This window comes from Diceros bicornis, chromosome 4 (genome assembly GCF_020826845.1).
Source record: "Diceros bicornis minor isolate mBicDic1 chromosome 4, mDicBic1.mat.cur, whole genome shotgun sequence".
Classification (NCBI taxonomy): domain Eukaryota; kingdom Metazoa; phylum Chordata; class Mammalia; order Perissodactyla; family Rhinocerotidae; genus Diceros; species Diceros bicornis.
Window position 1 is genome coordinate 34,848,122 of NC_080743.1, and position 72,089 is coordinate 34,920,210.

General features: G+C 37.0%; 1 protein-coding gene across 2 annotated transcripts; it reads right to left on the minus strand.

The window, feature by feature from the left end:
* Positions 1–3,154: 3,154 nt before the first annotated feature.
* On the minus strand, positions 3,155–57,078 carry FRRS1 (ferric chelate reductase 1). 2 transcript variants are annotated; one of them, XM_058538614.1, is made up of 16 exons: positions 56,945–57,076; positions 46,961–47,156; positions 45,650–45,786; positions 44,464–44,558; positions 43,060–43,207; positions 39,748–39,930; positions 32,530–32,628; positions 26,805–26,952; positions 19,519–19,632; positions 12,713–12,825; positions 10,983–11,069; positions 7,133–7,230; positions 6,820–6,878; positions 5,843–5,986; positions 4,657–4,718; positions 3,155–4,579 (listed from the first exon to the last, which is right to left on the minus strand). In XM_058538614.1, the coding sequence occupies exons 2-16, from the start codon at positions 47,154–47,156 to the stop codon at positions 4,487–4,489; spliced, it is 1,776 nt and encodes a 591-aa protein (XP_058394597.1). In that variant the 5' UTR covers positions 56,945–57,076; the 3' UTR covers positions 3,155–4,486. The 2 variants fall into 2 exon arrangements, with proteins under 2 accessions (XP_058394597.1, XP_058394598.1); XM_058538615.1 differs by lacking the exon at positions 39,748–39,930 and having other exon boundaries at positions 56,945–57,078.
* Between the last annotated feature and the right edge of the window lie 15,011 nt (positions 57,079–72,089).

A 72,089-nucleotide genomic window follows, 5' to 3' on the forward strand; every position in this document is an offset into this window, starting at 1 on the left:
CATTTCTGGCAGTGGAAGTCGCATACTTAGAAAGCATGGGTTCAGGAAATTCTTATTCCAAGAGTTTGATTACCATATATCAGTGTTTGATTGAGAATCAAAACATTTATTTAGGTCCTTACAGGAAATGTAGAGTACAATACCATTTCTTTTACGTGTGAATAAGATATCATATGAACAAGATATACTTCTAAAAATATGGTCTAGGAACTTTCTCACTCCTAGACTAGAGGTATAACCAAGAGCAGTAGTAAGACAAAAATTTGTTTTACTGAGGTGAAATTCACATAACATAAAATAACCACTTTAAAGTGGACAATCTGGTGTCATTTCCTACATTCACATTGTTGTATGACTACCACCTCTCTCTCTCTCTCTCTCTAAAACATTTTCCTCACCTCACAATAAAATCAAATACCCATTATGCAATTACTCCCCATTCTCTCCTCCTCCCCCTACAAGCCCCTGGCAACCACCACTCTACTGTCTTTATGAATTTATCTATTCTGGATATTTCATATAAATTGAATCATAATATGTGGCCTTTTGTGTCTGACTTCTTTCACTTAGCATAACTTTCTGAAGGGTCATCCCCGTTATAGTATGTATCAGTACTTCACTCCTTTTTATGGCTGAATAATACTCCATTGTATGTATGTACCATAATCTGTTTATGCATTCATCTGTTGATGGACATGTGGGCTATTTCCATCATTGGCTATTGTGAATAGTGCTGCTATGAACATCAAATTTTTTTTCTGTTTTTTTTTTATTGTAGTAAAATATACATAACACAAAATTTACCAACTTAACAACTTTTAAGTGTACAATTCAGTGCATTAAGTACATTCAGTGTTGTTTGTGCAAGCATCACAACTATCAATCTCCAGAACTATTTCATCATCCCAAACAGATTTCTGTACCCATTAAACAATAACTCCCCATTCCTCCCTCTCTTCCACTTTCTATCTCTATGAACTTGACTAATCTAGGTACCTCAAATAAATAAAAACATACAATAATTCTCCTTTTGTGTCTGGTTATTTCACTTAGAACAATGTTTTCAAGGTGAACATCAAATTTTTTTATAAAATAAAAAATACACATTTTATATGTAAAAACTACTAAAGTCCAACACTGTAATCAAACAGCAACGACATCGTCAACAACATGTACAAAGCACCTTTTGCTGGCATCACTTCACTCACTCTTCACAAGTGCCCTGTGAGATGGGCTTTACAGAAGAAGGAGTGAGGCTGAGAGAAGGTAAGTGACTTGCACAAGGACGTGCAGCTTATAAATCAAACATGCATGCTCAGGTCTTCCAGCTCCACTCCCAAACTCCCAGTCCTTTTTAATTTACAGGATCAGCTGCCTCCCAGCCCACCACCACCCCATTTATAAGGATGGTCAGGACAAGGAGAAACCCATAAGGTAGAGAGCATCTTGGAAGGCTCCAAGGACAAGGAAGAACTGAGCCAGAACTTGATAAACTAGCTTTTGCTGGGAAGAGAGGAACCGAAAGGGCATTCCAGGCAGGTGACGTTCAGTGATGAGCCTGGTGGCGGCTGGGCAAGAAGGAAAGAAGCAGGATGTGGACAGAGACAGTGTGTATCCCAATCATATTTGAAAAGACTTAGAAGAATCCTTTCTTTCATTGCCATCTACAATGGATTATCTTAAACCATGACCTTTGTTCTTTTTTTTTTTTTTCTTCTCCTTCATCAGAGTTTACAGATAAATAGAATTTCAGCCAAAAGCTACACGTGCCCCTAGAGCTTCCTGGTTGGCATCTGCTGCATCTGCCTTTTCCCACTGCGTCCCGGACTGGGGCAGGATGTGGAAAGGATGAATATCACTGAACACACTTTAGAGCCAAAATCCTGATAAAGCCAAGTAAGCACTAAAGTGAATCTGACTCATTTACTCGATAACTTATGCCATAGGCTAACTATGCCCTTAATATTGATTTCCACAGGCCAGAAAATAATAAAAACAAAAATAGCTTTGCTGATGAATGCTATCTCAACCACGATTTTCTACAATTTGTTTCATTTTTTCCAAATAACATACTTATTTTTATTTTATGGAGGAATCCATCTTTAAGAAGAAAATTCACGATTTTGCTTACTGTTTGGGGCAAGACTGCTAAAGATATAAAGGCATTTGTTTAACAACCACTCTTATCAAAAGAAATTTTTTTGAAAAACAACACCCAGGGGCCGGCCCGCTGGCGCAAGTGGTTAAGTGCACACACTCCGCTGCCATGGCTCAGGGTTCGCTGGTCCGGATCCCGGGCGTGTACCGACACACTGCTTGTCAGGCCATGCTGTGGCGGTGTCCCATATAAAGTGGAGGAAGATGGGCACGGATGTTAGCCCAGGGCCAGTCTTCCTCAGCAAAAAAAGAGGAGGATTGGCAGATGTTAGCACAGGGCTGATCTTCCTCACACACACACACACAAAAAAAACCAGATTGTTCATTACAAAAACAAGAAGAAAAATCGAGAGGAGTGAAGAATCAGTATTTTCAATTTATGGATATCAACCACTCATAAGCAGAATAATCATAATTTGGTATTACTGAAAAGGTTTGGTCTATAAAGATTAAATGACAAATACTTCTTTGGACAGCTCTGTATATTAATTGATGATATATCAAAATAGTGCTAACAGATGAATCAGTGAAAAAGAAAAAGTTAAAATATCTTAGCCTCAGCACTGGAAATCCAGAAAGTTCACATATTTGAAAGCCAAACATATCAAGGTTCATCTTCTCCTTAAAAGAATTTATTAAGAGAAATTTATTATCCTTTAAGCCCCTTAGAATTAAAAACTGGAGGAAAATATTTTAGTGTGCATTTAATTTTCTATACTAAAAACATTTTTTAATAAAGACATTCAAAAAGAAAGTTTAGACTGTAAGTAGCCTGGCACTTACAGAACATGTACACAGAAAGTTCACTTCTCAACCCAAAGCTACTTATGATAAACACCTATACCAGGAAAAACAAACAAAATTTCCCTGTTATTTTACTCAGTAAAAGATGCAGGATACACGGCTGAGGCTGTTACTTACACCAGAGAGAAATTAGGTCCTTGGGCCAAGCAGAAACTATAACATAATCAGAAAGAAGACTTAAAGAAATACAATATGCCTCCCTAAACTTTTTTATTTTAAGAATGTCCAGTTTTGCTTGTTTCCTTTGCCTAAGATGGCTGTATTCATTTGTTATAAGGTCAGAGGAATGTAAAGGGAAATATCAAAGAATTGTTACAAATAATTATGGTTAGAAAACGAACAAAAATAAAGCCAGAAAATAACAACACTGGTCCCCAATTTCAGTTTCTAATCCATAACCCCGACTGCCCCTTCCCCAAAAAAGGCAAAAATTTTTCAAATAAAGATTAAGAGTTGGTGGACTTTAAGGAAAATACCATCCCATGATGTTATATCTAAATACTAAAAATGAATCACAGCACAAGGATTCAAGACGCAGTAGTTTGGTATTATGGCACCACCCACTGGCTAGAAGTCCTCATAGCAAATGCAAGACCCAGCCATAAGATAGAAGATAAATTATTGAAATAGGAAGGAAAAATAACATTGATTGCTCTTATTCGTTAGAGCACTAGAAACTTCTAACAAAACAGAACCACCCATATTATTTTATTACCGCAAGGAAAGAGAATAGCTTAGACATGTTCACAAGGGTGAGATTTATTAATTTTGAAATGCAAGTCTACAATCTCCAAAGCCTATGGGACTTAAATCTTATAGTCAAAACAACTAACATGTAAAATGCCATTTCAGCCCTGTAGCTGAATATATAAAGACAGTCTTTAAGCAGAGGATGCATACTTGCATTTCAAGCTAAGAAAAAAATTATAACATTCATAATATATTTAAATGTTAATGAAACCTACAGTGGGGTCAGCCCCACTTCCATCTTTACCAGAGAAGTAACAAAACACATAGAGCAAAGCACATGTCCAAAAAACTGGAGTGAAAAACACAGTTTCTCAAAAAGTCCTAATAAAGACCATTCAGATAAACTAGTAAAAATAAGTGTTTTCTTTCAAGTACCACAGCACCTTTATAGTCTAAAATATATTTACCTTAATACAATCTCTTTTTTATCCTAATGATATCTTTTTTGTTTTTCCAAATAGTTCTTGTTTACTTTCTTAAATGCTAACATTCTTAAAATCTCAGCATAAAAATATTTGAGAGTCATTTCTCCTCCAGTACAACCTTCCCTTTAAGGCTCAGAATTACACTTAAAGGCTTGACATCACTTTATAATCCATAAGACCCTGCTGAATGTTGATCTCCAAAGACCAGACTTCAGAATTCCTCTATAGACGTGACCTGGTCTTCTAAATTAGAATTCACGAATACGCTCCGGGCAGTCAGTACAGGTTTCAAGTTTCTTGGGCTTGATGATAATCATCACCTGGTCTGCAAAGCCAAGGTCTTTGCTTGCTCATAGGTGGTTGATTGCAGATAAGAATATGATGAGAAAAATCACATTCCCACAGATATAAATTGCTAACACTGCCTTTTTAAAAGCATGACCCTGAAAGACAAATTGAGATATGAAAGAAGGAAACAGGTATCATTGAAGTTTGTGTCAATTAAAAAAGAAAAACTCACTTCTGCTTCAGCTACAGTAAATGACTGGAGGATCTGAATTCTAGCGTCATCCAGTATTTCACCTGTCAAGAACAAGAACATGAGTTTACAAGGCCAGTGGCATGCAGGTAAACTAACTCTCAAAAAAAGCACCAATTTGTAGCGTTTACTGATATCCAGGGTGTACATTCTCCCCTTTCAGGCTACCAAATGTTGCAAACTTCCTGAATATTTAAGGTTCTCACAAACTGGGACGTGCTGGCTACAGCACACATTTGTCAAGGGGTTTGAAATATGCCTTCTTCTTCTAGTCAATAAACACCAGATCAAAGCCCTAACAGCCCAAGGTTTAAGTACATATGTATTTTAAACAGCAAGCCATAATTCAGTGGTTGTCAAAAGCCCCATGTATGTAACCCTACCAAGAACCAAAAACGGCAGTAGAGACATTTACTACTCAGCTCCTAAAAGCCACCCAGGCTCCTAAACTCACGATATATACACTAAACAACAAAGAGGTTTTGTTTTTAGAAGGCCACCTTTACTTATCATTTGGGGGTGTGAAAACTAGACAGGACACAAAGGACACTTAGCCCAGAATCCAAGCTAGTTTAAAATGTCACCCATTCTCTACCAATCTCTCCAATCCTGATGGCTCTAGGTAGGTATCTTGACCCTGCCTGGCACCAAGACCAAAATGGACCTTACCACTAGAGAGCTCAGGCAAAGACCTTCGTATCTAGCTCACTAGTTAGCTGGCTATATATGATATATATGGCAGCCTATGTGACAGCACACAGTAAGTGTGTCAAATAGGTAAAATTTGTGTGCAGCTCTGCCCTGTGTTGACTCTGGGCATCTCTTCGTCCTCCATCTTAGAGTTTTCTCAGCTCCAGGCATTCACGGTTCTTAGTGCATACTGGCTCCCAGTCAGACCAGCATGCAAACTAGAAAGTACTGACAAAGAAGACTTCTTCCCTAAACCTAAAATCTTTCCCTTATATTTTACTCACAAAATCTAATACTAGTGAATATAAAAAGCAAAGGCAGAAAATTTCCACAATTTCTACCACTGACTGAGTAATCACAACAGAAATTTTTAGTGAGCTACCATGTAATAGTCAACCATTAAGATCAAGAAAGTAATTATATTTCAATAGTTTGTATAAAAGTGATTCTACATAACATGGCTTGTTGAGTAGGTTACCATTTCGAGAGAGTCGGTAAGCATGTATCTCCAGAACAATCTCAGTCCCAACATGCCAGGCTACAAATCCAATCATTGCATAGGTTTTCCATGGGCCAGGAAGATTCAATCCTGGTAAATCCATTCCCAGGAACATTGCGGCCACTGCATTTGTAAGAAAAAATATATATATTCAAATGTAGTCACCACCAAGAGAGGTAATTTTGTGTGTATGTGTGTGCATTATATCAAGTAAAACATACTAAAAAAGTTTGAGATGAATTAGATTAATATGTAAGACCAAATAGTTAGTTTATTTTTTTTTATTATAAGACTAGAAAGAGTAAGATGGGAAATTATAATTACAATCTACCGATTGTTAAAAAAGAGACACCCAAATTTTCCAAAAAGTTTGAAGTCTGCAATGTAGGAAAAGAGAAAAGTATGGAAACCATTGCTGATTATACTCCCCCTTCCACAAATTTATATAGACTATAGAAATATGAGGGTAGGAGGTATCAGCTTAGATATTTATTATATAAGGCATCAAAATGTATTGGATAAACATACTTGACTTTTGAAAACCTCCATTCCCTAGAAGGTACCATCCCCATGGAAAGAACCTGGAGACAGAGGGCTGGGACCCCCACCCCCCACCAAGCCCACCTCAGCCCAACTCACAAATGACCCTCAACTTGAGCTGCTTAAATGTTTGGCCATCAGCATAGCTTATTCTGCTGGCAAAGGCGAATGCTAAAAAAGCCTTAAAGGGAGAATTTTAAAGTCATTTTAAAAACCTGAAACTTAAAGCTGAAATAATGACTTAAATAGTTACCTCTAGAAATTACTTTCCGGATTTTAATGTTTAAGGTTGATTTCTCCTCAACAACCAATTACTCCAATTACTAATGCATCTAAAAATCATTTAAGCCAAATTACAACTTGCAATATAAACAACCAGCAATTATATATGAATAAGTGGCATCACAATTACTTACCTGCTATTATTCTAGCAGCTGTTCCCATACTCCAATGAGTCCAGTTAAACATTTGCCTTCTACCAAAATAAAGAACCAGTCAGGATTCTTAAAAGTGATAGAACTATAATTAATTCCCAAGGGACTAAAAAGCACATAATTTCCCTTATTGCCTAGGAATTAGATATCTGAAACACATTTTAAAACTTTTTAAAGTAAATATAATTTATCACTGAATTTTATAAAATACAAAATGTTTCCACTTGAAAAGGGATTCATTTGCCAAATAATGATGTCCACATGAAGAGCATTTATAGATAAAAGCCGTAAGTACCTTGGGTCATGTAAAGGTGGTCTGAAGGCTGCCAGAAGAGGCTGAAGAACTGCTAAAATCACCACTATACAACCAAGGTATGGGTGATAACCTGCGTACTGAGCAAAGTTACATCATTTTAATAGTCTCAATCTCGCCCACACAATTTAAATCCTCAAGTTAAAAATAATACACACAGATGTATTCTTAGTGTTTTTCTGTAGCTTTAAACATGTAATAGGCGGCTGGCCCTGTGGCATAGTGGTTAAGTACGTGCACTCTGCTGCTGGCGGCCCGGGTTCAGATCCCGGGCGCGCACCAATGCACCACTTGTCAAGCCATGCTGTGGCGGCATCCCATATAAAGTGGAGGAAGATGGGCACAGATGTTAGCCCAGGACCAGTCTTCCTCAGCAAAAAGAGAAGGATTGGCACGGATGTCAGCTCAGGGCTAATCTTCCTCACAAAAAAAAAAAAAAGATAAACATTTAATAATAATAATAATAATAGTCACCATTCACTGAGTGTCTACTTCATACTAGGCACATACTTTATACACATTGTCACTAATGTTCACTGCGATGCTTGACAGTTAGTTATCAATATCCCACTTTCACAAATGGGGGAACTCAGACTCAGAGATATCAAGTAATGTGTCCAAGGCCACACAGTGTGCAAATGGTTGTGGCAGAATCCGTGCGCAGAATGCTGCCTCTCGCCCATCAGGATGTTAGATGACCACCAACACCAGTATAGCCATTTGCAGCCCACCGAGGACTAGTTAGAATCCACATGTCAAGAGCACGCACCCTAATGTACTGTAATTATTTGTTCAGACCTCTCTGCTCCCTGAGCTGAAGGTTCTACATGATTTCTTGTAACTCCAGTGCTTAACAGAGCCTTAGTCACTTAATAAATGTTTGTTGATTAAGTGAATAACCTGCAGAGCCAGCGTATTAACATCTTATCTCCTCTGTTCAAAATGAAGGTCCAAGAAAAAACATCAACACAGTATCTCAACAGGCTTGGTCACGCTCCTCTCTTAGTGATGTCGTGTGCCTGCTCAAAACAGCAGACAATAGGTTAGACCACTTTGCACAATTATTTCACTTAAAAACTTAAGGGACGAACTAAGAAGATGCTCTAAGCTGTGACAAGTTTAGATGGAGGGATATTACAGTCTGTTGCCACTGACTCCCACGCTTGGGTAGGCTCTAAAATCTGTGATCTAGAACGAGGACATAGTGGTTTCCAAGCCGTGATAGGAAGCTTTTGTAAATAGGAACTAAAAGCGGACAAAAGAGCACTTTACAATCACTTTCAAACCATGGACACAGTTATACACTGATAAAATTATAACCAGGACCATGGAGGTGGAAAGTGCCTCTATCTAATAAAAAACAGTAACAGCAGCAACAATGTTCTTATACGTGCTTAGAATGTGCTGGGAACTATCCTAAGTGCTTTCAGTTAATTAACTCTCAATTCTCCGAAATGCCAAGATGGATACTATACTAGCCCCATTTTACAGATGAGTAAACTGAGGGACAGAGAAGTTAAGTAACTTGCCCAAGGTGTCCCAGGTAATAAGTGATGACATCAGGATTTGAATCCAAGTAGTCTAGCCGTAGAGTTGTGCTCCTAACCTTTATACTATCCTATTCATAAACTGGAAAGACTACAAACTACAAAGTTTACAAAATAAGTGTTACCTTTCTCCCAAAAACCTGGATAAAATAAGGTTCTGATGTCTTGATTCATACCAAAAAATCTTCATAATTTCCTTAAAAAAATAGATTGACTAATCTATAAACTAACTAAAAAGCAGAAGGGAGGTTTCCTGGTGATGTCTGTGACCCCAGAATCATCAAATCTTAGCCCTTGTAGCAACACCCCAAACTGAAATATTAAATTTTGATATCAAATTCTGACTGTCTGTAAAACTGGTAGAGTGTAATGGAAGCACAGGCTCTGACTTTAGGTACATCACTTATGCTCAATAAGCCCTGTCCATTTGTTCAATATATATTTACTGAGGACCTACTATGTAGGTACAGCCCTAGTGGTCTAGTGGTTAAGATTCAGCTCTCTCACTGCGAGGCCGGGTTCGTTTCCTGGTCAAGGAACCACACCACCTACCTGTCGACTGTCATACTGTGGCGGCTGTGTGTTGTTGTGATGCTGAAAGCTATGCCACTGGTATTTCAAATACCAGCAGGGCCACCATGGTGGACAGATTTCAGCAGAGCTTCCAGACCAGACAGACTAGAAGAAGGACCTGGCCACCCACTTCCGGAAAAATTGGCCATGAAAACCCTATGAACAGCAGTGGAGCACTGCAAAAAAGACCAGGTAGGGTTCTGCTCTGCTGTACACAGGATTGCTAGGTGTCAGAATCAACTCGATGGCTCTAACAACACCACTTACTATGTACCAGAATCTGTTCTTGGTGCTTGAGATACACCAGTGAACATACCAACAAATATCCTGGCTCTCACAGAGCTTACATATTAGTGTGGGAGGGCAGACAAAGAAAAAACATAATATATAAGTAAATTATATGAAATGATATATAAGTAAATTACATGAAATGACATCAGGTAAAGAGTGCTATGGGAAAAAAATAGAGCAGGGCAGGGCTCTCTGAGAAGCTATTATTTGAGCAAAGACTTGAAGAAGGTGAGGGAGTGGAGGAAGCAAGACCAAGGCAGAAGGAAGAATCTTTGCAAAGACTATAAAGCAAGAGCATGCCTAGCATTAGGCCAGCGTGCAATGAGATGAGCTATGGGATGAGGAGAGGAGGAGGAGATCAGTTCAGAGAGTAACTGGGAGCCAAATCATAGAGGTCACTGGAAGGATTTTGGCTTTAACTTTGAGTAAAATTAAGAGACATTAGAGAAATGAGTTTGGGCACAAGAATGATATGATCTGATTTACATTTTTTAAAAATCACTCTGTTTCTTGGTTGAAAACAGACTATACATGGACAAGGGTTGAAGTAGAGAGACCAATTAGGTGCCTACTGCCATAGTCCAGGCAAATGATGATGGTGGCTCTAACCTACATAGTACCATCAGGGATGAGAAGTGGTATGTTTTAAATGTAAAGCCAATAGGTTTTCCTGATGGATTTGATATGGGGTATGGAAGAGAGCAGAGTTAAGAATAATTTCAGGTTTTGGCCTGAGAAGGCAACTGCCAACTACTAATATGGAGATGGCAGTAGGGGGAGCAACACAGAGAGGAAAGATCAGGAAAGATCAGGAATTCCATTTTGGACACGCTAGGTTTGAGACATCTTAAACAAGCAAGTTGAGGTCCTGAGCAGACAGGTGGATATGTGAGTCTCAAGCCAGGGGAGAGGTCTAAGCTGGAGATAAACTTTTGAGAATAAGCCTCAGTTTCTTCATTTGTGACATGGGATTATTATCAATAATACTTCATTTGAGGTTTAAATTTGATGACACATGTAAAGCACTCAGCACAGCTGGTCACAAAGTAGGAATGCAACTAATGTTAGCTTAGTGGTAATCATAGTGTTAGTTAGAGAAAACCGCTTAGTGTGTTCATGTTCCCCAGATATCACACTTCGAATTTTCACCACTCCATAGTGAGAAAACTCACTAAAGCTATATAGTGTATACATAACATTTCATGCAGCCTAAAAATATTTCATTACCAAGTAATCTGCACTGACAAACTCACTCCATCCCTGTCCTCCAACAATGTGAAATAGTCATCAGATGATTCAAAAAGGAAAGAAAGAGCAACACGTGAAGAAATATCTTTTTACTCATCATTTGAGACTAAAACAGGAATCTCATTTGACATCAAAATGAATTTATATAAAAACATCCCATTTAAGATACTTACCCAACTCCAACCTCCTCTGTAAATAAAAGGCAGAACAAAAGCAATGCAGGTGAGAGCAGAAGTAGTGAGCATGAGCATTCGATGCACCTGCAAGGATGAAATGACAAAGTGAGAAGAGAGTTAACTATGTACGAGACAGGAGTTGGTGTTACTATGGGGAAAAGATTATGGGGTGAGATTCACTTAAGGCCTGCATTTGACTGACATCTCATCACAGTTTGTGGTCAGTTAAAAAAAAATCTTAGTATACCACTGAACTTTAAAGAAAACCCTAAGCTCTCATCCTCATCATTCAAAAGCATTTGCCAAGACTTCACCTGCACAGAGCAGCAGGAATGGATATTTCACACACAGAGCAAGTTACTCGCCAAGTCCTTTATTCCCTTCCAAAGACATTTATTAAGTTCTACCAACAGGCACGGTGCTATACCAGATACAACGAGGCAGCAAGGAAATAGAAAATACTGTCTCCTGAGGAGCTCGGGATATTAATTGAGTAGATAAGAGAAACATATATAAAATGCATAATTCACTGTCCAAATTAGAAGAATATTGAGAGTGAAAATGGGCACTGTTAATTGATTGTGCCAGGATAACTGGTGCAAACTAAAACTATTCCAGGGAAAGTAGGACATATAATCACTATATGTATATGTGTATATATATGCACAAACACACACACACACGTCACCCTACATATAGAGACATCATAGTTTTAAAAGCAGTGGAGGATTTGAATTGGTAAAGAGAAGACATAAAGAGTTTTCCAGCTGGGAATATCCACATAAACATATGAGAGAGACAGAGAGAGAGAGAGAGCAATCAAAGGCAGAGGCAGACAGGAGCAAGGCATGTAGCAGTAGTGACAACAAATAAAACAGATTGACCCTGCCAGCCAATAGTGAGAAACGAGATTAGATAAGGTAAATCGTATAAGATACAAATTTATATGAATATGAAGTTTCAAGAATACCCTCTTATAAAGTCAAAACTGTTCCAATAAGCAGAAATTTTTTCTACAAGCAGACATGTACATTCTATATCAACACATACTCACTGATCTTCCACTATATGTACAAATATCCATACTCCATGACACATGAAGAATAAGGTTTGTTTTGTTTTGTTTTAAGGGGTTCTTATCGACTCAGGTTTCTAACAAAAGACTGCCTCCCCATCCCACGGGAAGGGGCAGCATGGAAAGGAACACTTCTACTTTCTCATCCCACCCACACAGGAGATAGATGAATTGACTGGTGAGCTAGGGATAGCCCAACATTCACTGGCCCATCAACCAGAGGACAGACCCCTGCTTTGCAATGCAGTAAGCACCCACTATCTCTTCTGCTCTCCTGCCTTTCTTGACCAATCCGTACTCAGCGCAGTGGGTGAATGTTCTTCTAGCCTCTCCCTCTGCAACTAGACACGTAAGTCAGGATTATTTGGGTCCGAAAGTCTACGTTACAAAGGCGCACACAAAGCCCTGAAATGTTCTCCAATCCAGCCTGACCTTTCATAAAGCTGTCTCTATTTTGATCTTCATCAAGAACCTTATGTCTGCTCTCAACTGGCTAGGAAATTAAAGGGCAAAAAGAATTATTATTAGGATTCCAAACCTACAACTGTAACCACACACACACACACACAAAAACCCACACATACTTCATATATTTTTATGTTGCAATGTTCAAATAATACATAAAATACATTAAACTTTTTCTCCCACTTACCTGAAACCAAACTGCTTTGCCCAAGAAAGCCTTTGACCAAACAGGTTTGAAGAATCGAGCAATCAGTACACCTATGCTAACAGTTGTCACCCATGCCACAAACATTAAGGCACCTACAGGTGAGAAAATACAATGGTTGACATCACAAGCTAATTAAGCCATTTCTTAAATAACCAAGCCAAATGCTCAGAAAATATTAACAGCCAGCAAAACACATTCAACTGACAGAAGCAGAACCTAAAAAGACCCTATATCATAGCCTTTACCACCACTACTACTACTTCTAATAGCTGACACTTCCCCAGCTTCTGTTACATGCCAGGCGCTGTCTCTAAACGCGTTACATGTATTAATCTAACTGATTTTTACAACAATCCTATGAAGTAGTTACAAATATTGTTCTAGTTTTGCTGGATAAGGAAACTAAGATATAGAGAAGTTAAGTAACTCGCCCAAGGTTACGAAGTCGGGATTCGAACCCAGTCTGCTTGAGTAACTGTGCTCTTAAACCATTATACTAATACAGCCTGTCTGTAATTATCTCAGCATCTTCTCCCATCTCACTCCAAAAAGCAATGAAAGACAAATAGGCACATTATTTCTAAATCCAATTACTGTAAAACTAGAGCTATGAGAAGAAGCAAATTGACATCAATAAACTTATTTTCAAGACTAACAGTCATGATATTTATTGCTACTCTACAAAAACGGATAACTCTGGAAAATACAAAGGAAATATACCAAATAAGGCAAGTTCCCCCCAAATACGAATATTTTACAATAGTATAGTATACACTACTTTATTCCCCTACTTTTTCCTTAGTTAATTTTTTATTGAGGTATGTAGACTACATCATGTTCACCCCCAATCTATTCTCTGTGTCTATGTGTGTGTTTGTTGTTATTGCTGTTTTTCATCTTCCACATATGAGTGAAATCATGTGGTATCTGGCTTTCTCCATCTGACTTATTTCACTTAGCATAATGCCCTCAAGGTCCACCCATGTTGTTGCAAACGGCAAGATTTCATCTTTTCTTATGGCTGAGTAATATTCCAGTGTGTGTGTGTGTGTGTGTATATATATATATATATATATATATATATATATATATATATATATATATATATATATACCACACCTTCTTTATGCATTTATCTGTTAATCCAAGGTCTTGGCTATTGTGAATACTGCTGCAACTAACATAGGGGGGTGCATATATCTTTTCAAATTAGTGCTTTCGTGTTCTTTGGATAAAATACCCAAGAGTGGAATTGCTGAATCATATGGTAGTTATATTTTAAAACTTTTGAGAAACCTCCGTACTGTTTTCCATAGTGGCTGCACCAGTTTACATTCCCACCAGCAGTGTGAAAGTGTTCCCTTTTCTCCAAATCCTCTCCAACACTTATTTTTTGTGTTTTTAATAATAGCCATTATGATGGGTGTGAGGTGATATCTCATTATAGTTTTGATTTGCATTCCCCTAATAATTAGTGATGTTGAACATCTTTTCATGTGCCTGTTGGCCATCTGTATATCTTCTTTGGAAAAGTGTCTGTTCAGACCCTTTGCCCATTTTTTTAATTGGGTTGTTTATTTTGTTGTTGTTGAGTTGTATGAATTCTTTACATATTTTGGATATTACCTCCTTATCAGATACATGATTTATAAATATCTTTTCCCAATTGGTAGGTTGTCTTTTTGTTTTGTTGATGGTTTCCTTTGCTAAGCAGAAGCTTTTTAGTTTGATCCAGTCCCATTTGTTTATTTTTCCTTTTGTGTTCCTTGCCTGAGGAGACATGATATTCAATAAGATACTGCTAAGACTTATGTTGAAGAGCATACTGCCTAAGTTTTCTTCCAGGAGTTTTATCGTTTCAGGTCTTACATTCAAGTCTGTTAAATTTTTTTTTTTTATAATTTTATTTATTTATTTTTTCCCCCAAAGCCCCAGTAGATAGTTGTATGTCATAGCTGCACATCCTTCTAGTTGCTGTATGTGGGACGCGGCCTCAGTATGGCCGGAGAAGCGGTGCGTCGGTGCACGCCTGGGATCCGAACCTGGGCCGCCAGCAGCGGAGCGTGTGCACTTAACCGCTAAGCCACGGGGCCGGCCCAAAGTCTTTAATCCATTTTGAGTTAATTTTTGTATATGGTGTAAGATAATGGTCTATTTTCATTCTTTTGCATGTGGCTGTCCAGTTTTCCCAACACCATTTATTGAAGAGATATTCCTCCTCCACTGTATGTTCTTGGCACTTTTGTCAAAAATTAGTTGTCCATAGATGTGTACGTTTATTTCTGGGATCTCAATTCTGTTCCAGTGATCTCTGTGTCTGTTTTTGTGCCAATACCATGCTGTTTTGATTACTATAGCTTTGTAGTATATTTTGAAAAAGGGAATGTGATACCTCCAGCTTTGTTCTTTTCTCTCAGGAAAGCTTTGGCTATTTGGGGCCTTTTGTTGTTCCACATAAATTTTAGGATTCTTTGTTCTATTTCTGTGAAAGATGTTGTTAGGACTTTGATAGAGATTGCATTGAACCTGTAGATTGCTTTAGGAAGTATGGACATTTTAACTATGTTAATTCTTCCAATCCATGAGCATGGAATATCTTTCCATATCTTTGTGTCTTTTTCAATTTCTTTCAACAACATTTTATAGTTTTTGGTATACAGGTTTTTCACCTTCTTTGGTTAAATTTATTCCTAAGTATTTTATCCTTTTTGTTGTGCTTGTAAATGGGATTGTATTCTTGTTTTCTCTTTCTGCTATTTCGTTGCTAATGTATAGAAATGCAACTGATTTCTGTATGTTGATTTTGTACCCTGCAACTTTACTGTATTCATTTATTATTTCTAATAGTTTTTTGGTGGATTCTTTAGGTTTTCTATATATAAAATCACGTCATCTGCGAAAGTGACAATTTACTTCTTCCTTTCCAGTTTGGATCCCTTTTCTTTCTTTTTCTTGCCTAATTGCTCTGGTTAGGACTTTCTAGTATGATGTTAGCTGTGGGTTTATCATAAGTGGTCTTAATTATTTTGAGGTACTTTATCTCTCTACCCATTTTATTTGGAGTTTTTATAATAAACGGATGCCGTATCTTGTCAAATGCTCTCTCTACATCTATTGAGATGATCATGATTTTTATTCTTTATTTTGTTAATGTGGTGTATCACGTTGATTGATTTGCAAATGTTGAACCATCCTTGCATCCCCAGAATAAATCTCACTTGCTCATGGTGTATGATACTTTTAATGTATTTTTCTATGCGATTTGTTAATATTTTCTTGATGATTTTTGCATCTATATTCATCTGTGATATTGGCCTGTAATTTTCTTTTCTCGTGTTGTCCTTGTCTGGTTTTGGTATCAGGGTAATGTTGGCCTCGTAGAATGAGTTAGGAAGCATCCCCTCCTCTTCAATTTTTTTGAAGAATTTGAGGGATAGGTATTAAATCTTCTTTTAATGTTCACTAGAATTCACCACGGAAGTCATCTGGTCCTGGACTTTCGTTTTTTGGGAGGTTTTTGATTTCTGTTTTGATCTCCTTACTAGTGGTTGGTCTGTTCAGATCCTCTGTTTCTTCCTGATTCAGTTTTGGAAGGTCGTATTATTCTAAGACTATATCCATTTCTTCTAGATTATCCAATTTACAAAAAGCATATAGCTTTTTGTAGTATTCTAACTGTTTGTACTTCTGTGGTATCTGTTATAATTTCTCCTCTTTCATTTCTGATTTTATTTGAGCCATCTCTTTTTTTTCTTGGTGATCTTAGCTAAAGGTTTGTCAATTTTGTTTATCTTTTTAAAGAACCAGCTCTTAGTTTCATTGCTCTTTTCTATTGTCTTTTCAGTCTCTATTTCATTTACTTCCACTCTGATTTTTATTATTTCCTTTCTTCTACTGATTTTGGGCTTCATTCATTCTTCTTTTTCTAGTTCCTTTAGGTGTATTGTTAGATTGTTTATTTGACATTTTTCTTTTATTTGAGGTAGGCCTGTATTGCTATAAACTTCCCTCAGTACCACTTTTGCTATCTCCCATAGATTTTAGTATATTGTACTTTCATTTTTGTTTGTCTCCAGACCTTTTTTATTTCTCCTTTGATTTATTCATTGACCTAGTAGTTGTTCGGTAGCATTTTGTTTAATCTCCACATATTTGAGACTTTTCCAGTTTTCCTCTTGTAGTTGATTTCTACATAGTTTCTGTAGTTTCATACCGTTGTGGTCAGAAAAGATGCTTGATATTATTTCAATATTCTTAAATTTATTGAGACTTGTTTTGTGGCCTAATATGTGATCTATCTGGGAGAATGTTCCAGGTGCATTCAAAAGGAATGTGTATTCTGCAGGTTTTAGATGGAATGCTCTGTATATATCTATTAAGTCCATCTGGTCTAATGTGTCATTTTCAATGCCAATGTTTCCTCATTTTGATCTTCTGTCTGGGTGATCTATCCACTGATGTGAGTGGAGCATTAAAGTCCCCTACCATTATTGTGTTACTGTCAATTTCTCCTTTTATGTCTTAATATTTGCTTTATGCATTTAGGTGCTCCTATGTTGGGTGCATAGATATCTACAAATGTTATATCCTCTTGTTAGGTTGTTCCCTTCATCATTATGTAATGTCCTTCTTTGTCTTTTGTTACAGTCTTTGTTTTATTAAAGTTTATTTTGTCTGATATAAGCATTGCTACGCCAGCTTCCTTTTTGTTTCCATTTGCATGAAATATCTTTTTCCATCCCTTCACTTTCAGTTTGTGAGTGTCTTTAGGTCTGAAGTGTGTCTCTTGTATGCATTATATATATATGGGTCTTGTTTTTTTATCCATTCAGCCACCCTATGTCTTTTGATTGGAGCATTGAGTCCATTTACTTTTAAAGCAACTATTGACAAGTATGTACTTATATATATTGCCATTCTGTTACTTTTTTTCTGGATGTTTTTATAGTTCTTCTCTGGTCTCTTCTTCTCTTGCTCCCTTCCCTTGTGATTTGATGGCTTTTTTTTAGTGTTATGTTTGAGTTCCTTTCTCTTTATTCTTTGTGTATTTATTATAGGTTTTTGGTTTGTGGTTACCATGAGGTTCATATATAACAATCTATGTAAATAGCAATCTATATTAAGTTGATGGTCTCTTAGGTTTGACCTTTTACTAAAAGCCCTTCACTTTTACCCCCACTCACATTTTGTTTTTGATATCATATTTTACCTCTGTTATTTTTGTGTATCCCTTAACCTCTTATCATAGCTATAGATGATTTTAGTACTTTTGCCTTTTGACCCTCATACTAGCTTTATAGGTAGTTGATCCACTACCTTTCCTGTATATTTGCCTTTACCAGTGATATTTTTTCTTTGATAATTTTCTTATTCCTATTTGTGGCCTTTTCTTTTCCACTTAAATATACCAAATAAGGAAATTTCTCCCAAAATACTAATATTTTACAATAGTATAGTACTACATTATTCTTCTACTTTTAAATCTCATCTTTTCAACAATAAGATCTCACTCAAGTAGAAGATAAAAACAACAAGGAACAATCACGTAGAGACAGAGACTGGATTAGTGATTACCAGAGAAGAAGTAGGGAGGGACGAGGGTGAAAGGGATGATTAGGCACATGTGTATGGTGATGGATTGTAATTAGTCTTTGGGTGGTGAACATGATGTAATCCATACAGAAATTGAAATATAATGATGTACACCTGAAATTTATATAATGTTATAAACCAATGTTATCGCAATTAAAAAAAAAAGAAAGAAAGAAAGAAAACAATATACCGGGCTACTTTTCAAATGGAATCAACTTCATCTGTAGAATCAGGGCACATTAGAGCCTTGTTTTTAGGCTACTGCTCTTGCAACTTGGTTCCTTTCATCATTTTAAGTACATGATACCTAAGTATAGCACTGAGTACTTTGTATACCCTCAAATACTTGTACATTGATCAGTTCTTCAACAAAAAAACTGTATCTTTGAAACCAAACTAATGTTAAACGATCAAAATCACAAACCACTCTTTTATTAGCATTTGTTTTAATAAATGGCATAATTAAGCTCTCATAAAAGTTAAATTCATTAACCTAGGGATACTCAACCCTGGCTACAGTTAGAAACAACCAAGGCATTTTTTTTAAATTATAGGTGTCTTAAAAGCTCCATTGGTGATTTTAATGTGTTTGTTGTTGTTAGCACCACCAAGTCAATTCTGACATCTTTTTGCACCATCTCTCACCTTTTGGTGCTATATCAGACGACACTCCGCCGCTATTCATAGGATTTTCATGGCCAATTTTTTCAGAAGGGGGTGGCCAGGTCCTTCTTCCTAGTCTGTTTTAGTCTGGAAGCTCTGCTGAAACCTGTCCACCATGAGAGGTTTTTGACGCTGCTGGTATTTGAAATATGAGCAGCATAGCTTTCAGCATCACAGCAACACACAGCCATCACAGTGTAACAACTGTCAGGGTAGTGTGGTTCCCTGACCAGGAAACAAATCCAGACCACTGTGGTGAGAATGCCATATCTTAACCACTAGACTATGATGACTGGCTTTTTAATGTGCAGCCAGGTTTAAAACCACTGAATTATCCCTACTCTCCATTTCTAATAAAAATTAGCAAACATTAAGATAGATACTGCTACCTGCAAATGTTAATGTTTAAACATAGAAGATTTATGAACATTTGCTAAATTATGCCCACCACCATTCCTAATTCAGCCAGCACTGAGTCATCAGGTAAGTTTATTCCACAAAATAGTGATAATACTACACGTGTAGCTTACCATGAGCCTTCAGAAGGAGTAAAGAATGGAATCCTCCTATGTTCTTTGGAGAGTCTGTCACATCATGTTTTTCATATGTAATCAAAGGTTGCTGAGAATGCTTATAAATTCGACCTGAAATTTAAAAAAAAAAAAAACAATTGAAGAAGAATTACTTCCTCAGGAGAGAAGAAATGGAAAAACAATGGCATGGCATGGAAATAAAATTTCCTAAGGTAATGAAAAAATAAATATCAACAGAAACGCCATTCACATGCAAAAGCAGCATAAATGTATCTGCAAGTATACATAATCTTCTTGAAAAAAGTTAAATAACTTAGCCAACATTCAACAAAGAAGTAAATCAAAATGAAGACTAGGAATGGAGAAATTATGGTAAAAGAACTGGTGGTATGCAAGAGACCAGTTAAACAATATAAGTTAAAATAATTACTGTTAATAAGATCACGAATCATTGAAAATGTCAGATGTAATTCTTCTAAGAGAATATATATTAAAAAAATCTAGAATCTATATTAAACCAACAGAAATTGGGCCCAGCAGAAGGGGATAGGTAGAAGAGAAAGAAAAGTATTTTGATGCTGTGTTATTTGGCATATGGTCAATTCAGACCAGGTTTGACTAACAAACCAAAATCCCAAATAACACTGATGTAAACAAATTGAAGATATATTATTATTATAAATAAAATTAAATCTGTGAATGTATAGAATTATTGCAATTTGTTTGTGTGTGTGAGTATGTATGGTATGTTTGTATATTCTGGGAATCTATCCTATAGAAACATTCACCTTTTAACCATAGATATATGTACAATAAACTTTTCATAGAAACTATGTACACGAAAATATGTTCAAAGAAATTCATAGAAACTATGTTCATGAAAATATGTTCATAGATACTTTTTTATGCTGGCCAAAAAAAATTCAAACAAGCTAAATGTCCATCATTAGCAGAATGAGTAAATAAATTATGGAACATACATACATTTTTAGAATACAATGCAAGCATCAAAAAGAATAAAAATAATGTAAAAATTTGATATAACAGATATATATGAATCTTTGTTCCAAACAAATAATAGGTATTAGACCACAGACTACACCTCAATAATTTCCAAAAAGAAATAATTATACAGGATGCAAGTTATATTATCTATCTAAAATGCAACAAAACTGAAAATTAATAACAAAAGTTAGGAAAAAATGGCCCATCAGGATATTTATAAAACTACTCTTCTAAATAGGCCTTCAGTTAAATAGGAAATCAAAACTAAAAGCACAAGTCTTCTTAAAAATGTATAACAATGAAGACACTTCATATCAAAACTCATGTGATGCAATCAAGGTACTATTCAAAAGAAGTTTTTATCATCTTAAAACCATTTCCCTTAAACAAAACAAAACAGAAGACAAAGTATTGAAGTGATCATTTAATTCAAGATGTGTCTAAAATAAAATATAGCCTAGGAAACCTGAAAAGAAGATTGATTAAAAATAAAGGTAGAGAGGCAGGCCCTGTAGCTTAGCGGTTAAGTGTGCGCGCTCTGCTACTGGCGGCCCGGGTTTGGATCCCAGGCGCGCACCAACGCACGGCTTCTCCGGCCATGCTGAGGCCACGTCCCACATACAGCAACTAGAAGGATGTGCAACTATGACATACAACTATCTACTGGGGCTTTGGGGAAGAACAAAAGGAGGAGGATTGGCAATAGATGTTACCTCAGAGCCAGTCTTCCTCAGCAAAAAAAGAGGAAGATTAGCATAGATGTTAGCTCAGGGCTGATCTTCCTCACAAAAAATAAATAAATAAATAAAGGTAGAAATTAAACTAGTAAGTATAAAAATCAGAAAACTCAACTTTGCAAAAGGCCAATAAAATTGATTGAGTCTTTGGCAAGTCTGACCATAAGATAGAAAGAAATATCACATGTTAGAAGTGAAAAGGGTGACATAGCTACTCATATAGAAGATATTCTTTAAAATTATATGAAAATGCTATATACAACTTTAAGTCAGCCAGAAATATTTCAAAATCTAGATGAAATAGATGAATTTTTTGGAAAATCTAGAGTTACAAAAACTGATCCTAGAAGTAGTAGTAACTCTGGAGAGTAATAACAATAGAAGAATTTTTTTTAGCTAGTCAAATATTTCCATCCCTAAAGGCTCAGACTGTTACATGGACAAGTTCTATCATACTATTAAAAAAAATTTTTAACTTTAAAAATTCTTATTTAACTCTCTAGAGTTCATTCCATGAGATCAGCATAACACTGAAACCAAAACTAGGCAGGCATGCACACGCGTGCAAACACACACAATCCCACAACCATAGACCAAAATCACTTATGAATATAGATGCAAAAAGCTTAAATAAAATATTAGTGAATGAAATCAACTGTGCATTAAAAGAATAATAAAACATGGCCAAGCAACGTTGATCCCAGGAAAGTGAGGCTCGTTCACCATTCAGAAATCTATAAAAGTAATGATAAAATATCATCTCGATAGCTGCCAAAAGAGATCAGAGGAAATTCAGCACACATTAATGACATGAACTCTTAGTAAAGTTAGGAATAGAAGAACATTTCCCAAACACAATAAAGAATATCCACCAGAAAAATACAACAAACATGACACTTAACACTGAATATCAGACGCATTCCCACCAAAATCAGGAACAAGACAAGAATGCTTGCCATATCAGCACTGCCATTCCACATTTTTCTGGGAGAACTAGACGGTGCAATGAAACAAGAATGAAAATGAGGGCTATTAACCCTGTCGTTACTTGCACAGGATATGATGTTTATCCAGAAAATCCAAGGCAACCAACTAGACAACTAAGTGGCATAATTCAAGGTAAATATTCAAAAATCAATAACTTTCCTACACACCAACAAAAATAGAAAATGTAAGAAAAATAATTCCATTCACAATAGTTTGTTTTAGAATCTATAAAATACCTAAGAACAAAGTACCAAAAAATATATAAGCCCTATACGAAGATATGAAGAAAACCATAAAACATCACTGAAAGATACATATACACAGGATCTGAATAAATGGAATATCCCAATACATTTCTGGATAGGAAGACTCACTATTGCAAAGATGTCATTTATTCCCCCAAATTAATCTAAAATTTCATTGTAATTCCAATCATGATCACAATAGGATTTCTAATGAAACTTGACAAATCACAACTAAAGTTCATGTAGAAGAACAGATACACAATGAAGAGGCAAGAATTCCTGAAAAATAAGGCCAAGAGGGGAATCATGTTCTATCAAAATCCACAACCTAGGGCCAGCCCAGTGGTGTTCGCACGCTCCACTTTGGCAGCCCAGGGTTCTCGGGCTCGGATCGCGGGTGCAGACCTACACACCGCTCATCAAGCCATGCTGTGGCGGCATCCTACATATAAAAGAGGAAGACTGGCACAGATGTTAGCTCAGGAACAATCTTCCTCAAGCAAAAAGAGGAAGATTGGCAACAGATGTTAGCTCAGGGACAATCTTCCTCACCAAAAAAAAATCCACAACCTATTATAAAGCTATAGTAATTTCAACCAGTGCAGTAATAGACAGATAGATCAATGGAAGAACAAACTAGAAATAGTGTGATTTACTGAAAGATTTTTAGCATATGGGAAAGAGGCTTTTGAAGCAGTAGAGATAAAATGGTGTTAATACACCTGGGTATTCATTTGACAAAGGCTATTATATCATGGCTTGTTATAACAGAGAAGATCAGAGATAAAGCAGAAAATGAGAAGAGTTTTATGTAATGAATACCTAGAGAAGAGAGTGTCAAGAAAAAAGAGTCAATAACTATCAAGAGCTACAAAAATGTCAAAAAGAAAAGGATAAAGAAAACTATTGAAAATGACAAGAAAGGCACCGAAGAATCTAAAAATATCCCATTCGTAGAGTCGTAGTGATGAAAACAAGACCACATTCCCAACAGCCTGACAGTCAAGTTGGAAGAAAAGTGTTTTTAAACTCTGATTCACTGCAGAGCCATGGACTAAGCATGAACTTAACCTTCACTAGAGCAGAAGTCCATTTTAATTTCAGAGTTCCATTGCACAGCTCCATTATAATTTTGAAGTTCTGTTCTAAGGGAGGTTGAGTTCATGTTTAGTACATGGCTCTTCAGTATTATGTGACCCATGGTATTCCAAAATTGTTAAAATAACAGGTCATGTGATAACAGGGTCTCTACTTCATTAATTACTTAAATTAGTAGATTTCCTAATTGTGAATTACTTATTCACCGTAGTGAGTTCTTTCAATTCAGACACTCAGCATTTCACATGACTGCTTATCTCGTTATAGGACAATGTCAGCATTCTGGGGGAGAAACAGCACTTAGAAAAAGGTTTTAAATGGATTTTACTGAAATTGGGTACATTTTACATTTGTATGGGTTATGGAGATTATACGATTGCTTTGAAAAATGCTTTCAACCTCACAAAGTCTCACTGCTTTTAAGCAGAGTGCAACTTATAAATGGTCCACATACACAGATAACAGAAGAGACAATGACTTTTGTGGTAATTGCACATTGTTCCCCAATACAAGGGAACTGGAAAGTGAATTCCTTGGAATAGTAATATCTGGGCTTGTTTTTTTAAGGTTTTGTTTTGTTTTTCTTTTTTTACTTTGCACTCCACCAGCTAAAAAACAATCAGTCTGTGCCCGATATATATTTCTGTTAATAAGCATATTATGTACTATTGTTTTAATACATTATAAACACTGTAAAATATATTGAAACAGAAATTTTTTTAATGAGATAAAATAAATAGAAATAGAAAATTCTAGTATTGTTCCCTGTATCCCCTGGACTGTCTTACAACGTGTACAACTTAGTTGGGAGAACCCTGTCCTAGAACAATAAGTTATCAAACCACAGTATACAGAGCAATCATCTCAGATGCTTGTTAAACATGCAGATTCCAAGAGCCAGCCTGGTGGCGTAGTGGTTAAGTTCGTGCATTCCGCAAAAAAAAATGCAGATTCCAAGCACCAACAAGAGAGATTCAGTGTGTCTGGGATGGAGTTCAGGAATCTGCATTTTGAGCAGTCACTCCAGGTGATTCTGAAGCAGATTGAGCCCCACACTTTGAGAAGCACCACAAAAGACAAGGTAGAGATTCTCCCTACCATGCCTTCAGCACAGCAACTCCAGCAGGAGAGGGAGATAAAAGAAGCCTCTATTCTTCACATGTATTATCCATGAACTAAGTTTTTCTGAGGGAATGTTAGAACTATTACTCAAATGTTGTTTCTATCAGAAAATATGTTCCAATTTCTACAATGCTGACCTAAGAAGAAATTTTTGGCATTGCTATACACTCACGCACACACAATTTATTATACAACAGAATTCATCCATTTAAATGAAACTGCTTTTCTTTTAAAGTATAAATTTTTTTAAGTATAACATTTTTAAAAGTATAAATGCAAACCGTTAAATCCCCTAGCAATTTAAGAAATCACTTTGATTCAATACTCATTTATGGAGCACCTCTAACATGCTGGGCACCTAAGGAAGCAGTCTGCTATGATGGAAAGGGCATGACCTTTGCAATTGGAACAGACCTGGGTTTAATTCCTGACTCTGCACTTGTTGATTTTGAATAAGTTACTTAGACTTTCTAGGTTCCGGTTTCCTTCTCTCTAAAATGGGTAATATAATATCTATTTACAAAGCCTCTGTGAGAAATAAATGAGATTTATGTAATTTACAGTAAGCGATAGCTGCACTAATAACAATAACACAATTTTTATTGTGCACACTAATCTGCACTTTAGTGGTATCTCTTTAAAAACATACATATTTGACCTTTTCCTCACTAAAAATTCATTTCCTACATTTTCCATCTTTGAAAGTATTGAATACTTAGGCTTTGAGGTAAAAGAGTTTGGGTTCAAATTCCAACTTTACCATTTACTTGTCCAGGCAAATTACTTAATCTAAGTTTCCTCCCAGACAAACTAGGAATAATAATAGTACGTATCTAGTACAGTTCTTATGAAGATAAAAATGAAGAACCTAACTATAGTGCTTAGACAGCGACTGGCACTCATTAAGTACCAAATAATAATTTTTATTCTTTAGTATCACTTAACCAAGAAATGATTTTCAAGCTACAGTTGCTGTTGCTGGTGCAAATAAGAATACATGATTTGGCTAAGACAACTACAACAGTCACCTACAACGAAATCTACAAATGTTCCCGAATTTTCTCTAACACTGAGTAGATATTTTGTCCTGCTTCAAAACCTTTTGGGTCTCCACTTTACCTATAGTATAAAATCTAAACCACATGATAGAATAGACAAGGCTTTACGCAGTTTCCATGCATCACATTTCTGCTCTTCCTACGCCTTTATCCCATCCTCTAAACCTCCATTTTATAAGCCCATCTTCTCACTATTTTCAAAGGAGGCTTTAGTTTCAAAGTTTGGGGGCAGTATTATCTCCCAAGAGATGAGTCACTAAATACTACCTTGGCATTTCCTGCAGTTCTTCAAAATATCATTAGCCAAGATCTTAAACAAAATCTAATTATTCCTATTAATATGTGTTGCAATACTCACCAGGGTAGTCTTCTTACAGATAAACTAAACATTCCAACTCATAAAACTATCTTAGGCTGCACTTGGCGTCAGATTCACTCAGAAAGATGTGGGACAGGAAACCCAGCACATCTGCAGGGCGCCGTGAGGCATTCTCCTCTGGTGGGAGGTTCTCAGTAGTTTACTCAGCTGTCCAGGAGCTATTCTCTTCACCCCCTCTCCACCTCCCTGAAGAAAGCTCAGGTCCAAAGAGATGAGATTCATATTGGATAGGTTATCCCACAGGAGCCATATCTTTTGCAACAACTCCAAAGTCTCTGCTTAGGGCCTCTGCAAGGAATCTGCCAATGTCACAACACTCAGGGAAGCCCAAAGATATGGCTTCTTACCAGGTATTTATAGTTCTTCCTGGTCCAAATGCAGTTTGTCATCCAGAAGTCATTTTTATCATAAGTACGTTGCCTTATAACATAATTAACACAACTTTTATCTAGTTTCCAGGGAAACGAAGCTAGAAGGTCAACCAAAGTCAATTTGTCAAGCAAAAAATAGAAAACCTTTTTGATAACTCTTTACTCACAGTGTATATGTTAAAAATGAGCAATTACAGTGGTCTTTCCCAAAAAAGGGGGGGTGGGGGAAGGGAGAAGAGAGAGAAAAAAACTTGAAAGACAGTTTTTATCAATATACTTACCATCATCAGCTGCACCATCTGCTACAAATATGTAATAGCTTGTGTTTAGATCAAATCTATTCTTAACTGCAGGAAGGGTAATGTTTCTTCTGAAAGAACACTGCATAACACCATCCTCCAACCTCCAAGCCATATCCTCAAGAGTATCCTATAAACACACACAATGGGTCTTCTCAGCACTTTCCAAAGATTTGCTAAAAATAAGATATGATCAAAATCCTGACCCGCTCCATTTCCTTTCTCTAAGATCCTCTGTGCATGTTTTGTCTGCAGTGTCATTGTTTTTCTACTTCCTCTTTGAAGAGTACAAGAAATATTTTCTCCCAGTTTGTCTTTATCCCACTTGGCAAAAATATTATTTTTACTCTGAGTCAGAATCCAGCAATTCCTCTACCCAGGTTAGAGACTTTGGCAGATGTACTAACTCCATCTGGCCACTAACACACAATCAAAACACTGAAGAAACAATTAGCAAGTAGTACCCTAGCGGCCAAAATGCAACATGCAACTGGAGAGAAGTTCGAACCCCAAGGGAAAGCTATGCAGAGAACTTAACATGTCATTAGATGATAGCTACTGCTGGGTCAGAGCTCACTTGCTTGTTAATTGCCGTGTGAAAAAGACACTTCTCTACCAGAAATAGGCCACCTTTAGCACAGATGCCAACTAGGGGAACTTAAGACAACTGCCAAAGGCACTGAACCAGCCTCTGCCATATGTGCACCTCTTTCTCACTAGTCAAGAAATTCTCTGTGTGACTAATAGAAGCCTCTTTTTAAAAATCTGTCAGTAAAAGGGGCTGATGCTTTGACCATCTTAACAAACCATAAAATATTTTTTGTAAGATGCAACAAAAAGCATTTAAGTGATACAAGCAAGAATTCATATTTTACTAAAAGAGAAACCTATCTTGTGCTTTCTAAAGCACAGAAAATGGAAGATGTTATTCAAGGGGTACAGAGTTGTTACATAAGATGAATAAGTCTAGAGAGATCTAATGTACAGCATGATGACTATAATTAATAATACTGTACTGTATTCTGGAAATTTGCTAGGAGAGTGCTCTCACCCATACAAAAAAATGATAACTATGTGAGGAGGTGGATATATTAATTAGCTTCACTGTAGTAATCATTTCACTATGTATATGTATGTCAAAACATCATGTTGTACACCTTAAATATACATAATGTTTATTTTAAAAATATATATTATAAAAATAAAATAAAATGCAGAAAAGTTTCTCCCAGATTATTATAAGAGAAGAATGCTGTTGCCAGGCCCCTGCTTGGGCTCTGCTACTGTGGGTTTGGAAGCTGTTTTGCAGCACAGCCTTGCCACTGTCAGTCACATAGCCAGAAGGTAGACCAGCCAGGTGGAGGTTCCCAGAATTTTCACACATACCCTGGAGTCCATTACAGGGTGACTTCGCCTCATCAAATGAGAACAAATGGGACAAGAAACAAAGGAAATGCAAAAGAACCAGAAAATAAGTGACAAAACAGCAACATTCAACCCTCATATTTCAATAATTACCCTAAATGTAAATGGATTGAACTCTCCAATCAAAAGATACAGAGCGGCAGGATGGATTAAAAAGCAAGACCCAACAATATGCTGCCTTCAGGAAACACATCTTAGCACTAAAGACAAGCACAGGCTCAGAGTGAAAGGATGGAAGACAATACTCCAAGCTAATGGCAAACAAAAGAAAGCAGGTGTTGCCATACTCATATCAGACAAAGTAGACTTCAAGATAAAACAGGTTAAGAAAGACAAAGAAGGGAAATATATAATGATAAAAGGGACACTCCATCAAGAAGACATATCACTTATAAATATATATGCACCCAACATAGGAGCACCAATGTACATAAAACAACTATTAACAAACCTAAAAGGAGAAATCAACAACAACACAATAATAGTAGGGGATCTTAACACCCCACTTACAGCAATGGATAGATCATCCAGACAAAAAGTTAATAAAGAAATATTAGACTTAAATGAAAAACTGGACGAGATGGACCTAGTAGGCATATACAGAGCACTCCACCCAAAAACAGCTGACTACACATTCTTCTCAAGCGCGCATGGAACATTCTCTAGGATAGACCATATGTTGGGAAACAAAGCAAGCCTCAATAAATTTAAGAAGATTGAAATCATAACAAGCATCTTTTCAGACCATAAGGCTATGAAACTGGAAATGAACCAGGAAAAAAAAACTGGGAAAGTGACAAAAATGTGGAGATTAAACAACATGCTACTGAACAACCAATGGATCATTGATGAAATTAAAGGAGAAATCAAAAACTATCTGGAAACAAACGAAAATGATAACATGCCATATCAAACCATATGGGACGCAGCAAAAGCGGTCCTGAGAGGGAAACTCATAGCAATACAAGCCCACCTTAACAAACAAGAAAAAGCCCTAATAGGCAACCTTAAATTACACCTAACAGAACTAGAAAAAGAAGAACAAACAAAGCCCAAAGCCAGCAGAAGGAGAGAAATAATAAAAATCAGAGCAGAAATAAATGATATTGAGACCAAAAAAACAGTAGAAAGGATTAATGAAACAAAGAGTTGGTTCTTCGAGAAGATAAACAAAATAGACAAACCCTTAGCCAGGCTAACTAAGAAAAAAAGAGAAAAGGCTCAAGTAAATAAAATTAGAAATGAAAGAGGAGAAATTACAACGGATACCATGGAAATACAGAGGATTATAAGAGAATACTATGAGAAATTATATGCCAACAAATTGGACAATCTAGAAGAAATGGATAAATTCTTAGACTTATACAACCTCCCAAAATTGAACCAAGAAGAAATGGAGAATCTGAATAGACCAATCACAAGTAAAGAGATTGAAATAGTAATCAAAAACCTCCCAAAAAATAAAAGTCCAGGACCAGATGGCTTCTCCAGTGAATTTTACCAAACATTCAAAGAAGATTTAATACCCATCCTCCTCAAACTATTCCAAAAAATAGAGGAAGATGGAACACTTCCTGAATCATTCTATGAGGCCAACATCACCCTGATACCAAAACCAGACAAAGACAATACAAAGAAAGAAAATTACAGGCCAATATCGCTGATGAACATTGATGCAAAAATCCTCAACAAAATATTGGCAAACCGAATACAACAATATACTAAAAAGATCATACACCATGATCAAGTGGGATTTATACCAGAGACGCAGGGATGGTTCAACATCCGCAAATCAATCAACGTGATACATCACATCAACAAAACAAAGAATAAAAACCACATGATCATCTCAATAGACGCAGAGAAGGCATTTGACAAGATACAACATCCATTTATGATAAAAACTCTCAATAAAATGGGAATAGAAGGAAAGTACCTCAACATAATAAAGGCCATATATGACAAACCCACAGCTAACATCATACTCAACGGGGAAAGACTGAAAGCCATTCCTCTGAGAACAGGAACGAGGCAGGGCTGCCCACTCTCACCACTCCTGTTCAACATAGTACTGGAGGTTTTGGCCAGAGCAATTAGGCAAGAAAAAGGAATAAAAGGAATCCAAATAGGTAACGAAGAAGTGAAACTCTCACTATTTGCAGATGACATGATTGTATATATAGAAAACCCTAAAGAATCTGTTGGAAAACTGTTAGAAACAATCAACAACTACAGCAAAGTTGCAGGGTACAAAATCAATCTCCAAAAATCAGTTGCATTTCTATATGCTAATAATGAACTAACAGAAAGAGAGCTCAAAAAGATAATACCATTTACAATTGCATCAAAAAAAATAAAATACCTAGGAATAAATCTTACCAAGGAGGTGAAGGACCTATACAATGAGAACTACAAGACATTATTGAGGGAAATCTACGATGACATAAAGAAATGGAAAGATATCCCATGCACGTGGATTGGAAGAATAAACATAGTTAAAATGTCTATATTACCTAAAGCAATCTACAGATTCAATGCAATCCCAATCAGAATCCCAATGACATTCTTCACAGAAATAGAAAAAAGAATACTAAAATTTATATGGGGCAACAAAAGACCCCGAATAGCTAAAGAAATCCTAAAGAAAAAGAACAAAGCAGGAGGCATCACAATTCCTGACTTCAAAACATACTACAAAGCAATAGTAATCAAAACAGCATGGTACTGGTACAAAAACAGACACACAGATCAATGGAACAGAATTGAAAGCCCAGAAATAAAACCACACATATACGGACAGCTAATTTTCGACAAAGGTGCTAAGGACATGCAATGGAGAAAGGAAAGTCTCTTCAATAAATGGTGTTGGGAAAACTGGACATCCACATGCAAAAGAATGAAAGTGGACCATGTGCTATCGCCATTCACAAAAATTAACTCAAAATGGATCAAAGACCTGAAGGTGAGACCTGAAACTATAAAAGTCATAGAAGAAAATATAGGCAACACACTATTTGACATTGGGTTTAAAGGAATCTTTTCGGATGACATGCCTACCCAGACTAGGGAAACTAAAGAAAAAATAAACAAGTGGGACTTTATCAGACTAAAGAGCTTTTATAAGACAAATGAAATCAGAATCAAGATGAACAAACAACCAACCAGCTGGGAGAGAATATTTGCAAAACATACATCTGACAAGGGGTTGATCTCCATAATATATAAAGAACTCACACAATTGAACAACAAAAAAACAAACAACCCGATCAAAAAATGGGCAGAGGAAATGAACAGACACTTCTCCAAGGAAGATATACAGATGGCCAATAGGCACATGAAAAGATGCTCAACATCACTAATCATCAGGGAAATGCAAATCAAAACAACACTAAGATACCACCTCACGCCCGTTAGAATGGCTATAATCACCAAGACAAAAAACAACAAATGTTGGAGAGGATGTGGAGAAACAGGAACCCTCATACACAGCTGGTGGGAATGCAAATTGGTGCAGCCTCTATGGAAAACGGTATGGAGATTCCTCAAAGAATTAAAAATAGAGATGCCCTATGATCCAGCCATCCCACTACTGGGAATCTATCCAACGCACCTGAAATCAACAATCCAAAGAGGCTTATGCACCCCTATGTTCATTGCAGCATTATTCACCATAGCCAAGAAGTGGAAGCAACCTAAGTGTCCCTCGACTGATGATTGGATTAAGAAAATGTGGTATATATATACAATGGAATACTACTCAGCCATAAAAAAAGACAAAATCGTCCCATTTGCAACAACATGGATGGGCCTGGAGCGTATTATGTTAAGTGAAATAAGCCAGAAAGAGAAAGACAAACACTGTATGATCTCACTCATATGTGGAATATAAACCAACACATGGACAGAGAAAACTGGACTGTGGTTACCCGGGAAGTGGGGGTGGGGGGTGGGCACAAGGGGTGAAGGGAGTCATATATGGGGTGATGGACAAACAAAAATGTACAACCCAAAATTTCACAATGTTAGAAACCATTAAAATATCAATAAAAATCAAAAAAAAAAAAAAAAAGAAAGGAAAAAAAAAATAAAAAAATAAAATAAAATAAAATGCAGAAAAGTTTCTCCCAGATTATTATAAGAGAAGAATGCTGTTGCCAGGCCCCTGCTTGGGCTCTGCTACTGTGGGTTTGGAAGCTGTTTTGCAGCACAGCCTTGCCACTGTCAGTCACATAGCCAGAAGGTAGACCAGCCAGGTGGAGGTTCCCAGAATTTTCACACATACCCTGGAGTCCATTACAGGGTGACTTCGCCCCATCAAATGAGAAGGTTGTATGTACACAGTCTGCTCTTCACGAATACACAGATAAGCATCATCATCACCCTGAAAAACAATCATGAATAAGAAAAGTTCAAAGGAATTTCAATATTTTGTTTTTTTAAGTCTTTAATAAATAAAATAGCACTTGATGCTTTTATTTATTTATTTATTTTGGGGAGGAAGATCAGCCCTGATCTAACATCCATGCCAATCCTCCTCTTTTTGCTGAGGAAGACTGGCCCTGAGCCAACATCCGTGCCCATCTTCCTCCACTTTATGTGGGACGCTGCCACAGCATGGCCTGACAAATGGTGCGTCAGTCCACGCCTGGGATCCGAACCTGGGCCGCCAGCAGCAGAGCGTGCGCGCTTAACCACTATGCCACGGGGCTGGCCCAGCACTTGATGCTTTTAAAACATAATTTACCAACTCATTCTTAAATGACACTATGAATTCGAGAGAATTGGCTATCCAATTTATTAATTAAAAATAATTTTGTTATAATATAAAAGCAATACAATTTCAGCATAAAAAAATAGATTAAAATAGACATAACACATTTATATGCCCATAAACCCATCACCAATTGAACATCACTTTAAGGCTTTCATATATATTCATCCAAACCTATTTATATTTATGCCTATTTTTTCTCCCCAAATGGGAAAATATACAGTTTTGTCACCCTTTGTCACTGAACTTATCATAACATTGTTCCAGATATTTATTTGTAAATAAATATCTATGTCCCACAAATTTCCATAACTATAAATCCACTCCATTATATTGGGTTCTGGGGAGTAATTTTTAAGATGGAAGACACTGAAATCAAATATTGCTAATACTGTACACACGCAATAGATTTACTGTTACATATTGAGACCAAAATGTCTGAGCTCAAGGAGGCATTTTTTTGTCAGTATAATTTTCATCTATCCAGGGCCGGCCCCGTGGCTTAGCGGTTAGGTGCGCGCGCTCCGCTGCTGGCGGCCCGGGTTCGGATCCCGGGCGCGCACGGACGCGCTTCTCCGGCCACGCTGAGGCTGCGTCCCACATACAGCAACTAGAAGGATGTGCAGCTGTGACATGCAACTATCTACTGGGGCTTTGGGGGAAAAAATAAATAAATAAAATAAAATAAAAAAACACTTTGTTTAAAAAAAAAAAAATTTTTCATCTATCCTTTAGTCTCCAATATTTCTTAACTCTAAAAGTTAGACCTTATTTAAAGTGACTACCAGAGGGCAGACTGCATTTTCAAAGCACATTTAAGTGATGGTACAAATGAATAATCTGGATTTTAAGCTATCATGTATAGTTTTGGTTCTTTGACCTATTCTAAATTGTTCTCCATAAACTATCTAACAAGGTCTTTTATGTGCTTTAGTCACTAAACTCCTTACACAAGATCCAAGAAGTTATAATAAATTTTGCTATATATATCAATAAGATATTCGAAGATGTTTTAATTTTTTTTTAAAGTTCCACTTCCAAGAACTCTCAAGTATATAACCTTAGCAAAGCAATTATTCACTGTTACACATCTTATATTCAAATCAGAATTAGCCCAACTCAAGAAATTTGGAGTCATCATGATTTACACCAGGAATTGACAAACTATGCCACACAGACCAAATTCAGCTTGATGCCTGTTTTTCTACAGCCCAAAGGCTAAGAATAGTTTTTATTTGTATAAATGTTTTTTAAAAATTAGAAGAAGAATATTTCATGATGAGTAAAAATATATGAAACCCAAATTTTAGTGTCCATAAACAAAGTTTTATTGAAACACAGCCACACCTATTAATTTATAGATTTTCTATGGCTGCTTTAGCACTACAACAGAGTTCAGTAGTTGCAACAGAGACCATATGCCCACAAATTCTAAAGTAGTTACTATCGGACCATTACAGAAAAAGTTTACTGATCTCTGATTTAAACAAACAATTTGTGTTTTCTAGAATGTGTATCATCAATGAGGCATAAGAATTCTTTTGTTATTTAAAACAAATTTTTAATATAACAAAATGGTTGATTTTGAGGCAAACTAATGATAAGAAGTCAACTACCATACTAAATGATTGCAGGTAGACCTCTCAAATATTGGAGAGGATGACAGGGATGGAGAAGAGGTAACTCTCAATTCTCACCATGAAGGGTAAGAGAAAGTGCTATTACACTCTTAGGCTCCAGGTAGTTCTAGAAACCCAATTTTGGAGCATGGAATCACGCATGTAAGAAGTTCCACCAAACCCCTGAATTGGACTGAACCTCCTTCCCCAATTTGTTCCTCTTGCTTCAAGTATTTAGAATACACTCTGTGAAAAAACATTGTGAGGATACTGTGGGAGAAATAAAGATGACTAGACGGTTCTTACAATCAAAGACTGTTTTAATGGAGGAGACAGATGGTTGTAATAATACGTGAAATATGATAAAACAGAGACTTGGACAAAGAGCTATGGAAAGACAAATTATATAGGGCCAAAGGATTGAAAAGATTTATCAGAAAAGATAATAATTAACTAGGCCTTAGAGAATAAAAAATACTTATATGTGAATAAGGTAGAGCTGAGATTAAAGGAAAAGTTTTCCCAACTGAGGAACTTCCAGGACCAAAGATAAAGAAATACAAAAATATATGAAAATTTTAGGAAATCAGTAGTTTTGTTAGCTAGCACATATACAAAGTAAGGCCAGAAATACCAATAAAGATTTTGAAGAGTTTTGAAAGTCACGATAAAGAAAAAGAACATTTTTCTGTAACTACTAAATGTTCATCAAAGGTTTTGGGGAATAGGATTGAGATGATCTCAACCGTGGCTCGTTGAAAGACGAAATGGAGAAGAGCAATCATGGAGGCAGGAGAACTAGTGAGGATTACTGCAGTGGTCCAGAAAGAAGACAATAAAGGTAGAAGCCAAGTCAGAAATAGTGACAATGCAACAAAGAGAATGAAAGAAGCGTATCCAGGATAGAATCAAAAGTATCTGGAAGATCAGTAGCAGTGAACATATTAGCACTCAAATCTTGACTTCTAAATACTACTCCTATTAAAAGGAAACAGAGCTCGTTTGAGAAATGAGGAAATGCATGAAAGTATAAGATGAGTGGAAAACATCTTGTTACACCAGAAAACAAGGACATGCTCAAAAACTAATGGAGACACATCAAAAGAACGCAGAAACCAGCTTGAAGGGGCTGCCATTGGCCACATTCGGGTCAATATGAGCATCTATAAGAAGAATGATGGTAATAAACTATAACACAATAGACAAAAAGAATCTGTTCATCCATAGTGTTACTCCAAAAGGGGAGGAGAGATGCAGAGAAAAGAAAACTCTTCTTTTCAAAAGAATGCCAACTGATTCAGGGAAGGAACATCAACGAATGCTAAAGTCATTTGGTAAAATGTTATTGAGGAACAGAATATTCATACAGAGTCAAAGTATCACACCACAGATGACTTATTAATTAAAAAGATAAAATATACCTTCACAATGGAGAAATCTGACACATACCAGTGATCAAACAGAATCATCAATAATGGAACAATTTGGCATTATGCACCTCTTTAGATATGATGCACTGAGATAGAAACACATCCCTTATGTAGTATTTGTGCCAAAAATTTTAACCTGAATCTATTATACAAATTCTACATTCTACAAAATAATTGGCCTGAAAAAAAAAATCAAGAAAAAAGGTAGAGTAACTGTTCCAAAAGTAAAAGAGATTAAAGAGAGATAACAATTAAACACATTGAGTGATAAGTGACTGGATCTTGGATGAGAAATTTTTTTTAAAAAAAACAGCCATAAAGGACTTTATTGGGACAGCTGGAGAACTAGGACTATAGATTGAATATGGCATAAAATTATGTCGTTGTTAAGTTTTCTCAAAGTGCTATAGATATTATGGTAAATGTAGGAGAATGTCCTTGTTCTTAGGAGATACATGCCGAAAACTTTAGAGATAAAATGTCATGATATATCTACAACTTAACTTTCAAATAGTTCAAGAAAAAAATGTGTTTATATGCGCCTCATAAATCAGTCTATACGCACACACACACACACACAGAAAGAGAGAAAGAGAAAGTGGCAAACGTGGGTGAATGGGCTTACTGATGTTTGTTGTAGTATTCTTTCAACATTCATATAAGTTTAAAACTTTTCAAAACAAAAAGTTGGAGGTGGGTAGAAGGAAAAAGGACCTTAGAGGTGAATAAAAAGGAAAAGTCAAAGTCACAACCAAAATTTCCCTGAACACCAGAGAAGATGGTGGCAGCAATGAATGAGACAGTCTACAAAATTGCCCAGGACAGTATCTGAAACGAAGCAAGAAATCAATAATGGTAGCTACTTTTTTAATACTGTTGTTGATCCCCAAGAATGGGGAGCCTGGAGGACATTAGGAGGGAAGATAATAAGTTCAGTTTTATGGGTGATGGTTTGTGTTGTCCAAGAACACTCATCTGGATGAGACCAGCTGGCAGCTGGAAATCCCAATCTGGAGTACAAGAGAGGCCAGGACTGGGAACATTCTGGAATTTAAGCATTGACAAATTGTGTATAGAACAAGATAATACTGAGCAGGAGAAGGAAAAAAACAGAAGCTGATATAGTGTGTATACTTGATATACTTTATATCATTTAACAAAATATCTGAGGGGCCTTCCCGGTGGTGCAGCAGTTAAGTGTGCGCGCTCCACTTCAGCGGCCGGAGGGTTTGCAGGTTCGGATCCCAGGCGTGCACCGACACACCGCTTGTCAAGCCATGTTGTGGCGTCGTCCCACATAAAGTAGAGGAAGATGTGCACAGATGTTAGCCCAGGGCCAATCTTCCTCAGCAAAAAGGAGGATTGGCATTGGATGCTAGCTCAGGGCTGATCTTCCTCACACACACAAAAAAATATCTGAGATGGGGAAGATGTGTATACTTTGAAATTCAGTTAAAATTCAAACACTAGCACATCATTGTTAGCAAAAAATATGGACAACTATATTTTTCATCAATTTTAGTGATGAGGTCTAATACCAAAACAACTGCTAGCATTAATTTACAAGCCCAGTTGAAAAAAAAGGTATAATTTAGTTTATCTAATCAGTATTCATAACATCAGATATCTTAAGTATTTAAATTTACACTACATAGTGAAAAGAAATAGCAAGTCATAAAAATACCCTAAAAATTTAAAAATAACCAAAAATAGAAATAATCACTTTAAAAATATTTTTTGAGGATGATTTATTTTCCCCAATTTAGGCAGACAGGTGTACAGATTAATTTAATCATTAAATAGGATTGCTCTATAAATCAACTGCACCTGCATAATTAAATCTTTTTTATAAACATTTTTGATGAGTACTATACTAGAGACATAACATTTCTAAGTAAGATAAATATTATCTTGAATTAGAGATAAACACTTTTGTGCCTTCTATGCCTACAACTTAAAAGAGAAATAACTGGTCTACTTGTAGGGTCCTCATCACCACACTCAATGCAACAATAGTGTCTTTTCCACTTGCTGACAGATTTTATGTGATCGGAAAAGGAAATGTGTTAGTATTCTATTGCATGAAGTTTGGCTATAAAGTGACTGGAATGTTTTTTATTTAAGTGACTAGAACACATATCTAAGCGAGTACAGTACCTTAGACATGAACCCTAATGAAACTACACACTTACCCCAACAAGGCTACCTTTGTTAATCCTTGTCAGACTCATCTTAAGAATTTCCTTCACAGCCAGTTCCATCACATTCACACAACAATCACCACTACCACCATCTTTCCTTATTGCTTTGTAGTCAGATTTTATTTTTAACTTAGCCTCATTATCCACCTTATGCCCCAAACTTGGTTCATTTTTGCCAGAACTGAGAATACCCAAAAGAATATGCTAAAGGTCTGATGCCAATTACAAAAGGGAAATGAAAATGTTTTGAACAACTGCAGCATCATCTGGGCAAGTATAAAATTTCCCAGAAAAGCAACTTTAAAATGGAGTCATAATTTCTTATACGTATATTCTTAATGTCTTATATGGTATCTTGTATCTCAGAGGTTTAAGGTATATCCTTTGTTTAATGAAAAAGGATGACAAGTGCATTCTAGAACTATTTGGTAAAATACATAGGTCATATGAATACATTGTAACGTCATCCCCCCCAAAAAATTTACACTTGGCTTCCTGCAATACTTGCAATCAGTGTACAAGGACCAATGTGATCAGAGTGCACTTTTAGGGAAAACATGAGTTCTTCTATCACAGAACCTCAGAGTTCTTCTTCTTTTTTTCGAGATACAATTCCCTAAAGAAGTGATGTTAAGTTTAAAACCTGACAGGAAGAAAACTCTCAGGAAAAGACTCCTTGCCTTTGCTAATGTGGAAGTAAGAGACTGTCTCCATTTGGAGTAATCCCCGCCCCCCACTGCCAACTCTGCTTGAACAGGACTGACGCGTTCCCTGGCCACAATACCCTCTTCCTTGTTCCTGGAAAATCAGGATGCTAATGCCGCACTCTGCTTTTCCACACCACAGCACAAGGCTGCCACCTACAGAATCCTTTAATCCACTCAGCACTACCAAGGAGAGCAAGAATCAGTTTAAAACAAACGCTGCCTTCTGTAGATCTGACAAAGGAACCTACTGGTAAAGAATACATTTTTGCCTGGACATGCAAGGTTTAATTCTCTGTTTAGGAAAGGCACCAATGACTACCAAAAGGGGGAGACCAAGAGCAGCAACCCATGCGGTAGTTGCTGACCACGTGAGAAAACAACTATGATTTGAAAGGCTTCGCAAACTACATGAGATTTTATGCACAGCAATTTTCTTTTAACTGCACTTCCTGCTTTATCACAGAGAGATAGACAGACAGAGATGGACAGAAAGATAAAGTAGCAAATCCACTGGAAATAAAATAATTTTCCTAACTTTCCTTACGACAGACAGCCTGTTCTTAGAGGTATGTAATTGCCCAACTGTTAAAAACCTGAAACACTCAAAGCTGTTTAACTTAGAATCTGTTCTTAGTTTCTCCTTCCCTTCCCTTCCCATTCCCCGCTTCAGTACGATAATTCGACTCTGGAACAAACAGCTCAACTGCCATTGATTAGCCCTCACTCCAGTGATTCTCCTTTCATTACCATTATGTAAGTGCAAGATACAAACCATCCATCGGTCATGAGAAAATGCAAAGGATAAGTAGCCTTGACTGGGACCGCTCATTTCAACCATCACTGACTGGTCATCTCGTGTGAAGGACAAGAAAAAACAGGCACGCTCCTTCTCTGGGTCACAGCTCAATGGACTCCTAATACAGAACTTCTTGTTTCCACAGTCTGAAGCATTGAACTAGAAAAATGACGGGGGGGGGGGAAGTCTTAATTATCAAACAAGCAGTTCATTTCCAATGACAGAAGAGCCGCTACCCTGAAGTACAGGTTTTAACAAGAATACTTTTTCATAATAAGGATTCAAATAAGAGAACAAAAGACACGTCCCAAATTAGAAATGACCAGAGCAGTAGTCAGCTTGTGAACTTTTAAACTTAATTAATTTTAATTAAAATTTGGAAGACACAACACTAGTTGGACTGTAATTGTGCATGAGTATTAACAGTCCCTTTAATACACACAATATTTCACATTAATTATGTTCTGGAGCAAAGTTCCAGTAAATTTTGAGAAACTTCTCAGGGAATACTGAAGTCCACATTGACATTATTTTCTAAAAGGTATCCTCTAGTTTTCAGAGATGGAATTTTAAAAAGCAAACAAACCAACCCTTAGCAAGTTTTTATATTTAGACCCTGGACTCTGCTTCTAGAATTCAGGTTCAAATTTGATATTAAAATAATATAAGAAAAAATGGTTACTCCCATATATACTGCCACTCCAAGTAATAGTAATAATCTAGGTGGGGATAAAAAAGAATAATCTACTATGATTTAATTCAGAGCTTCTTGGCATGGCAAATAAGAGGAAGAGGTCAAAAAATGTCAGCTCTACAATTTGACAGAGCAAATGAGCAGTCATCTTGTTAGAATGGGCTGTGACAGTACATTTCAGCAAAGAGCTAAACATTACTTTATGTAAGCAGATTTAACGAGAACTGGATAGAAAAAACTCTTTTCTTCTTCTACTCTACCAATACTTCTGGCCCCAAATGTATGGGGAGTGTTTCCCACACTAAGCAATTCTGCAATTCTCTGCGGACACTGAGTGTCCTACAATTCAATTCCGTTCTGACACTGTCTACCTGAAGTTAGTGTCAGATCCCACAAGGTAAGGGCTCAGTCCCACAAGGCTGTCCCCATTTCAGATGCCAATCACAAGTCCCAGATTGTCACCTGTACTTCTGACTGATCAGCCATAAATTGGAGGTTCCTATGATCCCCTCCTCGGGCTTGATAATTTGCTAGGATGGCTCACAGAACTCAGGAAAACAGTTTACTTACTAGATTACGAATTTGTTATTATAAAAGGATACAATCCGCGAACAGCCAGATGAAAGAGATGCATAGGGGAAGGTATGTGGGAAGGGGTGCAAAGCTTCCATGACCTCTCTGAGGCACCACCTTCCCAGCACCTCCACGTGTTCAGCAACCTGGGAGCTCTCTAAATCCCATACTTTTGGGATTTTTATGGAGGCTTCATCACGTAGGCATGATCAATTATTAACTCAATTTTCAGCCTTTCTCTCCTCTCTGGAGAATAGGCAGTGGGGTGCTGTAAGTTCTAAGCTTCTAATCATGGCTTGGTCTTTCTGGTGACCGGGCCCCATCCAGGAGCCAAACAAGAGTCACCTCATTAGATCAAAAGATGCTCTGAGTGCTCTTATCACTTAGGAAAGAAATTCCAAGGGTTTTAGGAGCTCTGAGTCAGGAACCAGGGTCAAAGACCAAATATTAGCAGGAATGGGAGACAGAGACCAATGCACATATTTCTTATTATTTCACGGGACTTTAAAGTGAAATCACAGTAGAGTGAAGAGAATAAGCCACTAGGAATCAGAAAACTTGGGTTTTGGTCTCTGCTTTCTGCTTTAATCCATCACGTTTGCTAAAGCACTTATTCTCTCACGGTCCCTTTACCTTCAACTATACAACAGGGACTGAACGAAGTAGACCCTGAGTTCTCTTCTGGCTCTACAAACGCTATAATCCTATGATGCTGAATGAACCTCTCTATAATCAGAGATTATAAACTTGGCACAAAGACAGAACAAAAGCTCTATCAAGAGCTAACGCCTTTTATGTGAACATATGGAAAGACAACAATCTTGTCAACAGATTTCTACTGGGAAGCTCAGGTCCAAAGTGACTATTTATTCCCCTAAAGCAGATTTTAAATACATAAGCGTTAAGACTAAACTAAGAATTAATGTAAATAATAGACCTAATTGTATGGTCAAACAAAAGTGCCACATTCATATTAATGTAATCAAATATGATGGTCCTATTTTGCAAAATGTAGAAGAGAAGGAAAACAAAATGAGACTTTACACAGGAGTACAAGTGCCTTACGTAGTCTGTCCTAAGAGAACAGTGAGTTATAAAAAGATAAGAAAGGGAAGGAAAAGAAAAAAGGAACTAACATTACTGGATATCTATTAAGTGCAAAGCAGTTAGAAACCTTATATTCGTCACATTGTTTAATTCTCATAGTGATGCTATCTAAGAGTTAGATATTATTATTTTTCATTTTATAGGTGAAGAAACTGAGACTAAGAATTAAGTAATTTGTCCAAAGTCACCCCGAAAGTCAACAAGTCAGGATTCAGGCCCAAGTTTGTTCTTTCAACTGTTAACAACCTGCCCTAAGACATTTCTTATTACATTCACTTCTGAATCCCTAAGTCTAATTTATCAGAATAGCTTTTAGTAAAACCTTTCTAATGTTTCTAATATGCATTACCCTATCTAAGATATGTTTTCTTCAATTGTAATTCTTTTGAATCAAAGGGCCTAAGTGGAATTCTAGCTGATGAGCTTGCAAAAGAGTTTCTATGGTTCAGCACATAGAATTCCCCAGTACTCACTGGTCTTCATGAAGTGAGATCTAAGAGTTATATCACCATCTCAAGATTCTCCTCCAAATCTTGTCTAAATTTAGCTTAAGCTTCAAGCTCCCTCTCCATGTTTAATATTTGGCTGTGTTTAAAAAAAAAAAAAAGGAAGAAAGCTGCTGCTTCATCAGATTTATTTTCAAATGAAAACATATCCACTGCCAGTATAGACTGTGTGTGAATGTCATAACCACACCTTGAACATGCAGGGTCTTGCACTGCCTTTATTCTAACCTATAAGTCATAATGTTGCAATGAAGACTTCCTTCAGATTTCCCACAGAGAACCCAAAATCTCACTATCACGACCCAGTACAGCTGCTTCCATACACACTTCACCAAGCATAGAACCACAATTTCCAAGGAAGTTGTTATTTTAGATTGCATTTGGTGAAACCATAAAAATGTTACTTACTGATTTGGTTAAATGGGAGACTGGAGGTAATGTTGACAAATGTGCAATTGTAGTTTCAGGGGTTGTAAAAGGAAGTGCGTTTGGTTGTGAAATTATAGGACCAGGAATCTTCACCCAGTAGATTTTATACTTCTCAACAACTGTGACTCTGAAATGCAGTAGCAGTGAGATTAGAGAGAACCCTGATGGTGGCCCATCATAATCAAATCAAAAAGAAAAAAAAATTTTTTTAAAAAAAGGAATGAACTAGGGACACACGACTTAATAGTACCTAACAGTACTACTAATTTTGTCTGAGGCAAATCTCTAATGACCGCGTTCCATCCTATCACTAAACGAACTTTTATTGCCCTCTCTTTATTTCTCTCTCTCTTGCTCTCTCTCCTCTTACTTGTCTGTACTTTGGGCATAGTCACAGCAGCCTTGAATGCCAGGTCCAGGGACTAAACTGCACAGATTTCTATTCCGTGACATATAAAGAATATACTACTACTACTCATTTCATAGTGTGCTGTTCAAATTATTCCAAAGGGCATGTGTAGCAGGGAGCTACAGCAAGAAGCAATATAGGGGCTGCATAAGCAACTGTCAGCTCTTACAAGAGTCACATCCCCTTTTTCACATTCCACACAACACACAGGCGCAAAGCTGTGTTACTCTGTGCTGGGGACCTGTGCGCAAAGTGAAGTAAAAAATGGAGACATATTAGGAGAGCAATTCTTCCCTTAAAATATGTGTCTATACTATTGGTGGTGAACACGATGCAGTCTATACAGAAACTGATATATAATAATGTACTCCTGAAATTTCAAAAAGGTTACAAGCCAATATGACCAAAATACAATAATTAAGATATATATATACATGTCTATAACACCACTCAGGAATCATTACATGGCTTTATGACATTCCATTTCCCCTTGCACATAGGATTAAGGCAGAAGTGCCATTCTAATTCTGCTGAATTTCACAATTCTGAGGGCAAGCAGGGTCTTACGTTTCTAACGATCTAATCTGCAAGTCATAATACTACAAAAAAGTCATCCAAATTGCAGGTCTGTTTTTTTCATATTCTCCTACCAAGACAAGAACAAATCTAAAAAAATATTAGTCCATATATCATATAGACTCAAGTATTAATTGATGGCTCCGATAAGTGTGAAGGCAGTGTAAACACTTCATTCACTCAACAAATGTCTATTAAGTGCCTGTTAGGTGCCAGGCCCTGTGTTAGGTAGAAAAAACAAACAAAAAAGCAAAATGACCACTTACATCACTAAGGCAGTGTCATTACTGTACCAGACCTCTCCTAAAACAGGTGAATGTCCAATAGGTATAAAAAGTGATACAGACCATTATTGTTTCAATTATACTAGTTACAAAGTTATAAACTCTTCTACTCACAGAAACTGTATATGATTCGGGGCACTGCTGGGAGCATTCCAGTAGACTTTAATTTCTGTTTTTTTGGATGGATTTGTGTGGCTCACAGCTGATCCCTGAAATAAAATGGAAAAGAACTACCATTCAGTCACTCAATAGCTCAGCATGGCTGGAACTACTATTATTTTGCAAAGTAATTTATTATTCATGACCTTGGCATTCTGGTAAAGACTATTTTATTTAGATCAGGGACTCAGATACTCAATAAATGCATGTTGACTGGTGGACACCAGATTAGCAGCTGGATCTATGAATCAATTAGAGTCAGCAGAAATTTAAGAAGTGAGGAAAGTTATGAATACTAGATGTGTTAATGCTCTATAGAGCCTGCTCATTATTTCATTTATACTATAAATTTATACTCCTTCCATTAATAGATATAAATAGAATATAGGCAATTCATCAAAAGAAAAAATTCCTGCCTCTGAATATGTAGCATTATATTTTAGTAATTCCTTTTTCTTGAACAATCTTATTTCCCACTTTTATGGACCTGGCAAATCCCTACTCATTCTTTGAGACCTAGCGTGGAGATCGCCTCCTCTAAGCAGCTCTCTCTCAATTCCCTCCAGCCTGTGTGTGACAACCCCTGCTATGCTTCCCACTCACCCTGTGTATGCTTCTAATCTAGGTTATCACACTGTTCTACATATGTGTCTGTCCTATATTCATATGTTCTACTTATGTACCATATGTCATATGTCCATATGTTTTACTTATGTGTAAGGCTATGAGTTCATCAAGAAACAAGAGTAAGTCTCATTCATCACCATATCCCTTGCACCCAGGACAGTTCCTGGTATAAGAAATTTTTACTAAATGAATGCATGACAAAAATTATACCTCTGTCCCACTCTAGAACTCTATCTTCAATATTAACACCCTTCAAAAATCAATCTAATAAGAGTCAATATTATACAAAATATCAAAACCTATAAACTCTTCAAGCTACTGTCCTACTTTTTCTAGGATGCTGATGTGTAAAAATATATTGCCAGTAGTAAAATTAGGGGGAAAGTTTGATCATTGTGAATCTATTTAGATGTCTGCAGAACATGGGTAACGTCGTTGTTATCTTGCAACAACCATCCTGTACTGAAAAGACCCATGGAAACAGACAGAAATCAGTTTCAAACTAAACACAAACCTGTATATCTTCACAGGTCAGAAGCTGTGACACTTGACTGTCAATCAATGTGAAGGAGCCAATAGGAGAACCACTCAAATCCTCAGTGTCACGTGCTTCTAAGAGAAAGCCTTTAAAGGGTAACCCTGACAAAGTAACTGAGAAACAGACAAAAAGATAAGAGGTTTAACATCTCAAAAAGGAAACTGTTTAGAAGAGGCATATCACAGTTAGAATTAGGTGAATGTATACAAAACTGCTCCAGGAGAGAGAACAGTAGAAATCATCCAACAAAGTTCTAAACCGTGTTCTACAGGACACTCATTCCATGAGATGTTAGTTGCCATTCCACAGGGGAAAAAATGATAGGTGATGGTCAGGGGGCAGTCCATGGGCCAAATTAGTTCAAAAAATGCTTGACAAAAGTAAATACTTGTTTCTTTACTGCAAACCTCTCAGGGCCTTTAACATCCTACTGTGCAGCATGAAACTCTCAGAAGTATGTTACACATAACACACAAAGTGTTCCAAACTTACTTTTCCATACATTGTTGTTTTCCTTTAAGTAAATTTATTTTATTTTATTTTTTTGGAGGAAGATTGGCCCTGAGCTAACATCTGTTGCCAATCCTCCTCTTTTTCTTTTTTTTTCACTCCCCAAAGCCCCAATACATAGTTGTATATCCTAGTTGTAAGTCCTTCTAGTTCTTCTATGTGGGACGCTGCCTCAGCATGGCTTAATGAGTGCTGATGCTTGATGAGCGGTGAGTAGGTCCGTGCCCATGATCCCAACCTGCGAACCCCAGGCTGCTGAAGCAGAACGCACAAACTTAACTGCTACACCACTGGGCCAGCCCCCATACATTGTTTTTGCTAGAGTATCTAATAATATTTTGCATTTCTAGGGTTGCAGAGTATAGTTTTTAAAATACTGTTATAGATATACCTTTAACAGTCAGCTTACATTTTGCCAGAAGAATCAGGGAAACACAAGAGATTATACTATATCAAGAAGGATAAGGGTTTATTATATCTTAAACTAGATAAACTTTATTTTCCTATTCTATTAAGTTAATAGTACTGTTAATGAAGATATATTAAATAACAAAAAAACATATTTTAAAACCTGTTCTGAATAGGGAGTAGATATACTACTTAAGTAATATAGTCATCCGTAGTAGTTAAACACAAAATGAGAAGTATAAGATGATGGTATCTTATGAAAATAGGTGAACAGATTTAAATGAAACTGTATAAATCCAATAGTAATAAAGAGTCAATGTACAGTAAAAGAGGGAAACTCAAAATACAAATAGTTAATCCCCACAGTACCTTTAATCTGATCTCCTGGTCTGAATGTCATCTGACTCACTGAAATGTGGTGAACAGGATCAGATTGTGGGCTATGACCATGCTCAGGAATCATTCTATGACATGAATTTGTTATTTTTCCATTGGGATAATTAGCCACAGAACTAACGTGCAACAGAAGTATGAAGGCACCAAGTGTAAATCCAGGAACTGCCATCTCAAAAAGAAGATTAAAAGCACATTATTTTCAAATGTAATTAAAATATAAAAGCTTTCACATCACAGGATAGTAATTCTAGATAACTACTAGCTTTCAATAATCAGCTAATCGTATCTCAAATATACATAATAAAAAGAATGTGATATATGAAGTTTGACCTGGATTTGAATCTCAGCTCTACCAATTACCAATTATGAGACTTTAAACAAGTCACTTAAGCCTCCCCTTTCTTACCTGAAAAATGAAGAAACTAAGACCCTCCTTTCAAAGTTATTTTAATAAAATGAAGATATAGCCCAAAGTCTGACAAAGAAGATAATAAATGTTAGCTTTCATTAGCATGATTGTGAAATAATGAACTAGTCCAATAACAGCAAAAAGTTTTACTCCACTTCATTCTACAAAGCTTAAAGATCAAATAAGAAATGTTTCTTCTGGATTTTAATATCACCACCTGAATAAATCTCTGATATGCCTTCTCCCAAATTCCCATTAAACTAATCATTGTAATAGGATGGGAAATTTAATTTGCAATACTGAAAACTGAGGATAACAGGCAATCAACTGCAAGAGACAATATTTCTATTACCTATAACCCAGATACTTCTGAATTAAGAAACACAATCCTCAGCCCAAGCAATTTTCTTCTCTCATCCAGTTTATCTACTTCTTACCATCTACCTAATAGAAAACCAGCTATGTTACATCAGTTCCACCCTCTTCTAGCCCACATCAACCAATTCACTTCATGTATATATTCAGAACCTGCAAATCATGGCATACAACAAGATTAGAGGTAGATGGGCAGGGACATGCTACATGGCTATAAATAAAGTCAATACTGTGGACAGGCTGCAGATGGGAAGACCCCAAGGAGCAGTTCATTCTGCATAGAAATGGAGTTTTCTATATCATAGATCTGGTCATAGATAAAATAAAAGCACCCTTAGAATCACTAGAACAAATTATCTTTTTATAATCATATAAATTATAAACCCACATTGGACCAGAGCTAAACTACATGAATTCCTGCTAGATACCAGAAATTGTGCTGGGAGCTACACACTTTAACCAGCCCTGCACATTATACCAGCAGCTACAGAGTAGATAGTATAGGATCTTACAGATAGGACTACAGGATCTATATACCTGTAGATAGTACAGTATTCTATACCCCTATTTTTAATCAAATATCAAAGCTAGGTAGAACTTTTCCCATTTAAGGATGAGCAAGAGGAACAAATGAATCAATCAAGAGCTTCTAAAAAATCTATAGCATAAAAGAAGCAAAAGACTCCTCTGTAGACTCATAGGAAAAGCATAACTTTGAAAATGGTTAACTATTATAGGAAACAATATTTAAGAAAATAACTTCTAAAGGGTAGAGTAGTAGGAGACTTTTCTACTCAAACATGGCTTCCAGGTCCTTTTGTTAGGGGTACACCTGCTTTTGGGACCAGGCAAGATTTACTGGAGAGGATCAAGGTCATAGTTTTAACCATATGACCTTAGCCAAGTTATTATGAAGATTAAATGCAATAATGTGCCATTCACCTAAAGGAAAATATAGGGAAAGAGTTAGTTCAGTTTAACAAATATTTATTTAGCACTGACTTCCTGTCAGGTGAAAGTGGAAACAAGACTTGATTTCTAGTCTCTGTCATGCGCTAGGTTGCTGAATAATGTCAATCCAGTCCCTTAATCTATGTCTCAGTTTCTTCTTTTGCAAAATATAGCAGGAGAACCAGAATAAATTCAGGGTCACCTTCATCACTAACACGATTTTCGGAAAGCAAAGTGGAAAAGCCTATCGGGAATTATTAGAGCAAGAAGTATAAGACCGGAAAGAGAAGTAACTAAGTCACCACTATCTGTCATTCATTAGAAAAATATAACAAATAAGGTCAGAGAGAGAAGTAGACAACAGCAATTTCTTTGTCCTCGGTCAGATGCTGACCAGTCAAGGTGAAGTTCTGTTTTCATTATAATGGCTAATGACGGTTTTCTAGTTAATGATTTAAGGGACAGCCTTTTTTCAAACTAATACATTAATTCATTAGCCAACCTATGCCAAGATTGCATAGTTTCAAAGGGAATAGGGAGTTATTCATGAAAACATATGTTAAAATTTTGTAATGTGGATAATGAGCCATTAAATTATGAGGTCATCCTACAAGCACTGGGAAAACTCCACCAATTTTGTACAATTTTTTAAAGTTTTTAATATTCACATTCTACCTTGGGTACAATATTGAGAACAAAACAAAAAATATCATAACTTGCATTTTGTCATCCCAGGACAAAGAAGGATCTATTAGTTTAAAAGATTAAAAGAGAGGTTACCCTGATTCTCTAACTGAAATATTCCCAAACCTGATGAGATTTATATAGTTTTCTTTCTTGCCTGAAATACAGGCATTTAGTAAAAAAAAAAAAATAATGACTGCTTATACCGTGTTCTACATACATCTCACGCAAAGATAAAACTTCAAAACAAATGTATTCTTTATTATTTAAATACCAAATTCTTGTACTTGGATGAATGTGTAATTATTATTGTTATTGTAGACCACAAAGGCAAGTGATATATGATAAATATAGGACACTATATTTATTACAACAAAGTAAAATTCAGATCAAATGAGAAGAATGCAATTGAAAAATATTTAGATGTAAGAAAGTCACTAGAAAAAAGGAGTGTGTTAATTAAGAATTTTTTTAATAAATTGCTCATTAAATGTCTTTTTATTGTACTACTCCAAAAACATGTGAGAAAAAGAAAAAAATGGAGGAAAGCACATCTTTTGAAACCATCTCAGATGATTAAGCTAGTAAATAACTAATCGAGTCTAGTCATATTGCTTCCAAGCTCTAGCTCTTGTTAGTCATTCATTTTAAATTAAGGCATCAAAGGAGTTCAAAAGTCAATATGCACACAAAAATCGTGAGAATTCAGCAGAAACACCCACTCTATATTACCTAAGATATGAGTGTAAGCACACACTGAGTGTCTTAATTGATGCAGAGGTATGCGGTAACAAAGTTTTCTTAACTATGAAGAAAGAGCCATAAAAAAAGCAAAACCTTAACCAAAAGAGTTTGCTACAAAATATCTAAATAATTTGGAAAAGGACTTTTTTTTGCTATCTTCAGTGGGCTTATTTAATTTTTTAACCACACCCAAAGTAAGAAATATTTTTAGATTATGACCCACCAAACATTTCAAGAGACATTATTTACCTTTAACCACATGTGATAAACTTATACATTTTCTATTCCTTCCTGTTTTTTATGCTGGTTACATCCTTCTGAATTGTTATTTCACAACCTACCAATGGATCTTAACTTGCAGTTTGAAAAACATTATCTTATGGCATATTTAGACCATTTAGTTTCAGCCTTGAATCAAGTTCTAAATTAGGAGTATCAAGAATTTCAGTACAAAAGGAGAGTTCTCAGAACTAAAGAAAAAACAAACAAGCCAAGCCTTAGGGAGGATTTTGAAGATAGGAGATGGATTTACCCATGGAAAATGTCTTATTCTCTCTTTTGTGAAGCTGAACAAAAACTATAAATATGGCTAATAAATTAGCATTCTCACAGTGACCTTCTGTATGAGAAAAAAAAATTTTTAATTAGCCATAATTTAAAAACACTGCAATCGCTAGAGCACTTGAATTCTCCTTTCAGAATTTCCACCAACTACATTCTACAAACTATGTTTGAGGTAAATAACTACTTCTTACTCAATATTGTTTTCATTTTATTTTATCACTAGAATTACAATGGCATTATTTTCTTTCACTTTGTTACAAGTATAAAACATTTCAATTAATTTATGAGTTAAACATGCTTTTGTTTCTAGGCTTTTGACCTAGAAACAGAACCACCATTTATAATATTGCTTCTATTAGAAAATGGAACTGAAATTCCAAGCTGAATTAGAAATTAATTTTGGGACACAGCACATTTGTAAGGTCAGCATTTCATCTAGGATCTGGGGCAAACCTGGCAGGCCTGTGACCAAAAACCTAGAGGGGCTCAGGTTAGAGGTAAAACATGTGTTCATCTAGAGAGTGGCCAAGTTAGGCGGAAAGAGTTTTAGAAAAATAGGTAGAACCAGAGAAGGATAAGGAGACTGATAAAGTCAGAAAAGTTAAGACTAAGCATAAGAGATATATATAGAAAGCAATGAAATTTCTTTGACAAAAAGCAAGAAAAGGATTACAGTTTTACTATAGAGGGGGGAAGAAAGGGGACATAGCATGGAGAAAAAGAAAAAGAAACAAACATTTGGTGAGAATCTGGTAGATATTACTTCTGACATAATTCCTACAACAAGCAGATATTATCTTCATTTTAGAGATGAAGAAACTGAGGCCAGGGAATGTACCCTAAATCCTGTATACTTCGAAGATTAGAACCTAAATCTAACTCCAGTATCCATGTTCTCTCTTACCCATGTTCTCTACACCACTGCTCCCTCCTTGGAGAGAGAAGGATGTAGAAAGTAAACAGGTCCATCAAGGATCCAAATTTCACAATGAACAATGTGAGTGGGGGCATATTGTGACAAAGTTAAAATCTAAATTAGCCTACCTAATTCAGAATGTTAAGTCCACTCTATGTGTCTGAGAAGCAATGTAGAGATTTCTTTCATAGAACTAAATCGTCTAAAAGAATGGATGTAAAAACAACTAGTTCAATACCTAAAAACACCAAATTGCCAATAAATGGTAATTGCCATTATTTATTATCATTATTAACTTTCCATCACACCAGTACGTGCTAATTTCCTCTGAATACTGTTGTGGTTAGACAACTGACATTTTCATATATTTCTTTCGTCTGCATTTAATTTGTTCAAGCCATCTTAAATATTTCAGAAAATTTGCTCCCCTTCTTTCTAGTAATTTAACTTTAAGTTCACAGAAAACTTCCACATCAAGAATTAAATTGACTTTAATAACTGAATCTCAAATTATAGGGAAATTGAAAAATAGGTCAAGTATTTCCACTTCCTCAGATAAAAGTGTTTCAGACTCCATTTTCACAGCAGGAAGCACAGAGAAAAATGATTTTTTTAAATTAACAATTGGAGTTATGACATTTTCAGACACGGTTCTAAAAAACAAAAGCATAAAAAAATGGCCCAATGAATACAAATTTGGGATCTGTCAGGTCTGACAACTTAAGATGGTTGAAAGAATTCTGAAAAAGAGTTTAGAGTTTAAGTGAAAACAAGAAAAACAGAAGAGAAAGGCAGAGAAAAGCCACTGAAGAAAAGTAATTGGGAGCTCCACAATCTAATCCTGATTCCCCTAATCACAGTATCATCAGCAAGGAAGTTTTCCATCTTCTTTATTCATTCTCTGGAAAAAATGATTGGAAGCAAATATCCTATTACATGTTATAGAGATTTCATCTGGATCATTCCACACAGCCCTTACAATAACCCTGTCCTCAAAACACAATGAGATGCTAAGTAGGATGGCCCCTTCTCCAAAGACACAAAACTAATGGATGAAACCAGAGCAAATACCATTAATTTATCATTTAATTGATGTTACTATTTATTGAATGCCAGTTCTAGTCCAGTCATCACAGTACGTACTTTATTTGTATGAACTCTAATGCTTGGAAGAAACATACAAAGGTTTTTTTGTTGTACGGAAACTGAAGCTCACAGAGGTTATAAAAAACTATTGCCTAAAATCACACAGAGACAGCTAGGTAAAAAATGCATATCATTATAGAAATTTAGAGGTACAGGAGAAAATAATTATAGAAGAGCTAACAATTACTAAGGGCTTGCAACACATGAGGCATCATGTCAAGGACTTAGCATGCATTCCTGAAAACAACCCAAGAAGGTGTGGGGCATATTATTGTCCCCAATACGTAAAATAGGGCGCTGATTAAGACACCTGCCAAAGTCACAGCAAATGAGTGGTAAAAAATAGAGTCTCTAGTCTAGTTTCTGAGGTTTTAACCATTAAGCCATCCACAGCTTCAAAGGAGACCCTTAAAGCTGACATAGTAAGTAAAATGAGGCATTTGAGAGGAAAAGGGATTTGGAATGAGCACAATTTGAGTTGGAGCAATAAAAGAACCAGAGGTAGAAAGAAAAAACTAAGAATGGACTTTTGGGGCAGTGAAAGACAGTCTAATTAGATCCAAAGTTAAACATTAGAAATAGTCATTGTAAAAAATATTGCAATTAAGTCTGATTCCTCTTCATGCCCCTTACATGAAGATATCCATCCAAAGACTTTTTCCTTTGGCCCCTGCATTTCTCTGCAGGCTCATCACTTCCATGGCCTCAATTATCACCCCTAGGATAATGTTTCCTAAATCTTTCAATTGCCCCCACCCCACATCTCCGCAACGCTTTGACTCAAATTTCCAACTGTGTATAGATTTCCAGCTGGATGACAATAAGCTCAATTTGTCTGAAATGAAATTCATCATCTTATCCTCCAGACTAGTTCTTGCATCTGACTTTCCTATTCTGATGTTGGCCTGTCAACATATTTCTAGTCAGCAAGACTTGAAACCCCAAATCTCAGGACTTGACTCCAACCATTCCTTTGGACCTGTTTTCAAACAAGCTCTGCAGATTCCACCTCCACCCTTCCTCACTGCTACCTCTCCCTCTTGCATCTCTCTTCTACTTTCCATCCCCTCTTTCACATTTGTCTGCTATTTTCCATTCTGCCCTCACCTCCAAGCACAAAGCCTTCATTACCTGTCACCCAGATTAATGAAACACTCTTCATTGGTCTCCCTGTTTCTGCATCTCTATTCTAATCTGTCCTACACAACACCACAGGATCATTATTTTCCTAAAGCACAATTCTCATCATGTCACTCCTCTCCCCCAAAGCCTTCGACAGCTTCCGAGGAGTTATTAAATTAAGGACAAAAGCATTAGACATTTAATGTTTTGGACCATTCAGCACAACCCAATTTCAAGGATTTTCCCCCCATACTTTAGCAACAATGCACCATTTGTACTTATTCCTGGAATAAGCACCACTCTTTTTTTCTACCTTCTAACTGGGAGCTCCATTATTTCATCCATTAAATTCCTACAGATATAAAAATGGATATATGTTAAATGGGAAAAAATAAGATATAAAAATCCCTGCATACTATGCTTAAACTATGTAAAAAAAAATGTGCATTGCCTATCATTTCACTTAAAATGCAAAAGACTGATGATATCCAATATAAGCAAGGATGTGGAGAAATGAGCAGGCTCATGCACAGTCAGTGAAGAGTGTAAACTGTCACAGCATTTTTGGAGGAAATTTGATAGTATCCTACTAGACTAAAATATGTTTAATCTCTGACCTAAGAATTTTATTTCAAGGAGTTTATCCTACAGAAAAACCCACACAATTATGCAAGGATTATTTGTAATCGCAAAAATGTAAGACAATTTAGGTCATTACAAAAATAAACTATGCTATATCCAAACTATAGAATACCATATATCCATTTAAAAGAATGGAATAGAGGAGACAATGACAAACATAACAACTAATAATTACTGAGTGCTTTCTAGGAGCAAGGCACTTTCTCAAGTGCTTTGCAAGTATTAACTCACTTCACAAAAGTCCTGAGACATGAATCTGCATGTACTTAAGTGGAAACATGCTCTTGCCACACTGAGGAATGAAAATAAGCAAATTGCAAAATGATATGTAGTAGACCAAAATATCTTTTACTTAAAAGGAAAGAGAGAAGGAAAAAAACCTCCATGCCATGCTTTAACGGTTCTCAATAGTGGTTACCCTTTAGGAGGGTGTTTTCAGTATGGGAAGAGGAGTGGACTTCCTATCTTTAATCCTCTTTGTATTGTGCATATTTTTTTAAAAGCATGTAGTGTTTTATAATTTAAAAAACACTACAACATATGCATATGTAAAGACTGTAAAGAAATACATTAAATTAATTATAAGGTGTTTGGATTTTTTTTCCTTTTTCTATTTTCAAACATATTATGTTACTTTTACTGTTTTCATTTGTTTTGTTTTAGTAAATAAAAACTCTACCCCTCTTTGTTTTTGTTTTTTTTTTTGCAAGGAAGATCAGCCCTGAGCTAACATCCATGCCAATCTTCCTCTTTTTGCTGAGGAAGATGGGCCCTGAGCTAACATCTATTGCCAATCCTCCTCCTTTCTTTCCCTTTTTCTCCCCAAAGCCCCAGTAGATAGATGAATGTCATAGTTACACATCCTTCTAGTTGCTGTGTATGGGACGCCACCTCAGCATGGCCGGACAAGCGGTGCGTCGGTGAGCACCAGGGATCCAAACTCGGGCCGCCAGTAGCGGAGCGCGCGCACTTAACTGCTAAGCCACGGGGCCGGTCCCTCTACCCCTCTTTCAAGGTCCATTTAAAATGCTATCAACTGCTGTGTCCTATAAGACAGTGAACAGTATGGACTCTGAAATCACATAGACATGGGTTTGAAACCAGCAGGCACCACCTTGGTGACTTTGAGCAAATTATTTAACCCCACCAGGCCTTAGTTTTCTAATTTTGTTAGAGACAACGCTACCAGTATCAAAGGCTTTTGTGAAGATTAAATAAAATAACATCTATGAAATATCTAGCACAGTGCCCATCATAAACCAGGTCTTCCGTTAAAATCAACTTCGTTCCTTGGAGTCTTGCCTAATTCCACCAACCTGATGTAACCTCCCTCTTCTCGGAGCCTCAATAAGCTTTACTTTTTGTTAATAAAAAATTTTGTCACATTCTTCTGTCACAGCTGGGAACTTGTGTTATGGCAAACTCTCGGAGGCAGCAAAAGTATCCTACTCATTGATCTCCTTTCACTCTGACTAGCAGACAACACTGAAAACATCACTTGCACAATGTAATTTCCAGAGAATCTGATATTATGTAAATGGACAGGTATGAAACAGAAGGTACAGCCCAACAAAAGAGGCAACATATTGGCTTATTAAACGACTGAGTAGAACTCATCATTTAAACAAAACCATCCTTTAAAAAGTCTAGCTCATTGTTTTCAATAAACCAATAGACCAAATTTTAGCCTCCCACCTCTGAACTATCCAAATACAATACTCACATCTTTCCACTTTTTTTTTTAATTCAGAGGAAAAAGAAAATATTTGAACTGGAAAGTTTAGCTTTGTAAAGAAATATTACTGATAACGCATTTAAAATTGAAAAATTCCCTTTGCCCCTAGGAAAGCATTGACAAGATGCAAAAAAATTAAGGGTAGAAGTAATACCTAGTCACCCCAGATCCTTGTGAAATTCTAAAGACACACCAGGGGTAGGGGTAAAGGGTGCTATGATTTGTAGATTAAAAATACTTTAAAAACCAAGTAAAGCTCTAAGTAACTTACATACGGGGATATACGCAATTAGGTTTAAATATAAAAGGGAGTTCCCATAGTTTAAAATTTAAATAAAAAAAAAAAGGAAAGAAGGATATAGTCATGAATCTATAAAGTCGATACTTTTCAGGATCCCAAACACATCTCTACTTATAATTACCCCTTTCTTGGGATTAAAACTCATTAGTCAAAGTCATGGGACGTATTATTAACCTAACTCGTTAGCGATCACTCATTAGCTCAATACAAGCTCCCGAACATGGTTTGTTAGCAAAGCATCCATCCTGGCGTCGCCGAATGCCCCCAGTCATCACAGGCGCCTGCTCTCAGTACTGTCCCCAAGCTGGATTCAACTTTTAAAGGCTTTGCAAAGAGATGACATAAAGAAAACAGAAGGAGACACTTACCTTGAGGAACAAAGGCAGCCTAGCCAACTTCTGGTTTTGTTACAACTCGTATCACATTTCAGCAGCTGGGTGGAGCTAGTTTACGCAGCAACCAGAAGGGAACGTTTCCCAGGCTAAGCTGCAAAACTTGATTTGCAAGACCCGTACTACTTTTAGGACTGCATTTCTGAGAATTGAGAAAGGAACATTTCTTACCAACTAATAATTGTTTCACTGAGAAAATTAAATTTTTGCCTTTACAAAAGCATTTGAAAATACATACCTGTTCTATAAAATGCAAAGTAAAGACAAATAAAAGAACCTATTGTGCTTAGTTAGGTAGGGTTGCCAAATTTAGCAAAGTAAAATACAGGATGCCCAGTTAAATTTGAATTTCAGATAAACAACCAATCACTCTTTAGTATAAGTATTCCTTATGCAATATTTGGGACATAGTTATACTAAAAAATGATTCATTGTTTTTCTGAAATTCAAATTTACCATGGGTGTCCTACATTTTATCTGGCAACACTATCTCCAGAGTAACAGTAAATAAAACTACAAAAGGTGTAAAAGAATCAGATTGCATAGAACTGAAATCTTTGAAAGTGAATGACATAATGCAAAAGAATTATTTTATTTTGCAAAATAAAGAAAATAACCGAATGGTAAGGCTTAGCTCTGTCTAAAACCACTGTAGAGGAGGAAGAAATTTTCCGCTACCCTTCTAGGTTCTTCTGGCTGGTCTGAGAATTAAATTGACGTGAGACAGAATCACAAGAGAAAATCAAACAAAGTTTAATAACATATATACATGGGAGAAACCCAGGAAAACTAGAGTAATGTTACCCCAGCTCCTGGCCCCATAAGACATTAACCACAACCCTGCTCAGAACAAGCCTAACGCGTGCTCTGAGGAAGGGACGGATTGAGGGTAGGAGGCTCACCCCTGGGCCCCTCCTCTGAGCTCCTTTGAATGTGGATCGGAGTCCCACTGGAGTGTGGTGAAATTGGTAACAGTAACTCGCCAAAATGGCCAAAGCTACCACCTTAAATACCATCTTCAGCTAAAGACAAAAAAGGATGTTGGGGGTAGTAGTTTGCAACTTCAAAGGGGAGGAAGGCAATTCATATGAAGAAGGAAAAGCATATGCTTGGTAAACAAATGTTTGCCATACCTTACAAGGACAATGTGACACAGGGAGGGCTAGATTCCTCCCTGTCTATCACACCTAGTTCATGTTATACTAGAGTTATCTATGGTGATAGCTCCTTCCTGGAATAGGCTTTCTATCTTAAATTCTTTTAGGCAGTTAGGGGAAAGTCAAAATTTCTTCCTGAGTCTTGTTCTTAAAAATAATCAAGCCAAAGAGACACATTTTGGGGTGGTAAATTCTGCTCCCCTACACCACCCTTCCCATGTCTATCATTTCCCTTAAAGTCTCCAGATATAATTCCCCTTATCACTATCTCCAGAAGTTCACCTCTACCATGCTCTTTCTTCATCAGCTACTTGTCAGCTGTCACAAAGGAAACTAAATTCATTAAAATGTTCGATGGAGCTTGGCCTCTGAGAATTTGACTCTGCCCTCCTGGATCCCACTCTCATGCCTCTAAATCAGCAGTTCTCAAACTTTTGGGTTTCAGGATCTCTTTACAATTCTTAAAAATTATTGTGAACCCCAAAGAGATGTTTGTTTATGTGGATGATTTCTATCAATATCTATTGTATTAAAAATTAAAACTGAAAAATATTTAAATACTTATTCACAAATTCACTTTTAAATGACAATAATGAACTCAGTACATGTTAACATAATATATTTCACAGTTGGTTTTATGATTGTTTTTCAAAAATAAGAATTTAGTGAGAAGAATAGCATTGTTTAAATTTTTGCAAATTTCTTTGGTGCCTGGCATAATACAAAGCAGCTGGATTCCCATATCTCCTTCTGTATTCAATCTGCTGTGATGTCATATAATGCATGTGACAAGAGATTTTCACATATTGAGGTATAGGGGGTAACTATTTGGGTTCAAAAACTGATTGGGCATGAACTAAAGAAGCTTGACTTATGGCCTATCAAACATACATTGTACATCTGCTTTAACCATTAAAGTAAAGAATGCACTCTCAAGATAAGAATGCATACTTCCCCTCCTATGCCCTATCAGTAACATACTTAGTCCCTTTCCCAACATCAGGGTCATGTTGACCTGATAATTTGCAACTAAATACCTCTTTGAAACTTGGATGAAAATGTATCCTGGGTGTGTTTAATGTGTGTTCTTTGTTCTACAAATGTTTAAGATTGTACTGAAAATCACACTTCTCTGGAATGCTTTCTTCCTTTGTGGAAACTCCCTTCCCAGATTAGAATCCTCAGCCTGGCTCAAGTAAAATTCAATTTATCTCTCTTATCTATAGAATGGTTATTGGTTATTTTGCATCGACACTTCTCAACTGGATTATAGTCACTATCTACTAAGTGCCTCCAGTTTCTCATCAACCTAATTAGCCATTACACACTTGACAAGAGATTTTCACATATTGAGGTATATGGGGTAACTATTCGGGTTCAAAACTGATTCGGCTTGAACTAAAAAGCCTGACTTATGGCCTATCAAACATACATTGTACATCTGCTTAACCATTAATGTAAAGAATACACTCTCTTAAGATAAGAATGCATACTCCCCCCCAATGCCCTATCAGTAACATACTTAGTCCCTTTCCCAACATCAGGGTCATGTTGACCTGATAATTTGCAATTGAATACCTCTTTGAAATTTTGATAAGAAGGTATCCTGGGTGTGTTTAATGTATGTTCTTTGTTCTAAAAAGATATAAGACTGTACTGAAAACCATGCTTCTCTGGAACGCTTTCTAAGGCCTTCCTGGGTATAATCCTCACTCTGACTCAAGTAAACTCACCTTATTTCTCTTATCTATAGAATGGTCATCGGTTATTTTGCGTTGACACAAACTCTACCATGTTAATCTTTCTAAAGCATGACTTACATCATGTAATCTCCTGCTCAAAAAATCTTCACTTACTTAGTACTTATTACCGAATGAATGAATGTCCAGATTCCAAAGACAGATGGTCAAATGAAATAATATCTGTAAAGTATTGTGCCTGGCACAAAAATAAGTATCTAATAAATGATAATTCAAAGCGAAAAAAACAAAGTTTTAATGGTGGCTTTGTAAATGAAATGCCCCATCTTCCCAGTGCTACATAAATAATAAGAAATTGTTCCAAAATCATACATAGAGTTCTGACCAAACTTTGTTCACTAAATTCATATTTTACATGTTCTCTGACAACATAAAGCCAGTCTCAGCATTAGATTGCTCGTAGCAACATTCTTCTTCATATTTTTCTTACCCGTCAGTTCAAGATCGCTTCACATCATGCTCCCCTAAACACAGCCTATTCTTTAAATTACTCAACATAATGTGACTTCCTTACGATGACTGATCCTCAAGAATATCTGCCACTTCACCCACACGTCCAGCAAGAGCTCCCTGTGTCTTCAAAAACGTAACTAACACTGTCACTGAGACCCAGTGACTTATCTAGATAAAATTAATCTCTTCAAAAATATTTTTATTTTCACCATAATATTTTTTCATGTAAAACCATTTGGAGATGATCTGAAATCATAAAAGTCTACTCCAGTATAAATACACAAAGAGTAGCTCACTGGTGGGATAGGACATTGCCTTCTATTAATTCTTTTCAAGTGAGATATTTCTTTTTTTTGTGTGTGTGAGGAAGATCAGCCCTGAGCTAACGTCCATGCCAATCCTCCTCTTTTTGCTGAGGAAGACTGGTCCTGGGCTAACATCTCTGCCTATCTTCCTCCACTTTACATGGGACGCCGTCACAGCATGGCCTGACAAGCGGTGCCTCAGTGCGCACCCGGGACCCAAACCCGGGCTGCCAGCAGCCAAGCGCGAGCACTTAACCACTACACCACGGGGCCGGCCCCATCAAGTGAGATATTTCTTTGTTGTGACATACTGTCCTGCTCATTGCAGAATGTATAAGCATTCTTGACCCCAGCTATTAAATACCAGAAGCCCTCCTCTCCCCATTCATCGTAATAATCAAAAAATTACCACAACACATTTCCAAAGTTGTGGCAGGAAGCAGAAATAATTCCTCAGTTCACTGTGTAAGGCTGTGACTAGATAAATGACTCTGGGTCCCAGTGGAATGAAGTGTTTCACTTGCGAAGAAAATAAATACCAAGAGGGAAAGACCTAGAGTACCACCCCTTTCTAGTAAAGAACAGTCTTGCTTCTACAAGTTGACAGATCACTTCAAGAGAAGCTTGGCTTAAAATGACTGTGAAAAGGCAGGGGTGTGTAGTGAAAAGATCACTAGATCATCCTGGACAATCGCTTATCCTCTCTGTTTTTGTTACCTCAAGGGTAAAAATGAGAGCTTACAACCAGAACTATAGCTTCTCTAAGGTCTCATGCCAAATTCTGAATGCAGGCTTCTGATGGCCAAGAAGAGACACATAGTTAGCCAGAAAAAGCCTAGACTTTTAGAGTGATAAGTCACTTTATGAAAAAGAACCATCACAATCAGTCAACGAATATTTTTTCAAGTACCTACTATATGACAGATACTGTGCTGGGCACTAATTATATTCATAAAAAGTGGCTCTATATCTACTGTAGTATATTATAATATCTTAGGTGGATGATGATAGATAGATGATAGATAGATAGAAAGCAGGCAAGCAACTACCTGATAAACCCATATGCCAGTAGACACGCAGTTCTCCTTGCTTTCCAGACATTGGACCTGAGCATGCTCTCTGTCCAATACCCAACATTGTACGTTTTATGAAGATGAGATTGGTTTGTGCTTGCATAACCATGACCACTCTCATGGCTTCAACTATCTCCTCGATGTTAATAAACGCCTGACAAGAGATTTTCACATATTGAGGTATATGGGGTAACTATTCAGGTTCAAAACTGATTTGGCTTGAACTAAAGAAGACTGACTTATGGCCTATCAAATATACACTGTACATCTGCTTTAACTATTAAAGTAAAGAATGCGCTCTCTTAAGATAAGAATGCATACTTCCCCTCCTAGCCCTATTGGTAACACCCTATTTGTAACACCCGTATTAGTTCCTCTCAGGACATCAGGGTTATGTTGACCTGATAATTTGCAACTAAATACCTCTTTGAAACTTTGATGAAAATGTACCTTGGGTGTGTTTAATTTATGTTCTTTGTTCTAAAAAGGTATAAGACTGTACTGAAAACCATGCCTATCTGGAATGCTTTCTTCCTTTGTGGAAACTCCCTTCCCAGATTAGAATCCTCACGCTGGCTCAAGTAAAACTCATCTTATCTCTCTTATCTATAGAATGGTTATTGGTTATTTGTGTCGACACACCTAATATATAATTACAATCCTCATTCTTTATATATTAGTAAATTCAAGTCCTGTTTTCCTAACTGCTTCCAAGGTATTTGAACGTCTCACCATTCAAAAACTGAACTCGCTATATTTTCTCCTCTAACAACACTTGTAAAGGGCTGAATAGCGGCCACCTAAAAGATATCCACATCCAAATCCCTGGAACCTATGAAGGTTACCTTATATGGCAAAAAAGGGCTTTGTAGATGTCAGTAAGTTGAGAATCATTTTTTTCTTTTTTTGAGGAAGATTGGCCCTGTGCTAACATCTGTTGCCAACCTTCCTCTTTTTCTTTTTTTACCTCAGAGCTCCAGTACATAGCTGTGTATCATAGTTGTAGAGGTGTAGCTCTTCTATGTGGGACGCTGCCTCAGGATGGCCTAATAAGCAGTGAGTAGGTCAGCGCCCAGGATCCGAATCGGTGAACCCTGAGCCGCCAAAGAGGAGTGGCCGAACTTAACCGCTATGCCACCGGGCCGGCCCCTAAATTGAGAATCTTGAGATAGAAAAATTATCCTGGATTATCCAAGTGTGCCCTAATTGCAATCACAAGTGTCCTTAAAAGAGAGAGGCAGAGGGAGATTACATACAAAAGAAGAGGAGAAGACAAGGTGACCATGGAGGCAGAGATAAGGAGAGATGCCGTCACAACAAAGAATGCCAGCATCCACCAGAAGCTGGAAAGCTGGAAGAGACAAGGAACAGATCCCCTAGAGCCTCTGGAGGGAATGTGGTTCTGCCAACACCTTGATGTTGGCAAGGATACTGATTTTAGACTTCTGGCCTCCAGAACTGTGAGAGAAGAAATTTCTGTTGTTTTAGGGGCCGGCCTTGTGGCGCAAGTGGTTAAGTGCGTGCTCTCCCCCTCGGGGGCCCGGGGTTCGCCGGTTCGGATCCTGGGCGTGCACCGATGCACTGCTCGGCAAGCCATGCTGTGGCGGCGTCCCATATAAAGTGGAGGAAGATGGGCATGGATGTTAGCCCAGGGCCAGTCTTCCACAGCAAAAAAAAAAAAAAAGGAGGAGGATTGGCAGATGTCAACACAGAGCTGATCTCCTCACCAAAAAAAAAAAAAGGAAAGAAATTTCTGTTGTTTTAGCCACTAAGTTTGCAGTATTTTATTACAGGAGCCACAGGAAACTAATCAACTCCCCTTTCCAATTTCTCCTTTATTTTTATCAATCAGTGTGATACCCATTCTCTTCAACACTCAAGCTAAACCTAGAGATGACTTTCAACTTTTTGTTTCTTTTATATATTATAGCTCAGAGTTTTTCAACTTGGAGCCACAATCCTTTATTAGTGGACTGTAAAATCTTTAGTGATCACAATCAGAAAAAAGTTAACAAAATAGAAAAGAAAATATCAGAGTGCATTATATATGATAAGAGTAAATAAATGCCGTTTCATGAGTTTACTCTGATTATATCTGTGAGGAGATATGCCCTGGTTTGTGAGGTAAAATGAATTTCTTGCTGTGGGCAGCAGCCCAAAATGTTGAAACCAACTGCTTTTAATATCTCACCAAGTCAATTATCAGTTCCTCCTTTCTCATTACTCACATGCAGGCCTTCTTCCCACTTATTTATTCTAAGCAGGGGAACATGGTGCTTTGGAATCAGCTCGCCCAAGATTTGAAGATCAGTTCCATCACTAACTTTGTAATCTGTCCCTCTCTGACCTGTTTCTTCATTATGAAATGAAGATCACAATACATTCCTCACAATGTTGTTGTGAGGATTAACCAAGATAATATACGTAAAATGCTTAGTTCAATGCCTAAGCATAAAAATTGTTCAAAAAAAGGTATGCACTATAATTATCTATATTCAAATTCTTTGTACTATAGTAGCAGCCTTCTAACTAATCTCTTTAATTTCATCTCTCACAATCCCCATTAATCCTGCCAACAGTCCAACATCAATTAATCCTCCTAAACTATTTCTTTTATCAATAATATACTATGATTTACCATTGCTTGTAGAATTAAATCCATACTCTTTCTGACATTTAAAGCACTCCATCATCTGGCCACAACATTCTCATTGCTATCCCAGCAGGTACTGCTGACTAAATCAATCCATTAAACACAAAGACTGGTTCCCATGTTTCCACATTTGCTCATGCTCTTCCCTTATCTCCTTCTTTCTGTCTATTAGATACCAGACATTCTTCAAGGTTTGGCAAAAGTCCAATCCATCCATGAAACTTTCCTGATAATTGGAACTAATATTAGTTCCTCTGTTATAAAATGACTTCATGGCCAAGTAAATAGATCATATTCTCTGAAGTCAGACCCACATAGGTTGAAATCCCAGCTCTGCTCTTTAATAGCCGGTTGACTTCAGACAAGTTTCTTACCCTCCTAATCTCACTTTCTTCATTTTACAAGGAAGATAATGACACATAAGTGGAGTTGTTGTCGTGTTTTCATGAGATAATATCTCATCACACAGGCACCAGAATGATCTTGGAAACTTGCTCATGACACTACCTTTAATGTCTTATATGAGAGTGAAAATACACATTACATAAGTTGCCATTCCCACACTCAAGCAGTCATCATTCATTGCTTGTAATACTCTGTACTACTAAACCCATACATGACCTCAGACCACATTCTCAATACATTACACCACATAGTCAATACCAACGGATGAAGATTCACACTCACTGTAAGCAATCCCTAGAATAGGGACCATGTCATTACTTTCAATTCCTCTTTTTAGGAACTCAAAAAATAGATGTTAAATATAAAGTCTTACCTTAATTTAAGTGGTAGACAGATAGATACCTAGAAAGCCCCTTCTGTTTTACCCCTCTTCAAACTTGATTTGAATTTCAGTTCATTTTAAGGCCACATTATTGACCACAATGAAAGCACAGCAGACATTATCTCTTTAATTACATTTTTTTGTGTAGCATTTTAATTTAGTGCAAGACAACATAATGCTTTGTAATTATGTGCCGCAGAGACAGAACCACTGATCAAAGTAAAATATTAAAAGGTTGTCTCAGCTCCACCAAATCACTAATAAAATCTCCATTGGTCACCTAGAAACATGACATAAATCAAGTCTTGGTGTTTACAATCAGTGATTTCTACTGTTTCCTATCATTTATGGTTATACTACATTTAAATTTCTACCATATGTGTTATTAAATCAATTAAAGCAAATAAAAAGAAGAAACTAAAAAAAAAATCAAGGAAAGGAAGAAAATAGTATCTATTTAGTAATAACCTAGATCTACTCAGTAACAACCTATTTTTTTATTTACTAATTTTTTAATTTTTTATTTATTTTTTTTTTTTGGTGAGGAAGATTGGCTATGAGCTAACATCCATTGCCAATCTTCCTCTTTTTTTGCTGAGGAAGATTGGCCTGCCCTGAACTAAGATGTGTGCCCATATTCCTCTATTTTGTATGTGGGACGCCACCACAGCGTGGCTTGATGAGCAGCGTGTAGGTCCGCACCCAGGATCCGAACCTGCAAACCCTGGGCCACCGAAGCGGAGCATGTGAACTTAATCACTATGCCACTGGGCCAGCCCCATATTTACTAAATTTTAACAATGAAAGAATAGCATAAATTTCTGTAGAATTTTGCCTTGGTAGCTCATGGGCTATATGACTTTTTAAAATGTCAATTATATACAAGATGACTTTCTGTTAAGTAAGAGCCTTTAATATATACAAATGTAAAGTAGTCTTATTTATTTATTTATTTTTCCCCCCAAAGCCCCAGCAGATAGTTGTATGTCATAGCTGCACATCCTTCTAGTTGCTGTATGTGGGACGCGGCCTCAGCATGGCCGGAGAAGCGGTGTCGGTGCGCGCCCGGAATCCGAACCCGGGCCACCAGTAGTGGCTTACCCCACTAAGCCATGGGGCCGGCCCTAAAGTAGTCTTAATACTGAAGAGAAGCTATATTCTCCACAATCAGAATAAGAAGTAATAGATTTATCAATTGAGTAAAAAGTCATTTGTTTCTTTTATACACGAAACATTATATAGTCAGGGTAACATTTATAAAGACAGCTGGAAGCTCACCTAACCCTTTTTCCAGGAATCCTTTTTCTCCACTGGGTAAACTTTCAAAGCTACAGAATTATAAATTCAACAAGCATAAAGCGATAAATAAGACAAGGTCCTATCCCATGGGAACTCCCAGGTTAGTAGGAGAGAGAGAAATCTAATTAAATAATCAGTGTACATGGTGCGCGGCTTGCTGTGGGAGATGGTATAAAAAGCTGCGGAGGCCAAGAAGGCAGCATCTCGCTGCTTGCATGAGTCTTCACAGAGAAGGAAACACAAGATGGGTGTTTTCCAGCAGACAGAAAGGAGAAGGGCATCTTACAAAGAATGGGAGTACAAACACCACTTGTTTCACAAATGTGTGAAATAGCATCATGTGCTCTGAGAAGGGAAAATAATTTTAGAACATGAGTGATTTCAGGGGATTCCCACCCTCCAACCCCACCAGAAGGAACAGGAGTTTGTCTATTCTATAGCGCCACAAAGTTGAATACAGGAGCAAAAGCCTTTCCCCAAAAGCCTTTAGTTGCATGAAACCCAAAGGTAAATATTAAACGTGAGATCCTGCTGAGGCAACAATATCAAAACAAGGAGAGCAAATCCAAACCTGGTCACTAATCAAATTAGTTGGAAAATGAGAGCTGAAATATGTGGCCAAAATAAGGAGCCCTGAAAACCGAGAAAAACAGGAGTGAGGAGTAATGGAATGGCTAGAATGCTGATCCAGATAAATTCTAGAATGGAGTACAGAAGCCTTCAGTGACGTTGTTTGCAAGGATGGGCTGGCATAAGTAAATCAGGGCCTTTCTAATGGGATAAAATGGAATGAGCAGCCTCCATTCCCTAGAGTTTACCAGATTCCCTAGAAAATGGCCCAAGATGTTAGGTGCATTTCCTTTTTTTCCTTGCATTCTGAGTTTTTAATTATTATTTGTTTTTAATTATACAGATATCATATCTATATATTTTCATTGTAAAAATGGAAACAATAAAGTTAAAATTCTACTTGATACCATCCAATTCCATTTTCTTTCCCAAAAGCAACCATTATTACCAGTTCAATGTGTTTCCTTCCACGTATTTACATACAGTTTTTTGTACTTACAAAAATATATAGCTTTGGTTTTGTAATACAAATAATATCATTGTCTGCATATTGTTCTGAAATTTTTTTCAAATAACAATATATTGTCAAAGAATAACTCACGTATTTAAAACACCTTTGTTTAGTTATTTTGCACAGTATTTATTCCTTACATGAGGAGACGGACATCAAACCATCAAGGGGACAAAAGCAAAAATAGGATGTATCAAAGAAAGGGGAGAGGAAAAACAACTGTAGGCGGTCTGGACATAGTGAATCTTTTGCCCATTTCTGGTGTAAGCTAATTCGCTGGCCACTAGCGAAGAGTCTACTCTAGACAGTGTGCCATTGAGCAGGCTGGCAGGGGTCAACAAAGATAACAATTTCAGTAGTTTATGGATTCTCCAGAAAACCTTGCTAATCCCTACAGAGTACATAGGAGCAGCCGTCTCTCTATGATGGCTGCCATGTATGTCCCTTGCCCCCCCCGCCCCAACTCTGACAGCCACATCTGCACCATTTCCCATATTAGAATTTCTCCATCTCCCCTAATACCCTGGTGGAACCTTGGGGTTATCCTTGAATCCTCCCTCTACATTGTCCCATTAGCTAAAATATCTCCATACCCATTTTTCTCCTAATTATTTCTCTAATTTTTCCTCTCCTAGTTAGGTTTTTATCATCTCTTGCCTAAAGTAATATAACAGTGTCCTAATGAGTTTTCTGCCTCTAGATTGTTTTCCTTTCAAATCCTTCTTCTACCCAACTGTCAGATCTACTTATTTAAAAATTCAAATAAGACCATGACATTCCTCAGCTTAAAATCTTCGATGCTCCCTATCCCAACGACCTACTGAACAAATTCAAAATTTATTTAAATGGCAAAGTTTTCTGAGGACTGGCCCCATCCACCTCTCCAATCTCATCTCTCCTCAGTCCCTGTCTCACACTTTATGCTTCAGCAACACTCAACCACTTATAATCCATGGCACATCTCATGCTATTTCTCAGGTCCAAGCCCATTCTAATGCCATCCTCTTTGCCTGGGATAAACAAACCCTCACCCATCCTTCCCTGGGGGTGAAAAAGCCCATGTGAATTTTTGAAATAGTCATCCACTTTCACTAAACTCTTTCCAGAAATTGCTATGGCTGTATAGGGTTTTCTGATCCCTCACTCCCTCTGTTCCTTTCACTGCTTTTTCCTGGTGGGAATCTTTCCTCATAATAAGGCAAAGAAATTTTTCTATGAGATCCTATATATATTGGCAATATTGGAATAATCTGAAAGACCTCAGCCCATGGCCAGGAGAACTGGAAGGACCCAATGTCATGAACTGGGTTCTCAGGCTAAATCTTATGGAGCACCACCAGGATGGTGTCAGCACCCAGGGTCGGGTCATGGGGATGGGGATGGAGTAGGTAATAGAGAGAAGTAGAAAAAAAGATGAGGAAAGGAGACCTAAGAGAGTAAGAACTCCAAGATGCCCATCCGAGGCTGGCTTTGCATGGACTGAACAGCAACCTGATAAGAAAGAAATAATGTTTTCCACCATTCTCTGGGCTACATGAATATGCCTCAACAGCAGCCAGTATTAAGGTCATTTTCTTTTTAACAATCATACCTGCAACCCTTTCAGACTTTGCAGGGCATTCACAGGGTTACATATCTGTTGTCTCACAGGTTCAACACATCAAAGTGCCCACTTGCTGCTTTAGCATCAAAGCCAACTATATTCATGTGTCCTTAACTTGCAATTTTACATATAGTGCCCCCTTATACAATCAATATTTCTATGGATCATTTGCACCCATCTCCTGCCTTTTTTCTCCTAGCTTCTGGCTTCGAGATGCTGTGTCATTCTGCTCCCTTTCCTTTCACATAAAAGGGACTAGTTAGCCAGGCTTTCTGGTACACTTTTTCCAATTCTCTTCAACTATTTATTACTCATTTATTCTATCTCCCTTACACTTTTGACACTAAGGCTAAACTCCTTTCCTCTTTTTACTTCTTCTTGTCAAATCCTATAGCATCCTTCAAGAGGTCAAAAAACAAGCAGATTCTTATTTCAGGGGTAATCAAACTTATCGATGAAAGACGGAAAAACAAGGCCCAGTGGAGGAAGGTATGGAGCAGATTTTATGAACCCTTACTCCATCTATGCTAACCATCTCCCCCAAAACACACACACACACATATTCACAGACTCCCACCAGCTTTCCTCTCAGCAAATTAAATAAAACTAATGTTAGCAGGGTTCAACTGCTTCAACTATATACCTCCACCCTTACAAAGCTATTTATAGCTACATCTAGTTTTCAGAGGAAAAGAGAGTCCCTACTGCAGTTTGAGGCTAACTTTTGCATTTGTCTTCTTGCTAAGATTCCTTAGTTGTTCCATTGTTTCACTTACCTCTTCTTTCCACCCTTGGGCAATCTAAGCACCGGTCCAGCTAAACTGCTTGGGCTTCCCCAAATGCACAAGTTCTATCGTGCATTGGTACCTTTGTTCACATTGCTTCCCACTCCTGAGACGATGCCCCACCCCCACTCCTTACATTGAATGCTGCTGAACCCATGAGTCAGAATCTAACTCAAAGCTCACTTCCTCTGTGAAGCCTTCCATGAACTTCCCAGTAGAATCAGCCATTCCCTTCTTTGTTTCCCACTATACTCTGGGCACACATCTGTGATTCTTTATTGTGCTTAATACTTTACATGTCTGTCTCTTCCCATTATTCCCTAAAACTTAGAAGGCTTTTTATATTGCTCTCATTTGCTTTTGTATTGCCAGCAGTGGGCAGCACCATAGTAGGCACTTATATGCTTGTCACATGAATAAATGAATGAATGAATGATGAAACAGAAGAATATCCTTTACCAAAACACCGCATATATGATAAAAAGGGATAGAAGAATAGCATTTGATCTGTATGAACCTCATGTTTCCTCCATTATTCATCCAGTTCCTAAGCTTGGAAGCATGATGAAGAGCACTTGAGTGAGGGATAAAAGGAAGTAAAAAAGAGAAGTGAGTGTTATTGTGGTAATTAGGTCAGCCAGTCATCCAGGACATGGATGGTAAGTTCCTAACAGAAATCACAAAAGTGGCACAAGACTATGACACAGTGACTGGTCACATCACCCAGAATGCTTTCTTAGAGCCTGAGAATTCAGCCTTGCTGTTTTACATTGTCTAGTTTTACCAGGGACTTTTAATGACCTGATTTTCCTATTTCTTGCCAAATCTAGTTTGGCTTCTACCATGCCTACTTTTTTTCATACACTAATCCTGGCCCAGTCTTGTCTCCTCTTCCTTCACCACTCATCTGATACTCTCCTCTAGTCTCTTACCTCCATCAGCCAACAGCAAGAGCTAAGTAGTAATGACATCAGATATTTGGGGGCTTCGGGAAGTTGCTTAGTAACCAATCAGTCTCAGCTGCCCTCTCTGGGTTTAAACATCTAACATACTGTTCTCTGCTACTCCCAGTGGGCCAAGTTTGCTCTTGTCTAGTCTACAATGGGATATTTTCTTTTAAGATGTTGGGAATAAAACTCTAAATACAGAGCAGTAGATAAATTCTTGACCTGAATTACTAATAACTTACCTCTCAGAGAGCAAAGGAAGAAACAGTCAGAACTGTTTCTCTTGAATCAGTCCTAATCAACAAAAAAAATCTGATGAATCCAGAGATAGAAAACTTGAAAGAAACAGGAAGAAATTAGAAGTGGTGGCATCTATTTAGATGGGAAGATTGGTGGAGATTGGGGAGGAACAGATTTGAAGGGTGGAAAGCAGGAGTTCAGCGTTGGACATATTAAATTTTAGATGCCATTAAAATATCCAAGTGGAGATACCTGTTTGATATATGTGTCTAGAGACATAAATCTGAGTCATTAGCACATAGGGCATGAACATGGGTAGAAAAGAGAAGAGGTCTGAAGAGCGAGCCTTGGGGCACACTAATATTTAGAGATTGGGAGGAACAGGCAAATTCAGTAAAGGAAATTGGGATTGAGTGGCCAGTGAGGTAGGGAGAAAACTGAGAGAGTGGTGAATCCCAAAACATAGAAAGCGGTTCTGAAGGTGGCAGTGGTCAATCATGTCAAATGTTGCTGAGAGTTTGAGTATACTAAAGACTAACAATTCACCAGTGAGCATGGTTTCTCAGTCATCTATGGGCCACCTGCAACAGAATTACCCACTTAACTTAGTAAAATGAGATTTCCAGGCCCACCTCAGACCTGCAGGATCAGACTCTGCGGGGAGGGGCCGAGAATTCTGCAGTGAAGCAAGCACATTCTTATGGACCTGAGAGTTATTGTCCTAAGGTCACTGTCTGTGGAATTATACCCATCGGTTTTCAAGACCAGTGGTTCTCAGACTATCGTGTGCATCAGAATCACCTGTTGGATTCCTTAAAACACAGATTAATGGGTCCCACTCCCAGACGTTTTGATTCAGGAAGACTGGGGTAAGCCTGAAAAATTGCATTTCTAACAAGATCCCTGGCAATGCTGATGCTATTGGTCTGTGGACTACATTTTGAGAACCACTACCAAACTTTTTGAAACAGGCCTTTT

Bases quoted from the DNA above. Each gene is read 5' to 3' on its own strand.
- FRRS1 (XM_058538614.1), bottom strand. From the start codon at position 47,156: ATGGCAGTTCCTGGATTTACACTTGGTGCCTTCATACTTCTGTTGCAC. The intron at 45,787-46,960 runs GTACTGTGGGGA...TCTGTTTCTCAG, and splicing joins ACCAGGAGATCAGATTAAAG to TTACTTTGTCAGGGTTACCC. The intron at 32,629-39,747 runs GTTTGTATCTTG...ATTGTTTTTCAG, and splicing joins TTTCTCATGACCGATGGATG to GGTGATGATGATGCTTATCT.